General features: G+C 41.8%; 2 protein-coding genes and 1 long non-coding RNA gene across 4 annotated transcripts; 1 reads left to right on the top strand and 2 right to left on the bottom strand.

Annotated features, from left to right (window-relative positions):
- The first annotated feature begins 7,729 nt into the window (after window positions 1-7,729).
- On the top strand, window positions 7,730-48,285 carry LOC121668244 (cytochrome P450 7B1). Of its 2 annotated transcripts, XM_042035818.1 has the most exons (7): window positions 7,730-7,735; window positions 10,902-10,907; window positions 26,104-26,242; window positions 32,518-33,114; window positions 33,558-33,764; window positions 39,783-39,961; window positions 43,955-48,285. In XM_042035818.1, exons 4-7 carry the CDS (start codon window positions 32,538-32,540, stop codon window positions 44,249-44,251), a joined length of 1,260 nt encoding a protein of 419 aa, XP_041891752.1. In that variant the 5' UTR covers window positions 7,730-7,735; window positions 10,902-10,907; window positions 26,104-26,242; window positions 32,518-32,537; the 3' UTR covers window positions 44,252-48,285. The 2 variants fall into 2 exon arrangements, with proteins under 2 accessions (XP_041891752.1, XP_041891751.1); XM_042035817.1 differs by lacking the exons at window positions 7,730-7,735; window positions 10,902-10,907 and adding an exon at window positions 21,032-21,074 and having other exon boundaries at window positions 26,106-26,242.
- LOC121668246 lies at window positions 39,624-52,396 on the bottom strand. Its single transcript, XR_006017325.1, has 2 exons — window positions 51,935-52,396; window positions 39,624-41,148 (listed from the first exon to the last, which is right to left on the bottom strand). It is a non-coding gene; the product is annotated as an uncharacterized LOC121668246 (long non-coding RNA).
- A 3,398-nt stretch (window positions 52,397-55,794) lies between these two features.
- Window positions 55,795-56,861, bottom strand: BHLHE22 (basic helix-loop-helix family member e22). Its single transcript, XM_042036323.1, has one exon. The coding sequence runs from the start codon at window positions 56,771-56,773 to the stop codon at window positions 55,874-55,876; it is 900 nt and encodes a 299-aa protein (XP_041892257.1). The 5' UTR covers window positions 56,774-56,861; the 3' UTR covers window positions 55,795-55,873.
- Between the last annotated feature and the right edge of the window lie 11,279 nt (window positions 56,862-68,140).

The raw sequence follows: 68,140 nt of genomic DNA, 5'->3' as shown, positions 1-68,140 counted from the left end.
CCAGATGGTTTGTCCTATTTTAAGCTGATAGATTCTTCATGCATTTCTTTTGGATGTCATTGGTTTTAACTGCCAGACAGTATCTACTGTTAGAAGTTTCCTTATTCCTGGATTATTTAAAGAGTATTTTTGGCACATTCAAATGATCATACTGTACACCAAGTTAATTTTTCCTTACACTTAGCTCATACGTGAAAAAAGTGTTTATATAATGAAAAAAACCCTCTAAAATGAACAGTTCTTTTTTTCCTTCTTTTGACATGATGTTGACAGAAGTCGCTTTGATGTAGTTTAGAGTCATGAATTTTCTATCTGTTCTGTTTTTCCTGGGGCTCCATCTATTCAGACATCCTGATCTGTCATTTTGCAACACTTTGTGAAGTGCTTGACAGATAGCGGTTTTGACAAGTGCTGGACATCAGCAGCAATTCAGAATAAGCAGTGTATATTTCTCCAGGTAAAGTGACAAAATGTCTAAAAGCGTAAGAAGAACTGTACAGTCTTCAATCACATTTAATGTTACAAAGCAAGACTTTTTCTGCTTTCTCCATTTATTCTGGTAGTGTGCAGTGGCTCAGACTTGAGTATCTGCTGGAATTTTGGATTGATGACTTTCTCTTTTCCTTTTGTATTTCCTCGTACGTGACTAATTTCTTCAATCGGATTAAAAAATGGAAGGGCTTACTGAGACAGATCTAGAAAATTGAAGCACAGCTAAAGTTTCATGTAATAATAATTTCCAGGGTCTTCTACCATTTGACAAAAACAAAATGTATGTGATCAATTATCTCTGCATTTGTTGTTGTTGCTTTGCTGTTTTTTGGGGGTTTTGTTTTGTAATGCCATTTTAATTCTACAAATATAGTATGTATGAAGAACATAATTTAAGAAGATCACCATTATGGATTAATTATTCTATTTCCTATTCCACATCCCAAACCCTTTCTTGACAGTGGTTTATATTATATCACCCATAGGTAATCACAGATTACATATTTACATGATGTAGTACATTGAAAATGTAAAACATTTCATATAATTATTCTGCATCTGTATTCACTCAAGAAACAGCTGTTGAAAGTTGAGGGGGATGCAAAATGGCACAGCCTGAAGATGTTCTTGTTCATTCAGCTAACTCCTTTTTGATGTGATACCTACTGGCAGGGTTGTGTGGTGAATTCAACTTCTTTGACAGCCATCAGCCCCACTGACCAGTAGTTTCAGTTTTTATAGTTAGGGGAAAGATGAGAAAAAATATTTCCATAATTTAGATTTTTTTTTTCAGCTGCTGGATCGAAAGCCCCTGCCAACAGCTATCTAAATCAACACCATGCCAACATGTTCTGTAGTCCGAAGGTCACTCAAACATCTGGCCCCACAGTCTTGTTCTTTAAGGTTTGTCACTGGGCAGCATCTGTTTATAGATTCTTTCTCAACCTCTCTTTGATCACTTTGACAGCAAAAAGAAGCTTCTATCACCCTTGATGTGTTAAGATAAAAATATCAGGAACATCAGACCATTGTAAAATTTTGTGCAATTTTACATAATACTGTATCTGCATTTTCAGTTTCTTAAATTTGATTTTTTTTTTTTCCTGGCTGAGTTAGAGGGAATTATATATTACTTTCTGCTGTTGAGATTAAAAAAAAATATTGTCAGGGCTGATATGTTCAGTGGGAATGTGAAAATGACTATACTAAGCAGGTCTTGCCCAGCTGAGCTTGGTCAGCATTAAAAAAAAAAGTTTGGAAAGTGAGCAGAGCCGGCATATTTAGCTCTGGTCTATTTTGAGTAACGTGTTAGATAACTCCCTTTACTATGTCCTGTGTACTCCTACAAAGAGCTACCTATTTCGTAAGGTTTATATATGCTCTTACGTGTTTAGATACTTCTCCTATAAATAACTATTGGGGGTATGGAAATATCATCGCTTCCATGCTTCCTTTTACTAAGTTCCAGTTAATTTTTAGGTCTACTGTTTCCAAACAATTTGGAACTTCTTTCTTTTTTCTAGACAAGAATGAGTAAGTGGTCTTTTGCTTTAAAAGAAAAGTTTAGTAGTCTTTGACAATATTAGAATGATCATATTTATGAATATCGCTGAAGTCTGGTTTGTACCATAATGGAAAAGATCTTAGGTTACATGTCTTATGGAATCTTATGGTCCTGTCCTCAGCAAGGACACTTTATTTGATGTGTAACCTAGCGACAGACGCAATTGTAATGTAAACACACAAAATTATGGATATGTGAAATTAATTTTTGTTTATGCACCTCCAGCGTTTGTGGCAAGTGATGCAGACAGCCCTAGAGGCCTTTGTTACTCCACAGAACTGCTACAGCTTGGTATCAGTTATTCATTCAGACTTACTCATCTTCAGCAGAGGGAGGTCTCTTTATGAGAACCTTATTAAATATGCACATAAAGGCCATAGTCCTGTACATCTGCCGTGAGTAGTGACCTCAGTTCTGTAATGGTGGGTTTATGGATATATATATGCACATATATATACATATATATATCTGGGTATATCCATCTGTTGAATAGAAATGAGCTGCAAATCCATTTTGTCTTGGCTAATGACAGCCAATAGGTCACTAAAATTTTTGACCATTATCAGCCAGGAAAATAACCATATGTAGAAAGCAGCAGTGGACAGATCTTAGTTGGGCTCTGTCTAGCTTTATAAAATGATATGGGAATGGGAATATTGAGTGGCCCAAGTGAGTGGGCTACATCCCCACTGTTCTCTGAGGGGTAACCATCCTGGGCCTTGGGTGCGTGGAGCAGTCTCCTCTCAACTGCTGGTAGCGTAATGAGAAAGGGACACCTGAGCAGGGAGGGGTGGTACTGCTGGCAGATTGGAGCTTTAGTTGAAAACTCTTGTTTTCCCCAAGAATACAGGAAAGTCATCAAGAATCTTAGTGGAGCAGCTAAGTTTGCACCCAACACAGAGGAGAGAAGAAATCCAAAGAGCAGGTATGGCCTCCTTCCCCACCTCAGAGGTGCTCAGAATGAAGAAGGTAGAAATTAATCCTTACTAAACCACGTCCAGTAGCTGTGAGAGCCAAGATGACATGGCCACTTGGTGAGATTTCTAGCTGTATGAAAGAAGGGAAAGGTCAGTCTTCAGAGATATTTTTGGGAAGAAGTGACATTTTGTTATAATCTAATATGCAAAGAAGGCCAAGTCTAAGACTGTAGATCTGAAATATACAGAGGGTAGGCGCTTCCATAGTAACTGTGAAAGAGATGTAGGCTTTGAATTTAAATTCCAGCTAGCACATTTAATAGTGTACGAAATGTTTTGGATAGATACTTCAGAGTACGTCTGACCAGGATCTTGCTTTTTATTAGAGCAGTCCTGTGAAATGGGTCCATTGCACAATCCTACAGTTCTCCTATCTCTGACTTCATGTCATGATGCTTTCTTTGCAGTTTCTCTGTAATCTTCCAAGTTCATTTGAAAGTATGAGCCATGCTCCTTTTCATGAGCCTCACTGCGTTTAACTGTACGTTGCTCAATCCGCATCATCCTTCCTCCTATAGCTGTCCTTTCCTTTGCAGCAATATGTTATCTATTCTCGTTGTCTGCTCTAAAAAAAGCTCATTGTTGAAGATCTGAGTTAGTGAAAACAGGCCTTACAGACAGGATTTGACTCAGGAAATAGCTGAAGGAGATGACATAAGAAAGCAAAGACTGTTCAGTGGGAATTCTGCCTCATAAACTGTTTCAGAACAGCTGCAGATGGTGTCACCTGCAAGAATCAGAAGGTTCATCCTGTGTTAACATCAGAGAAATTTAGGCACTTTCTGAGAAAAATAATCCAGGTTTGCACAAGAGAAACCTTGCTGTACCTTCTGAGGTGAGTTGTGGAGAGTCATTCTTGGAGGTGGTGCAGGTTTGAGCAGCGGGAAGGCTACATGTTAGTGCTAATTGGACCAAAAGATGGTATTAGGTAAAAAAGTCTTTATATAACCCACAATTGCTTAGGTTTAAGATGAACCAGTAAATAATTGCACCAAGCTGTTCAGGAATACAAAAACCTGAAAGAGGTAAACTCAGTTCCTTGTGTAAGGCTCAAATAAGGTTAAAACTTCAGTCAAAACTTGAACTGCTGAAGTAAAAAGCTAGATAGGAATGAGTTCATATAAATAATAACATTGTGAGCAGCGCAGTAAGCACACACATGAAAGCAGCACAGTTTCAGCACCACGGCTGCAAGATGAGACCTCTGCTTCACTAGTTGCAAAAAAGCTTATATTGGCTTGTGCTTTTTTATCTAGTAGTTTTCTTTCACAAGTAGATTTTAAACAATTTATTAATACAGAAGGAGCAATCTTTTGGTCTGGGAGTATATATGAATGAAGACTGTATTCTCTGGTGTCTGCTTCTGGCTTTCTTCCTCCACTCCCCAAATCAGAAACGTGTTTTATTAATATTTCATGTTTGTCATTTTATGTTTAAAGGTATGAATGGTCAAGGTGAGACTGACAGCTCCCATAGCTGGATTTCCTGTTGACTCTAAGGCCAGCAGCAGGTGTATGGCAGGAGAAGTATGCACAGACACTTGCCTTTTGCCTCTTGCAGTTTCTGTGAGTTAGAAACTTGAGTTTTCTGGCCTATGAGCAGTATTTTTATAATTTTAAATTTTCCATTGATGGATTTTGCTGCATTGTTAATACTTCAAACTTAGTTTCTACAGTAGTTTCCACAGGCATCCTGCCAGGCTCTAGTTAAAGGACAGCTCTTTAAAAGCTATGAGGTCTGGACCTACTTGATTAAGAAACTGCTGTCTTGTTCCCTGGAGTTCAGCATTTTTCTTTCTCTTGTCTTCTGCCTTTCGGGGTCTTTGGATGACTTCTAAATCCATTCCTTTCTTTTTCAGATTGATGTTCCCCTTTGTTTTGATCTTGATTCTGTTCTCCCTTCTCCCTCTCCTTTTACCTTCTTCCCTCTCCAGGAACTTACCTCAGGCAGCTGAGCCCAGTTGGCTGGTTGGGAATGTCTGCTGTGCTCTCATGCAGTGGAGATGGGACTCACTAGCTGAGCACAGGGTGTTGCAGGCACACCGTGGACAGAGCCAGTGCAACCATCAAGTGTGTCTCTAATGGACCAAGGATGTTCTGGTGGTTAGAAAACAGGCATTTTAGTGGTATTAGCAGCTCCATTTTTGAGTCAAGAAGTGCTTCTAATTAAGAATCATGGGCCTTTAATGTGTCAGTTATGTCTTTAAAATGAGATGCTGGCATTGTTCTGTGTTGTCTGGGAGCACAACCGGTTTAAAGCCCCTAGGAAGACATCCCTGACTCGCTGGCTGCAAGGCAGATTTGAACTGATGGCTGATGTTTGTTTTCTGTGGTAAAACTTCCCACAGATAATATTGAAGGCTAAAGAGCCTTTCCAAGGCAAACTGGAATATTTTATGTAAATAAAAAAGCAGAATGATTTTGGTGCAAGAAAGCATATTACAGAAGCTATAGGTATTTTGCCACATTTCTTGCACAATGTTTGTGCCACCTGTGATTAAAAATGAGATAATACCAGCAATTTGAGAAAGTCTTATACGATTAATATCCATTTCCTAGTTGCTTGCTGCAGTGAAAGATAATTAATTGTAAAGACATTTTTAGATGCAGTGCAATAATCTTCTCTAACCAAAAGCAAATGTTTAAAAAGTAAGAAAGTTGATAATGCAATTAATTATGTGGATACAATAATCTAACCTCCTTGGTAGAAATTTGGTGCCTAGGGACAGTATTATCCGCACATTAAATTGAAATGAACAATAACATTCTCTTTATCATTGCAGTCTAGGACATGGCAGATATAACATAACTGCAGCCCTACAGAGTTGCCTAGGTTGAGATTTCAAAACAGTTTTTGAAAATGCAGATCTGTTCACAGATCTTTCTCTAGATATCCTAAAAGGTTGTTTCAGATAGAGATTTTAAGACTTAACCTAAATGTATTCAAAGGCTTTGCATATAAAATGCTTCCAAATGCTTCCAAATTTCACAGGTGGATTTGTATCTAGATGATGGGTTAATGATGTTGTGTCCACCAGTTTTTGAGCTTTAACCTGTGTTTTAAATACATTAGCTCCACAGGTAAGCATTCACTGAATGTGGATTTTTGTTAATTGTAAGCATTATATTTCAAACTTAGCCATATTATTTCCAAAACAAATATTAATGAAGGAAACAATAAACATAAACACTTATTTTTAAAATGCTAATGTACAAGAAAATAAATAAAAGATATTGTTGATAGTTTATATGAAAAATAATACAGAGTTACTGCAAGCTGTTGTGCTGAATGTTTTTTTGAAGACCTGTAAACTCTCAACCAATTGGGTATATGGTTATAATTTACCTACAATATTTTCTTAATATTACAGATGGCAGTAGAAGCTCAAGATTAAATTACTTATCTGGTATTCAATTAGACTTCAACAGGTTGCTTATAATATAACAAGAAAATGAGCATTTAAAGTCATATGAGTTGCCACAATAAAATGGTAATGTACAAGTAGGTAAAATATAGCACTGATAGTAAGGAAAATGTCAGGAGTTGAATTAGCTCTATATAGGTGTGTGTAATAATGTGTTACTTGTAATATGAATGTATGCTTTGTTGTTTCTTCATTATAAAGGAGAGAGGTCAGCATGATCTTTATTAGTAAAAATAAAGAAACTTAATGTATTTGTGCAAGTAGTGGAAAAAAACTTGAAATCATGAAATATAGAGGGATAAAAGGAACTTTTTGTGTTTGATGTGTTGGTTGTTTTATTTGTATTTATATATACATAGACATGTATTTCTCTAATCTTTAGAAGTCCCTACAGCAAACCATGAAGTGTCTGATGTGTGATTCTCATTTCTATGGAGAATCAATATGCTGTTAAGAGGAGCAGCACAATGTGCCAGGTGGTGCCCTGTTGTTGGGATGCAGAGCAGCAGAGGCTCAGAAGCTGAAGACAATATAAAGGAGTGGAGATTTATGAAATAGTTGCTCTGTAAGAACTTTGCTGTACAAGTTTGAACTTGATACCTGATTTCTGCTGCCTTCCAGCTGACTTTACCTTGAGGCATGCACAGTATCTCCTGGGCTCTGCCTCTACCTAGGAGAAATACGAATTTTCAGGAGTTCCTGTGGGGTTCAGCACATATTGCTCAAGGGCATCTGTGATTCTTCTTGTTATAAATGGGGTCCAAACTAAAAAAGGGGTAATTTTTTACCCAAATTTAACTTATTTGGAAATTAGGGGCTTAGGTAAATGACATCTAGCTTGTTCTTAGTTTGTATTTCTGGTCTGTATGTGGCCTGGCCCTGGGCTTGAGTCAAGATGACTTGAGCTAACAGAGCTGTAGCAAGACTTGGCGGTGTGAGCAGAGTTCGTGTTTCAGACAATGCTGTCCATCAGTTCCATCAGGAGGTCTTCACCTGCAGCAGGCAGTTCAGAGGTGGCTACATTTCATTTCATTTTATTTTCTGTATAAACACACTTAGAGCAAGAACTCTTGAGGCTACGCAAGCATCAAATCGCATGAAAATAAAACTAAAACAACTCCCCCCCAGAACAAAACAAGACCCCACAAACAAAGAAACAAACCCCCCATCCAAATAACAAAAATCCATCTTTGGACTTGCAGATCCATAATCTGTAAACAGCTACACACTTAATTCTGCAGAGTGGTTTGAATTAATCATTTGCTTGTGATCTGCAGGGTTTGGAGCCCTGTATTGCATAGGTCTTAAATTTGTTGCTGGCTTGGTAAGACCACGGTATTCTAATGTACGTGTCCTGAATTATATAATACTACTGAGCACCCTTTCTAATTTTCTTAATGCTGTGAGTCATTCAGCTTCTGGGCATTAGTTAAGTTGTTACATAGATGATTTCCCTCATAATTATAGAGAATTTTGCTGCCTTGTTTTTCTCTTTTTCTTTGGCAAACAGGATTGTTTCAGTAGTGGTAATAGAGTTGCCTGTTGCTATTGTGAGTTTAGCCAGCTGTGAAGCTGCACTTATGTTTGTTATTACCCTGCACTTCATTATGAAATGCAGCCTATTAATTATTTCACTAAAATGTAGCTGCTGGACCTGAGGGACATTCCCCATTCTCCTGTTGCTTTACATTTCCATTCATTTTAATGGCAGTTCACGCAGTTTCTTTACATTTATATGTAATTTCCCTTGGCTGTCACTGCCTGCTCCTTCTAGATACTTCAGTCAATATTTTCCACTGTTGCTGAAATTCATGTTTCTGCTATGGAGCTGTCATTGTAACTCCCAGTCCCTTATTTCCTCCTCGATGCTATAGTTAAACATTGAGGCATACAGGGGTGGAGGTCAGGGGTACAGCACTTCTGATTCACTGTAGAGCAGCTTTCCAGAATAATACCCATTTTTAAACACTAAAACGTTTGACCTGTAACCCTTCTTGGTTGCTGCATTTGACTTAATAGCTCCATTTTTTTCCCCCTTTGGCTCTGTTTGGTATTGCAGTGGACTTGTTGGGAAGTTAATAGCTATCACGACAATTTTTATTTTCTAAATGAAACAATGCCCCCTGGTGCTCTAGGATTCGAGAGGTCTGATTTTATAGTCAAAATAAAAATAAAACCAAATAAAATCTTTTCAGACAGATACTTACTGTTCCTAAATCTGCCAGCTACCACTCAAATGCTGTCACTGTCACTCACAGGGGACGGGGAAGAACACTTGTCAGCACTGAGCAACAAAGAGAAGTCACAAGGAGAGTAACAGGGAGTAAAAGCAAATTGCAAAAGAGACAAGTCCATTAGGCAGGGTAAAAGCAAATTATAGAAGAGGAAAATAAAATGAAAGAGTTAAGACAAGAAATAGTCTAATGAAAGAGCAGTTGGAGAAAAGTAAAATTAAAACTGTCTGCTTAATGAAATGTTAAATCTAGATAGTGATAGAGAAGAAGCAATAATATTAAAAAATGGAAGTACTTTTTTATAAAAAGATTTCATTTAATAAAGGTATTACAGAAGAAAAGGACAAAGAGGGTAAGTGTGAAAAATAGGCAATGAAGAGCATTAAATTAAAATGTCAAATATAAAAAGAAAGAGAATATGGAAGTATATGTAAGTGCATGAATGCTACAGGAATTAGTAGAATAAATGTAGTTTGATATTTTCTGTGCCTAAAAAAACAGATTATTGATGCAGAAATTTAATCCAAAATACCATCAGAGTTTAAATGTAAGCAAAGCTGATAAGCAATGAAATGAAACAGTTGATCTCTCTTCTGTTGGGCTTGTCACTAGCATTTGATTCTGTAAAAATTAAGATGCTAAATTACAAAATTATTCTTGATGTGCATGGCACGCATGGGAACCACAAGAATGTTGCTTGTCCTGGTTGCAGACAGCAAACTCCAGCACAGCATGCCTTCCCGCAGCCTTGCAGCTGACGGGTGCCTGAGCTTTGGAAGACCAATCAATAGAGCAGAGACTGCCATAAATCACCGTCTCAGAGGGAGTGCAGGGCTATGAACACTACCAGTGCTATCTATAAAGCCAAAACAGACACAAAAAAACCCCCCCAACAAATAAAGGCAGAAGAAAGGCACAGGAAACCACCCCTTGCTGCAGCTGCAAGATGTGTAAACAAGCTGCACTCTCAGGTTTTTTTCAGTCACAGGCAGGGATAAAATAACACAGCTCAGAAGCAGGGATGACTGAAATGGCTTTAAGGTAGCTTTATGTTCCCACAGTCCTGGAGCAGCAATGAGTCAGTCAAGTCCCTCTCTGTAAGTTAGAATAGCCTGAAGGCTGCTCTAAATCATTCTGGCTGCCAGTGACCCTGCAACAGCAGAGAGGGGTTGCTGGGGCATAGCAAAGTCTTGGCTGCACTTCCCTTCCTTTGGCCATGTCCTCTAGCCCATCCAGAGGAGCTGTTGGGAGGGGGGTGAGGGGGTGTCAGGGGAGAAGAAGAGAAGGAAAAGCATGGAAATGGCTGTGATGCCTGTTCTGCTGGAAGACCCCTGCTTCTGCTGTGGCTGGCAGAGGTCCAGTGGCTGGCTGTGGTCAGAACTGATCCCAGCACAGGCAAGAAGAATTCTGTGATTGGGCCATGGCCAGGTGCAGTGGTAGGGTTTGGTTTTATTTATCTGATTTTCAAAGGCATTTTTTGAGAGTTCTTCAGATTATATAGAGTCCCTTTTCCATGGGAATCTCATCTGTTAGTGACTGGTTTGTAGGTCCTACACACATGCAAGTGTTCATATTCTGTGACCACCACGGTCAGTTTTGTATCAGTGTTAATGAGATATTGTCTCTACCCAGTACTATCTGGCCTAGCAGTAGCAGTATTTAAGTTAATACTGCTATGTGGATTTATGCCATTAAGTGTAGCTCATTATTTTAATTTTGTTTTTATTTACCTGCTCTTATAAACTAAAAGTATTCCCCAATTTGTGAGAAAAACATGAGGCTGTGATTTAATTTGCTTACTTCATTTTTTTTTTTAAGAGGAATATTCTAAATAATATTAAGAACAAATAACAGCAATCAATAATCCCAACTCCAGATACTTGCATTTTATATTGTGATGGTTTGATGCTGTTGTCAGTCACCTCTGAATGATCCTACATGTGATGGAAGCTACAGTTAAGAGTGTAATTTGTTTCCAAACTCTTCTGTAAATATATCAATCTCACTACTTCAGTGTGAGCAAAATGCTTGTGGCTTAAAAGAAGACCATGACCGTCTTAAAAGAAGACCTTCCCAAGCCAAAGGGCATACATTCTGAAACCTTCCCTTTCTCTCACTAAACAGTGAACAGCCCAACCTTACTAGTGGGTAGTCAGAATTGAAATTTACCAAACTGGTTAGTCACAGCAGGTTACTGAGTGGACTGTTAGAGGAGATCCTGCGCAGAGGAAAAATTATTATCCCTTTAAAAAGTTCCTTAAAAGCATTCCCAAAATTTTGTTTTCAGTCAACTGGGTATTTCATGATGTGCAACAGAAGTAATGTTTTGAAGTACTGAGCAAAACCATTGGTCTTATAAGTAGTAGACATCTCCGTAAGTTACGCAGAGACATATTCTTAACCTGCACTCATACTGTGTAAAGGTTTTAGCTTGTACTTGAAGATCTATTTTAGCAAAAGTGTGAGGTGCTACCTTCCCTGCTGACTAAACCTCCATGAAGGTCGAAGTGGAAGGTCATGGATATTCCGTTCACTGCCTGTAACCTGAGACAAAAGGATATGATCCCTTGATGAGCAAATGGTAGAAGAACGGTAGTTTGTACCCACAGGTGTGGTGTGCATGTGAGGGAGCACAGAAGCTATAATGAAATGTAATGCCCTTGATACGATAGCTTATAATGTCTTGGCTTTTTCTGATAGTTTAGAACAGAAATTTTTTAAGGAAAAACAGGAAATATGCATGTGTTGGTTGGATGTATGTCAACACTGGTTGACACAGTCAGCAGCTGAAGACTAAATCTTCAGGGTGTAAATTCTTTTAGCTCAGTTGATGCCAGGAGAGTTGTGTCAGACTGCAGTACTTTAAGCTCTGTCCTGAGGACACCCAGTACCGTCAGCAGGAACTGCATACATGGAATCAGTAGAGTTCCTTGGAAAGGATTCAGTGCTTTCCTGCCAGGAGCTCAGCACCAATAGTGGTCTTGAAGATCTGGTGCTGCCAGAAGAGACACATAACCTCTGTCTGCTGCCTTTGATCACAACTGAGGGGAAAACTGTTCTGTGTTATCTTCAAGTCTGAAAACTGCTAACATCCCAAAATATTGAAGGTCATCTGACTCTGTGGGATTTCCCTGTTGCTCTCTTCTCCCTGGCCTTTTTAGGTAGGACAGATTGCAACAATTCATGGTGGTGTGTGGGAGATGGTTTCAGAGTTACCTGTGACAATACAAACATAAAGACCTTCCTACAATGGTGAGCATTTCATCCCATCCACAGTATTTTCTTAAAAGAGCCTACTGGGTAGGTACCTCTGATTTAGCAGCAGGATGGAGCTGAAATCATGTCCTGACATGCAAGCATTTTGGATTATTTAATAACTTAATTTTTCCTTGAGCATTGATAGCTTAGTCTGTCATTTATTTGTTTGATATTTTATGATCTGATGATTTCTTCTCACATATTTTAGTCAGGCATATTATGTATCACTTTTGCTTTATATTTTCTATTACTGGGAATTAATTTTTCACAGAGTATCTCCATTTAATTATATAATACAATCACATGTGCATTTGCATGAATAGGAAGAATCTGTTCTAATTTAGCCATTATATATTATGCTATCTTGGGTTTTCCAGTAAAAATTCCCAAGTTTTTTGTTTTAGCATAACAATAGTCATATTCATTGCTTCTTACATTTTAACAAAAGCACTCAGATGCCAGTTCATAGATTGACATAATCAGCTTTGTCTCTTAATTAGAAAAGAGAATAAAGCTGTTTAAGGGTGTCAATAAAATGACAGATGCATCATTAACAGAAGGCTACATTGGATCAGAATGGTGCAAATAGTTGGAATTGAAATGTTAAAAATTTTTACTGGTAACCTTTTGTTTCTAATTTTCATTTTCTTGGGATTTTTTCATAATTGAAAAATAGCAAAGGTACATAATATATATATATGGAATGCTTGTTGGTGATGGACAACTCAAGTTTATAATTAGAGTAGAGCTATAGCTAGGAAAACTTACTACTCAGGATTTCTGCCTACCCTCAAAACAAAATTCAGCATGGCCAATGCACCCTTTGGCCATGCCTTTGATGCGCTCCTCATCACCCCTAAGATGTCACCAGTTGTGTATGAGCAATGGGATAGCATGTAGATTACAAAATTCAGGACTAACCCTATGCCTGACTTCTTGGTGCAGCACAGGGTATGAAATCTTTCCACTGAATACACAGTTTAATATTGACTTCAGTGACTCCATATTTCTCCAGCAGTTTATGATGCTGTTGATACCCTCATATCCTTTGGAATAAAGGACGTTTTTGTACTGTACTCGTAAGACACAATAGCTTTCAGTCAGAACAAACAAAAATTACAGAATCTGACAAAATTGGAAATATTTAAACACTGGGGCAATGGGAATGCATGTTTTGGGATTGAAGTATACAGATGGAGATAAGATTGCATGCTGCATCTATGATCTGTCAGAGGTGGCTCATCCCAGCAGGGTCTGATATCCAGGGCATCCACAAGACCCAGCATTTCATATCAGCTTTACTGACAACCTGCGCTAGAGGATTTTCAGGTTTCCTACCAATCCAACTGTTTTCTGGCAAGCAATATTGAGGTCCTTCCTAGGAAGAAATCGGCACAGTTTTGTCTATTTGGCACCAGTCATATGATACAATTCGGGGTGCAAATGGTCTGGCTGCTAGGTCACATAGCAAGACACATGAGAGTCCATCTCTGAATGTACTCTAAAACACCCACACCTACAGCCTTCTGTGCTAGATGAGTGCTGTGCAGCCAGTCTTGAAACCCTTTCAGCATGGGGAATGATGAATGGGTGAGTCACCAGCCTATAGTCCTGAGTTCACATGCATGGATTAACGTCGAAGAGGTGTTCTAAGTCTTCGTCTGCTTCCCATCTGAATCCACATTCTTTTCATTAGAACCTCTAAAGCTCATTATCTCTTCAACAGAAATGTTTTAAACTTTCAGGATTTCATGAAGTTTCGATACTTCTGTGAGTTTTATGTCTCTTGTATAGACAGCTGCCTCATCTGCTGTTTGGGAATCAGCATTTAATTATGTGGGGCTCCAAAACAGTTGTAATGGTACCCAGTTGAAGTAGCTGGTTGCAAAATATTGAACACTTCATTAATAAAATTTCTAATTTTCAAATTAGAATGGGATGGGGGTGAGCAGGTTGAGGAGCATCAGGTAGTTTGATAGACAAACAAACAGACATACAGACTACTGAAATCTTATCCTGTCTTCCCTGAGACAGGCCCAACAGACAACAGCCCATGTGATATGGAGGATTCCCTGTCCTCTCTGAACACAGGGACTGAACTAAACACAGTGACTTACAGGATAGGGAGCAATGGGAATAAGTTCCTGCCCGGTGCAGCAGGAACATCACCTGTGTGACCACCTCACCTCCTCAGGTGTCTGGCGTAACAGGGGTGAGGCTCTGTGAGTGTAACTGGACAATAGTGAGGACGCGGGTTCATCTAGCATGCACGGGTCACTAAGGTTAAGTCAGCCTACACCCTCTGTCAAAACCACTTCCAGACAGAAAGAAGACAGGTCATTGTCATAGGAAACTCTTCTGATGGGAACAGAAGGCCCAACATGCAGACTGGACACACTTATTCGGGAAGTCTGCTGCCTCCTGGGGCCCAGCTTAAACATGTCAAGAGAAACCTTCCTACTCTGTTATGGACTTCAGATTATCATCCACTACTGTTTTTTCAGGTGGTAGCCTGAAAGTCTCAACAAGAAGTCTGGGGGCAGTCGAGAGACCTCAGGGCTTGGGACAACTGTCTAACGCATCAGGTGCACAAGTAGTGTTCTCTGTTTGCAGGGAATGATGGGGGAAAAACAGGAAGAGCCAGCAGATCAATACCTGTTTCACCCATTTTTCATCATGGGTTGGCTGAGTTTTGGGCTCTTGTATTTAGTTTGCAGGAAAGACATGGAGGCAGTGGAGCATGTCCAGAGAAGGACAAGGAAGCTGGTGAAGGTTCTGGAGCACAAGTCCTGTGAGGAGAGGCTGAAGGAGCTAAGGTGGTTCAACCTGGAGAAAAGGAGGCTCAGGAATGACCTAATTGCTCTCTACAACTCCCTGAAAGGAGGTTGTAGCCAGGTGGGGGTCAATCTATTCTCCCTAGTAACAATAGGTAGGACAAGAGGAAATGGCCTCAAGTTCCACAAGGGAGGTATAGATTGGATGTCAGGAAAATTTCTTTATCAAAAGGGCAGTCAAGCATTGGAACAGGCTGCCTAGAAAAGTGGTTGAGTCACAGTCCCTGGAAATACTTGTGTAGAAGTGACACTTGGGGGCATGGTTTAGTAGTAGACTTGTCAGTGCTAGGGCAGTAGTTGGACTTGATGATCTTAAAGGTCTTTTTCAGCCTAAATTACTCCATTATTCTGTGAAATTACTCAGTTGGACAGTATCTGGTTTTGAAAAAAGAAAATAAAAAGATTATATATTTTCATAAATAGCCAAGTCTTGGATTCTTCAAAAAGATGATCCTTTATAACCTAAATATTATTTTGTGCAGGAAACAGCTAAGGAAAAAAATGAAACAAGTATTCATTTGCAATTCTAATGTCTCTGATTACAGTCCCCAAGTTGACACTTGCTCACTTTAATTAAAAAAATTGAGAATTTCATTTTTATTTTCTACTACATATTTCATAGCAAAGGGATTTAAAACATGTTCAGACCTACACTGTCCCAGTTACTGTTCCATCTTATGATCTTCAGTTAAAAATATTTTACTTTCTTTGACAACAGAATGAAAATTTATTCTTGATTTACCTAAAACTGAAATTAGTTAGTTTGCCTAAAACTGACAAGGATTACATTTGAGAGAACTCACACAAATACAAGGCTAGAAGCTTCATTTAGGTTTAACCCTTGTGCCCTTGAACACAATAGAGTTTACATAAATATTTAAGAAGGGCAGCCACAGACCAATTAAAGGAATATATTTTCCAAGCATCAAACCATTGTTTTCCGGCAGTGCACTGATGCTCTTAAATTAATACATATTAAATCTGTTATGGGCTTAGCAGAGTTTTAGGGTCTGGAGAGGGAAAAGCAGATGAGAGCACCCCAGGGGGAGGTCGGGCAGAGATCGCCTGTGAGACACACGACACACTGCGCAGCTCACAGTGTCTGTGTGGCTGAGGATGTCTGCAGGCTGCTCTGCAAATCTGCCTGAGGAGGACAGGGCACCACCATCCCTCTTGTTAAGTCCTTCTCAGCATCCTTGGAAAAGCTGTGGGCAAGTTGAGAAGGCTGTGACTGGCTTCATTTTGATATTTGCTAAATAAAATTGAGGAGCAGCTGTTTTGTGGGAAATATATTTAAGGGCTTTTTTTTTTTTTTAAATTTAAAAATAAAAATGTTTTCAGATACTTCAGAATTCCCCTTGTACTGAGAGATCTAGTTTCAGGCTACTCCTTCCCAAGATTGCTTAGTAAAAGGGTGCACTTTTCATATCCACTCACTTCAGACCCGAGAGTCCATCAGATTGCTGTTTCATGGTGTGTAGTATGAATTATAGAAAGGTGCTCCTCATACGTACATTTATGTGAAAAGTATTTATTTTCCTAGGTTCCCAGACCTAGGAAAATAAATTTGCAAGTAATTGCATTTGTTGCTCCCTAATTGTGGCAGCTTGTTAAGTTCAGTATGGACTATGAGAAAGTGTGATTTGAAAAAGACCCATATGCTTTTGAATGCAGGGGTAGAGCCAGAGCAGACCTCAGGGTGAGAGAAGGAGGGAAAGGTACAAGTGAAATAAATAACAGAGATGAGAAGTTTTGGAAGACGAGTAAAAAAGCACATCTAGGAAGGGGGAAAAAAGGAGAGACTTGTTGCAGCTAGTGAAAAGCCAAAGATAAAGAGTGCAGATTGCAGCATGCTTTCTGCTGAAATAGATCACCTGCAGTTTCTGCTGCGAGAACTAAAATAGTTCAGATGGAGAAACAGAGATGTTAATCTAGGCTGGTGGCAGAAGGAGATGAGGCAGAAGAGAATGAATGTTTGTGGGGAATCCCGTTACAAGACTGTTTCTCTTAACATGTGCAATACACTTGTAGCACTGGAAGGAAAAGAGGGAAAAGAAGTATCTGGGAAGCAAATATGAATAACTGAATAATCTTTGAAAGAGAAGAACACCTGCTAATACTGTGTTCATCTTACAGACTTTAAAGCTTTTGAAACGTTGACCTAAGTACCATGTTCAAATTCTGCTTTCCTGTGATATATGCCTTACTGACAGGATTAGTTACCTTCTCTCATTATATCAACTTCAAGTTTTCTTTGCAAATAAGTGAACTAAATAAGGTACCTGGGGCATTTTTGTGTTTATCCAACTGTTGAGACTATACTTTGGAATTTTTCAATACATTTTTGAGCAAAATATGTCCTGACTGTTAATTCTGTAATACAATTCGTGAAATGTGTGACATCTGAAGCTCATGGGGGAGAGGAGGGAAATTGCTTGCAGATCACCATGTGCTTCTGTGTGTCCACTTGGGGAATGTATGGCCATAACGGTGGGAGTCAAGAAATTGTTAATTAAAAGTCTTCTCATCTGTATTGCATCTTTTTTTTTAAAGATAAAATGCAAAATCTCTTCTTCTTCTAAAGCTATGCACATGGAGATTTTTAGGCAGAGTAAGTGGCCCCGTTTTTCTAGTTAATTACCTCAATAAATCAGGAGTGGGTTGCTGGTGTTTGAAAATTCTGTGCATGGTAGACAGAGTGAGGGAGGGAGCAGTTTTCTGCAGTGTTCTGTTGCTGGTCTGTAATGGTATATAATGCACTCAGGTCAGAAAGGTGGTATGGATACTCACAATGCCATCATGGCTATAACATCAGAAGCTTACTGGGGAAAAAAAATTACAGTTAAAAACCCCCAAAATATTACAATAAAACTTTGTGTTTGTGTTATATGTTATATGTTACAGCATATAAAGTGTTTGTGTTACTGCTACCAAAAAAAAAAAAAAAATTGCAGCACAACTCAGTTCTTCCTATGATAAATAGGATTGCATAAATGCATATGTGTGTGCATATAGAAATAAGTATACTTAAATACACATAATCTGTGTTGATAAATACATGTGTACACACACACATGCATCTGAATGAATTGTATTTGCTTCTTGAAAATGGCTAATACTCCCTGAAGGGGGAAGTGGAGGGTGGGAGGGATTTTATCAGTACTAGTTGATCTCACAGTTGAGGGTGAATTTTGCAGTGAACAATGCAGACATGCACTGTAGAAAGGCTGTTCCTGTCTCTGCCTAAGAGCAGACAACAGATGGGTGTGGGAAGACAGGAGAGCACAGTGAGGAAACTGGACAAGACTCACCAACAGCCTTACTTGTTCTCTGTGCCAGTGTGGTATGGCTGTGGTTCACTGTGGTGGCTGTGGTGGCCAGGATTCAGGAAGGGGTTTGACTGAGGATGAACTGGAAGTGAAAGCAATACCCAGACTAAGAACATATTGCAGGAGATGAGAGCAGAGGCTTCCCAGATCTGAACAGGAGCTTGGTTTGAGAAGAAAGTTGACAGTGGGTGGGCAAAGGGGCTGAATGGTGGTGGCAGGTCCATGGAGGCATCCCAAGAGGGATGACAGCCAGGGTGGAAGTATGCAGAAGAATCAGGGCCAGGAGAAAAACATTTTAATCTGGGTGGGTCATAAAAACTGACATCAAAAAACAAATGTGAGAAGAGACAAGACAGAGTTAGGGGAAATCTAGGGGAGTCATCATCTTGGCTACCTAAGTGAGCAATTCTAATCTATCTGTATCATTAATAAAGACCAATACTTCCAAAAGGCTCCTTTTCTCTTGGTGATTATAGAGAACTTAAAAGATGTCTGGTTAACCAAGATTCCAAACTTCTGGATGGCTCAGTTATATTAAATGAAGGGTCTATTTTCATTACCCTTTTTGTTCTAATGATCATCCTGCATTATTTAGCTTTTGTGCAGTTCTATAGAAAACAACACTTGATTTTTTTTAATAATTTTTTTTTTACTTCTGAAATTATATACTGCATTCTCAAAGAAAACACTGTTGCTGCATACAGAAGCAGCAATATCTTTTCATCTAGCATTCTCCTCTCTTTCCTTGTTACCAGGGTTTTTAAAATGTGATAATGTCCCACCACTGTTTCTGAGATTTCCTGAATTTATTTGTTTGCTCTTTATTACGTAAGGAATGATTTCTGCCTGTTTGAATATATTTCTGTGGGGAGTGCTGACATTCTTATCCACACTTCACTTGTCACTTCCAGGCCAGACGGTTAATATGATTTCCTACTATGAGCTACTTACTGTGTACAGTTTTAACATGTGTTGCAGCAAAGCAGTATACTGAAGTGCAGAAATGACTTATGAAAGAGGGGGATATCAGATAAAAGTCATCGGGTTCTCTTTGGTAAATTCATAAGTACGTGCAGCATAAATACGTTCCTAATAGGAGTAAAAGGAAATACAGGTGGATTTCAAATTCTCATCCCATCCTTCTCACATGAATACGAGGGAAAAAAGTGTTTATGTTTGTGGATAATACCTAAAGAGGAGTGTCTGCAAGCCTGCAAAGGAGGGATTAGCATTCCAAATGGTGAACTGGAAAACACAGAGGACTAATCAACAGCATCTGGATGGGAGCACAGTCTTTTCTCTGGGAAAAGGCTGAGAGCTGTAATGGTTCCCAAGTTGGATTTTTATTAACATGGTGGTGATTTTGCACAGAAAGCTGAGGTAATGCTGGGAGGCAAAGGGTGTCACCCTTGAGATGGAATAGGTGATTGCACTGCTGTGCTCAGTGCAGGACACTGCCATAGAGAAAGGTGTGGGTTAATGTTAGAAAATCAAGACAGAAGTGACACAAGTATGTAGAGGTCTAGAAAACAGTTATCAGGAAATACTGAAAGAAATTGAGGTTGTTTAACCTAAAGAAGACTAAATGAGAACGTAATAAGTACCTTTAAATACATTAAGTGTTCCTGCAGAAGTGAAGGGAATCATTTATTCTCTTATCCTTTGCAGGCAGAATGAGAAGTAGTGGGCTTGAGGTACAACATGAAGATAAAGGTTAGATGTGAGGAGAAAGAGATTGCTTGGGGAGACTGTAGAGACTGTTACTGAGTATCTTCAAGAAGGGCATAGAATAATATAAGATACCAGTGCACAGCACCCTACCTGGGGTACAAGGTATGAAATAAGTAACCTCTTGTCATCTCTTCTAAGCCTATTTTTCTTTGATTAAAGCTGAATTAAGAAAGGAAAAGTCCTTGGCTGGACAAATAACCTCAAATGTAAAATGTAATAGAATAACCTTGGGCTTGGTCAGGGAAAGTGTTGAGTAGTTGTGGCTGCTCTCACTGCCCTCACCCAGAGAAGAAGCAAAGTGGGATTGCAAAATGAAGGCTGTGAGCACTAAATCTGTATTAATTTTTAATGCTGATGAATTATTGTCACATTGGCCAGGTCTTGTCTTCACCATGACTCCTATCCTGGCTGTTATGAAAATTTACATTACATTTGGTAATGTAAAATTTCTCAGAATTTTCAGCCTCTAGTAAAGCCTGAGCCACAAGCTCTTTTTTGGTGGGTTTCCATTTTAAAACTGTTCAGATTACTTTCCCGTGAATGCATTTACTTGCCTTTTGGCTTTTTAGGCAATGTCCCAACTGGTAACTACAAGTAGAGGTAGAATTTACAGTTATGTCCTTCAACACAGTTTGAAGTGTGAAGAATTGTTATGTACAATGTCAACATACGATTCTCAAGATAATTTAGCCTAAACTGCAAAGGAATAAGATTTCTTAGAGAGTGATATTTCAGAGTTACTGAATGAGTTATTGAGTTTTGGTATTTTTTTGATATTTGGGGTTTACCTTAATGAAATTACTAGAACAGAGAGAAAAGAAGATTCTCCTGTGGTGAATGATTACAGCACAAGTTGAAGATCTTAGCAACAAAACCTTGTATGGTTTTAAAGGAGAAAAAATGTATTTTTATTAAAATCACTGAAGTTTTTGACATGAAAAACTTTCAACAAAAGGATTGCATTTTTCTGTGGAAAAAAAAATCACTGTAAAAGTTCTCTGTTTGGTTGAATTGCTTTTGTCAGCATTTCTCCCAGTTTGTCTCACATTACCACTAGAGTCTGTTTTGCTGTACTGCTCTTTTTGGGAGCACAGATAAACTCTTCTTTCCCTGTTGTACTCAGAAGTGTATTCACTACTTTTTCCTGAGTCTTTTCTCCTTTTCTTTTACCAGTGATCTTTATCCTGATGATCTTTATCAGTACTGCAGCATGAAACCACTTTACCTAGGCGTAAGTATAGACAGTGGCAGTGTGAGGTTTTTTTTATGCAGGACTCTCACATTTTCATTGACTCCATCCATGTCTCTCTCAAGATGATGCATCCATTTACTCCCCACAAGCCTGAAAACAGTGAGCAGGTTGGAGCAATGTCTTTACCTCCACAGGAAGTATTTAAGCTGAGAATTCAAGAGTAGAAGACTGTATATTGCTAAACCTCTCATCGGGCTTGTTCTGCAGGGAATGCTTTTTCATACTGCATGTATTTGACCTGGAAAATTTAGAGTTCCAGGAGATCACTGAGTCAGATAATTAAGGTGAGGATTTAAGACACACATAATTTTATAAATGTCAAATATTGCACTGTGGCCAAATATTTGAAAGAAAATTTTATTTTCTCTCCTCTTAGGTGTAAAGCACCTAGGTCTGGGGGAAAACTGCTAAGTTAAAAAAAAAAAAATAGGGAGATAGACTCACTGGCTTTCTCCTGTCCTAAGTTTCCTGTGTTCTCTCTCTCATAATACAAGAAGACATTCCAGACACCACATTTCTGGGGATTACCTTTCTTGGGGTTGAAGCCTTTGGCCTCATTCTTTTCCTCACAGTTAGAGTGTTCCTAAGCCCCTGGAAAGACACTGTCTTGTTGCTTAAATATTGTGATCGAGCCTGTGAATAATCTCTAACTGCTCTGACATGTTCATAATAGCTTTTGTTCTACTCTGTACCTATCCATTTCCATTCCTTAAAGTCCCCTGACGTGGTGTGTTCCAGCTTGGACATGGTATGTGATGGTTTGTCCAGAGATACTATGGAAAAATCAGAGCACTACCTTGAGCTTTTGTGGATGGTAACGATGGTTTGGAAAGTGAAAATGACCCCTCTGTGGCAAATGATATTGTTAGACCTTTTTCTCCTCGGCTTGTGGGGTTTTTTCTGCCTTTGGTGAAAGTTGTTGTGAAAAGCGGTCAGCTGAACCGGCGCTACCCTGCAGAGTGACGTGTTCGTGTCGGGCTTCTTCAGCTGTGCTGTGTGCAGTGAAGGCTGCGTTAACACCAGATGCCAATCATACACCACCAGTGGATTTGCAAGATTATAGGACAGGAAAAAAGATGAAGGTTAAGCATGGGGCACAATAGAGATTACTTATGGTAATGAATTGTATAATTTTTCTAGACAGATCTGGATTAATGTTTATCCCAGGCAAGAGATTACTGTATGTCTGATTCTAGTTGTAAACAGACATTATTAAACAGAAGGTTTATGTTCATGAAATGCGACTATGGGTGTTAAAGCACTTATGATTTATTATGTGCAAAAAGAAAAATTAACCTGTTCATCTGCTATAGTACAAGATGCGCTATGGGTTTTTGCATAATTTGAAAGGCATCTGCTCCTTTGGAATACAAATAACCAGTGAGATGAGAAAGATTCTCCTCTCATTTACACAGGTCCAATGCCTCACAGTGCAGTGATGTTGAAATGGTGTAACCAAGAAAAGAATAGTCTTGTGTGCTTTTATAAAGCAATAATATTTCCTTGAGAGATCATGTTGCCAAAGTCTGTTTGCTTGTGAATCTTTAGAGTATTTTCTTTATAACTAAAAAAAAAAAGTAGTTTTCAGAGACCTTTACAAATGACTGCATTGGGGTTTCTGAAATAATTCCCTTTCACTATGTGAAAACACAGTGTTTAGAGACATTGAATTTAATATTTTTTTAAATTGAATATTTTTCAAAATACTTACGTTGAAGCCCATTTTTCTCCTGCTTTATTGTATCACTGCTGCTTAGCATAAGTGAAACATAGATACAGCTTCCATATCTTTAGTATTGCCTTACCTCAGCAGCTAAATAATCACACCTGACTCAGTGCCTTCTGTGTTTTAGGTGAGCTGAAAAATATTCCCTTAAGGAAACTGTAAACAAACTCTCAAACTTTGCTTTTTTTTGGTGAAGTAGATGTTGCAACTCTATTACTTGCTAACAAGGAATTATCTTTTCTCTGTAAGAGCAAAGAAAAATTACAGTTATCAAAATCTGTTCATTCTATTTATGGGCTGTATTTGTAGCCAGCTGATTTTTGCATAATGCCATTTGAAGTTATCCATTTAACAATGATGGATGATACAACTGTGTTGCTCTCCCTCCACTTTGTAACTGATCCATCTACTTATAGATTGCATTGGACATGTTGCTGATGCTTTATTTGTAAAATTCACTCACATATGTGAGAAATTTGTTCGTTAAGTCTTACTGGCTTCACAGAGGCTTCTCAGACAAGTAAAGATATTCCTTTGTATAAGCAAAACCAGCCCAGTATGTAGAGTGAAAAGACCTGGGAATGTCATGAGGTTTGTTAAGCGAATTAGAATTTAAGCAGCTAGACTAGACCTGAATAAAATATAAGTCGTTCTGAATGTTTCACTTAGAAAAGTTGCAGTCTTAAATTTCCATCAAAACACTTTATAGTGCTCTTTTACGTTTCTTAGCTATATTTTGCATTTGGTACAACAATATATATTCGTCATGAGAAAAATATAACTTCAATGCTTGTAATATCTTGCCTAATTATCAAATTTTACAACTTCTGTGAAGTGTGAGTCCAGAGTTAAAGTTCACGAGCAAATTAATTAAGCAGTAAAAGTTTCTGTGGGCTTTGTTAATGGTTCTGTTTAGCATCCGAAGTTGACAACGACTTGTGGAGATACCCTGGATGCAGGTAAGAGTCCCTCAGGAAATGAGGTTAGCTCTGCTTGAAAGTTTGTGCAGAGAAGCACTGGATTTGGGGAGGCGCTAAAATACAGGCACCGCTCTTTTCTTCACCGTGTGTTAGCAGACATCGATAAGTCGTGGAGATGACCTCCATCTTCCAAAGAGACAGAAAGCTAGAAATGAAGACACATTTCTGTTATCAGTCTGCTGTGGGTCGTAAGTTGAACTGGTGTTATATTTTCCTCTGAAAGCCGCGTAGCCTTGACACAGTGTTTAACAGTGTTAAGCTTATTGCTGCTGAGCTGAACGTGTCTGAAGTGAACGATGACCCTCACGTCTTTGCAATAGCAAAATGTCTCCCTGATGTGATCCCGAAGACTTGGAGCATTAAGTTAATTTACCCCTGGATTTCTGAGCTGCCTTCTTTTTACCCAGCAGAGAGCTTGTGAAGAATACAGCTTCTGACCGAATGACAGAGCGTGGAGGGTGAAATTAGATGCATTCAATTAGAAGATGACAAAAAGCCTATCTAAATATTTGTCAGGATGCTACTTACAGGAGGTAGTGTCCAGCCGGGGAAGTGAAAGGCAGACACTCTCGGGACTTAATAGTCTGGGGGGAAAAAAATGGGTAAATCATCCAGATTCTTTACGGGCTTGGAAGGGATAATTGAGGGTATCAGGTTGGCTGCTATGCTTCCAGGGCTAGTGACCCTTCTCATGTAATCTCAGATTAGTTCTTTGCTTTTATTCACTTAATACAGAATTAAACATTACAAGTTTTCTGGACCACTTGAGAAAATAATAATGTTATTTGACCACTAGAGGATGATTAATGCAGTGGTTTCTGGGAGGGGTTTCTGAAGAAAGAGGGGTTCTACTTTCTCCTCAATATAAAAAAAACACACCACAAAACAGCCAAACAAAACCCCAAAGCCACAAAACTTAAGGAAATGAAAAAGGCACAGCAAACTGTTGTCTGTGAGACTGTCGGACAAGAAGACTTACTGGTTTTCCAGAGGACAAAAGGATGTTCTTGGAAACTAAAATCTGAAATTAGTAGTCAGTTAAACAGAAAGAGATCAAAATATGCAGCTTGATTTAGCCACATCTCTTTATCTGTAAATTAAATTTATAACTGCTTTTCTAAAGTAAGTGAGCAAATCTCTGGCTTGTATTTTCCTGCTCAAAAAGTTTTAATTATGAAAGTAAAATAAAAAGTAAATACAGCATACCATGGTAATTTTTTTTTATTTGTGTTACAGCAGTTCAAGGAAGAATGTGACTATGATAGGGTTAATCCAGCTACATAAAAATCCATGCTGTGTATGATAGTAGTAAAGCTTGTGATCCCTTGATCTTTGATTAGATCCAAGCTAGTAAATATCTTGTGTTTAATCAGAATGAGTTGTTCTGCATGTAGTATAAGTCACCTTCACAGATGGGATGTAGCAGCAGAGTTGTTCGCGAATATTTGTTTTAATCCCTTCCAGAACAAGCACGCTTTATGTTTCTTTGTTGTAAATCAGATTCAAGCAACTAAAGACCAGCATGAACGAAAGATATTTACTTGCAGTCAGGAGTAGGACAGTGTGGGAAGCTTTTTTCCTTTTAGAGAAAAATATAACTTAGTAGATTCTTAAAAGGTATTTTATGCTGTTCTGTAAAGATAACTAATGTTCACTGTGGCTGCTTTTTTAGACTGGGATGCAAACATCAGTACCTGGAATTTCTTCTTAAACTGTTCACACACTTTCCTATCTTAGACTATAAATATGAAGAGACTAAGATTTATTATAGTTAATGTTCAGCCTGTATTATTATCCCATATTTTAAAGATATTTAGTTAGAATGGCTGTTCTCTTTGCTGGTAAGCTGAAATTACTAAAACGTTGTCTATAAAGATACTTGTTTTGTGTGGTGTGTCAGCGTCCTATTTACCTAAATCTGTCATAATTGCCTTCCAATACATCTTCCTCTGACATGCCAAATATTGAAAATGAGATAACTCTTTGCTGGGAGATTTTCTACCGAATGTCATTTTTCTGTGTTCATAACTTGATGGTAATAACTGGACGACCTGTAGTTAAATGCGTCTCAATTTCTCTCACTTATTTTTCCTAATCACCACACGGAGCCCTCAGTGCTCAGAGGTGTGATTAGATTTAACCTGCCATCATATCTGAAAAACTTTCTGTACAACATATTATACATTGCAGGAATTATATATGTAAATGGTGGATCTAAGTGTAATATATAAATAGATATAAAGATGAGTTGCTCTCATGCCAAAGTTAACTCCTGTTTATTTTTTTTTTTTCTGTTTTTAACAGAAAGACTGGAGAGCCCCCACTAATAAATGGCTGGATTCCTTACCTTGGGAAAGCTTTGATTTTTAGAAAAGATGCTTACAAATTCTTACTGGATCAGCAAAAGAAATTTGGAGATATTTTCACTGTACATATTGCTGGTGAGAAATATTTTAGTATATATCTTGATTTTTTTCCTCAGTGAGGTTAAATACTAATCCAAATGTGTAGTTTAGAATCTTCCTTACCCAAAACATTTTTCTCTAGCATAGACCCATAAAAATCCCTCAGATTTACATGTACTGTAATCATAATAATTATCCATAAAATATCACTATCAACGTGTGGATTTATTTACATCTATAAGTATATATGTATTTTGACAGATTTTGTAGGTATGTACTGTATGAACATAAGTTTTGCCAGCACATTTAATTGCATATTGTTGGGTTTTTTCCTAAAGAAGGGAGAACTAACATCATCTTGACACTGCACAGAAAAATATCAGATTAAATTTAGAAAACACTTAAGAAAAAAAGTGCAGAATTTGTTCTCACACATTTTACAACTGGTTGACAGGAACACAAGGGAATGAATGACACATTGACTCAGTGATACAATCGGGACTGGAACACAGAAACTTCCCGTTGCCAGCCTCTTACTCTGATCATGCTTGCTGAAAATAACAATATAATAAAGTATGATATAACCTTGCTGCTTCCTGTATTTATAACTGTATTACTAAGCTAGATTGGATACAAACATTTGAGTGATTTCACATAGACACTTAGCTATGGAAGACAAACAGAATAAAACTGGAATCCTGAATGAAAGTGAAATATATAAATTTACATCTATCTATCTATCTATCTATCTATCCATAGAGATCTACTTTTTGCTAAAGTCAATATAAAATCCAGTATTTTCTTGTGTTCAGAAAGGCAAGCTCTTATTAATATAGGTGTATGTAATCATCTTCTGCAGCTTTAGATGCTGATATCCTTGTTCAAATGATCAACTTTAGTCTAATTTTTATTTATTCCTGCAGTTTTAGGGAGTTTGAAACAAAAATGTTAGGTGTAAAGTACAAATTTTGCTTTGTAATTCTGGGGCAGTAGAATTAGCTTTATATTTCCATATAAGCAATATTTTGCAATGCAAATTATTTTTTCTTCAAATGTCAAGTAATTTAATTGCAAGTTGAGTGTTTAATTAATAAAATTTTTCTTCCTTTTAAAAAATCTGTCCTTTTGTTCCTTTGGAAGAAAATTTTTACTGTATTAAATATGTGATTTTTTAAAATTCATTTAGAAGGTTTTTTTTTTGGAAACTGGTATGATCAGATTTTTTTGCAACTTGAAAGTGAGTTTGGCACAGTATAACACCAACTTTTGTTGAAATACAGTCTTTTTTATTGTTAATGTGAATTCACACTATAATACAGTTTTGGCTTCTTACAGATTAATAACTACAATTCAGATATTATCTTAGTACATTCATAAAACCAGATACAGTCATACGTCAGAGTCTTAAAAGTGTTTAATCAAATATTTCCTTATTTTGCCTCTTTATTATTTTATGCAAGACTGTGTTTAGAAATTTGTGTTTAAGCAATCTATGAGTGTAGTTTCAGAAATTTCTATTTGCATGATAAACCAAATTCCATCTCAGATAATCCCCCTATGTTCAAGTGTTTTGAGCCAAGCTTCCCTTGATAAAGACTGAGGTAAATGGAGTTAGTTCTGGGTATCACTTCAGTCTTGTGCAGGGAAATGTTTGATTTTGTGAATCCGTCATAACAGAGACACCACTTGAAGTTCTCTTTTTCAGTAAAAAATTGCTGATCGTCAGGACTTCATTAAAGAGAAACAGTTTGTCATCCGCAAGTCAGGGAAGAAACCAAAGCTAGTTAGTACCTCCTGTCATGTCCTGATCTGAAGCCATGCAGGATTTCTGTATGTCTTACTGATTTGACAAAGATGATGTTTCTGTGCTCGGCAAACATAGCGTAGCCAGCTGTATGTGGACTATCATTACTTTACCCCCCGGTGGATGTCTAAAGGTCCTGTCAAAAAATTCTATCAATATATATTGTTCTAATTATTGGGTCTCAAACTAGCTCATTTGGAAAATGTGGAACGATGCTTGGAGTTTCTGGCATTGCCCCGTACTGGTAATGCGATTTTGCTGATTGTACTTTCCCATGTGATGAGCAAATGATTGTCATCCCTAAAAGTCGCAAGGGACATGGATGTCATCTTAATAAAGGAATTAAAAAGCACATCTTTCTATGAGAAACAATGTAAATTCCTGACCTGTCGCAGAAAATAGTTCTCTAATTGGTTTTGTGTGGTGGTGCAGCAGAATCGTTTTCCCCAAACGTCATGCCAGCGCAGCACCACTGTACATCATTGTCAGCAGTTCAGCAGAATCTCCCTAATAAGAGGACGATTACATAAATGCGATAGTCTTGGGGGAAAAAAAAGGAACAGAAAAGAAAGGAATAAGGAGGGGAAAGAGAGAGAGTCTGTGGCATTGTGATGATCATACTTCCCAAGCCTCTCTGCTTGTTAAGGGTCAGCAGCATAGGCAGACGGCTAGGTAACAACTTAAAAAGCTTGAAACAGTTTTGCCATTGTTTCTTGGGATTAAACTTTGTGTCCTTTCCCTCTCAAGTTGAAATGCGTGATAATGAACTCTGCAACATTCTCTCTGAAACTAACTCACCTTTTAATAAAATAGTCTTAGTGGTTTTGACTATGCACGTTTGCCTTTTCAAAGGTCTAAGGACTGCTGCTAAGTCATTCTTTTCTTTAAAGCAAGATACACCTAAAGTAACGTATCCCATTTTTCTCTCCTAGGCAAAGGTAATTTACATTAACTCCTTACCAGGCTGAAGCCTGCTGCAAGCATTACTGAAATAACATCCATCATTAGATGCCATCTGAAATGCTTGTCTTTCATCATTAGCATTAAAAAGCTCCAGAATGCATTATTAGAGTAATTTCTTAACTATCATACAAATACTGGCTTCTCTGCTCAGATTTACCAAAGTTGACAATTTTCATATTTTCCACATCAATCTTCTATTTCTAGGAGACTGTAGAAACTAAATGGAGATAACCAAGCTATTTGCAGCATGGGTGTAATGGAGGCTGAAGGACTGGATAGTGAAGTATGAATTCTCTGTAGCCATTAAAAAACATAAATCCAGTGTTTTGCGGAAACAATGATAAATCTCTTGTTTTGACTTGTTTCTACTGTATTAAATAAAATAGTTCAGTGACTTCAAGTATTCAGATTTGGAATGTGACATTTCTGTATGTACATGTCTACTTAGTTTTTGGTGTTGAAGGGTTTTTTTACAAACTAACAGGGAAAGGCTTAGTCTCTAGTGGTTTCTATATAAATACCTTCAATATTTAAGGATTTGTGGAGATTGTAGTATGCCTCCATTTTTGGCTGATTTGGCATTACCTTTTCTAGTACACTGATGGAAACTCATGAGTATCAAGATTTTGGGTTGGTTTCAGAAAAGGTTACTTTCCAAAGATAGTCTTGGTATTAGCTGCAATGGAAGGACATGGGAGTACAGGGGAAAGCTGCATTTTAAAATACCAAATAATAACTGAAAACTTTAGGAAAGGTTTTAATTTATTGGTCCACAACATCACAAGGGACAATCAGTGGGAAGCACCCTCACTGGGGACAACGACAGGATTTAAAAGGCAAAACTAAGGACCATATTGGCACTTAAAAAATTTAAAATCATAACTTGAGGTGAGAAAGTTTGTTCCACTTCGGATGTTTGCTGCTCAGGGTGTAGAGGAGGTGTTGGGGCACAGTTTTGTAATTAGCAATCTGTTCCTGTATGGAGGAGACTGGGGTAAGCAGTGTAGCCATGTAGTGCATCTGTGTGCAGGGATGACTGTAATTGTTAAAGGTTCCCATACCCACTCTCACAACTTTCTAACTGCCATTAATTAGCCCTAGGTTTTAGTTCCTTTCTAATTAAGAGATCTAAAATTAGATTCTCGATGGCATATGTAAACAAGCTGCCTTTGTTATAGAGGGGTTCCACTTTTCTGATTATCTAGGCCTTTACTAAATGCAGCAACAAGAAATATTTTGGTTTATGTGTTTATATATGCTGTTGACTTGCAGTGGTGTGGTCTGGAGCCTGAATTGATTCTACAAAATGAATTATTTTTTGGTACATACTTACTTTTTGCTACCAGGAACCTGATGAGAATAATAAAAACAGGATCTGTAATATTCTTTTTCTCAGGGACTTTTTTTCCAAAGTATGTGCTAGTGTTGAGTGAGTTTTGATTTAAAATTATTACTAAAATAGTTTGTTTGTCTGAAAACTCATTTGCTGAAAATCATTTTCTTACTTAAAAATGATAAGAATTGATGTGCGTTTGCTAAGTGTCTGATTAAAGATCACAAAGAAACTCATATTTTGCATCAGAAATAAGCAGATGGTGGACAGATGGTTTAAATTAATATTAATTAAAAATCTTAACTTAAATTGTTTACCCTGTAAATGCAAAGTTAAGAAGCCAGCTTTCTTCTTTAGGGTTAATAGCACTCCAAATCTATTTATTAAAAATTGCTCCAATGGGCATTCTTTCCAAGCTTTGATCACAAAGATGGTAGCCTCAATAAAGAGCATGAACGTGGGTGAAAGCTGGAGAGAGTCATTCTAGGACTCTTAACAAAGATCCTGCAGAGGTCAAGACGAAAAATTCCTGTTAGCCTCTGTACTCTGGAAGGAAAGAAATGGTCAAAAAGGGACTGAGAATTCAGGCTCTCTCTTTTATGCTGGTTTCTCAATATACTTACTCTTTAAAATTAAATTTACAGCTATGGTTGATTATGATACAGTAAAACAAAATCCATGAGTATCTTAAAAACCTTCACACACTGTTGACAAAAAAGAAAAAGGGTCATATTCTGTCTCGATATATCCCTTATGTTTCCTTACTGGTTCACTGGGGTTGCAGTTGATGTAATTGGGAGGGAAATTATGGCAGCTGGTAATTGTAGAGAAAGTCCAGAGTGTAGCCAAATACCATAGAGCACTGTGTGTGTATATAAATCAGAATATGAAATAACTATGATAATTCAAATATCACTATATGGTAACCATGGATACTTGACATTTTTAGTGGTAGTGACTACTTATCTCTGGACATCTGTCACAGAGCCAGATTTGGTCCTCAGTTAAGCATGTAGTGTTCCTATTAAAATCAAAGATTTGTCCCTTTAGTGAGACAGACTGTAAGTGCTGGAAGCTTCGCTCTTTCCTTGAGTTTGTAACTGGGATATTTCGCAGAGGAAGTGTGCATTTTAATAAGTACCCTTTTTCCCTAATGTACCTCTTCATTCAAGTTAAGAATCAGGAACTCTAAATTTAGAATCATCTATAAAGAGCTAAAACTTAATTGAGCTTTGGGAGTGTTAGCGTTTTGATTCATGGTAGTTCTTCCAAATGCTTTTCTTCAGCAGTTGACTTGAAGTTTAGGGAGAAATTGCAGGATTTCTCTGGCAGGGACAGTTTGAAAAAGCATCTAACTTGATGCAATCCTATCCCTCTGTACAAGGGACTGAAGGTATCACTGTGTCACCTCATTAAGTACCCTGGGAAGGGTAGGAGTTTGGCAGTACACTCTGACACAATGGATGCTGGCACTGGGACAGTGTGTACCCCAAAGTAGAACCCATGCTAAAAATGGTGCCTGCTACAGTGTAAGCTATGACTTCACATCCATAAACTAAGGTAGTCGTGTTACGGATACTAAGCACATTCTTAACCAAGAGTTAGCAAAGCTTCAGGGAAAAAGAACCAGATGTGAGAGAAGCTTTAAATGTTGGGGGTTTGCAGCATGCAGTTAAAGCTGTAACTGACAGATTACGAGTTCCTGTGTCATCGGCTTGGAAAAAAGCTGCCTAGGTGGCGTGTTTTCCACTCCCGCCCCTGTCATTCACTTTCCTCTCTGCAGGTGAAAGGTGTGTGTTTCTCTCTTTCTGCTGGTGAAAACCTACAGTTTCCAAATGTTGCTACGACTCCACATTGTATTTTCATGAATTAGACCAGCGTAGTAAATTATTTATTTCAGACCACCACAATTGCAGGGATCACACACAACTCTTGACACAAACTGTCTATGTGGAAATGGCTTCATGCGGATTTTAAAAGAGCCTGCAAAGTGTACACAGGCGGAATCTGCATCCTGACAAAGAAAATTCAAATAAAATTTGTTTAATCTTTTTTTTTCCTTCCTTGCAGATTTCTTTGCGTATCTTTGCTTTGGGTTTTTTTTCTGCATGCTTTTTTCACAACTTGGGTTTATCTTCAGTTATTGTTTCTGGAAGTGTCACCGGATTATAAAAGTGCACGTCTCTTATTATTTTCTTTTCTTCTATTCAGGTAGATATATTACCTTTATCATGGACCCATTTCAATATGTCTATGTCATCCGAAATAGCAAGCAACTTGAATTTCATGAATTTGCTAATAAAATGGCATCTAAAACTTTTGACTACCCAGCCTTGTCAAAAGGAAAATTCCCTGAACTCAAGGAAAACCTGCACAGAATCTACCAGTATCTACAAGGCAAGCCTTTGGATATCATTTCTGACCACATGATGAAAAATCTCCAGGATATATTTGAATGGAAATGCTCACAAGCAACAGATTGGGAAACAGAAAAAATGTACAAATTCTGCTGCTCTGTAATGTTTGAAGCCAGTTTTGTAACACTATATGGAAGAGTTCCTGCTGCAGATGGCCACAAAGTTATTAGTGAAATCAGAGACAAATTTATCAAGTTTGATGCCAGCTTTCCCTATTTAGCTGCAAACATACCAATTGAGTTGCTAGGAGCTACCAAGAAGGTTCGGAAGGAGCTTATACATCATTTTTTACTTCAGAACATGACAAAATGGCTGGGAGGGTCAAAAGTGGTCCAAGCCAGACAAGATATATTTGAGAAATATGAGCTGCTTGGAGATTATGACAAAGCAGGTAGGAAACTTATGAATGATTGCTTGTCTAAAATAAAATAATTTACTATAGACCTTTGAAATAAAAAGGCAAAATGGCGACCTTGAAATTTTTTTATGTTCATTCTAATTGGCTAATGATAAAATGTTTTACTCTGAAACAACCCTCTATGATAATTGATTTTTTTTTTGTGCTGAGGTGGTAAAACAAGATACTTAATGGTGATAATGAGAAAGATTATAACTGAGCTGCATTTCCTCCCCTTATTCCCCCCACCCCCCCGACATTACATTTCAAACTATTCTCATTAAGCAGAAAATTAGACTTCAGAAGCCTATTGGTCCTCATTAGCATTCACTGATCCTTGGCTGGGTCTGTGTCCTAACATCTTTTAATTAGCACACTGCAAATCTAATCAGTGTAATAAACGCTATTAATCTTCCTTTTCACTTATTTTCTCCCAGCACATCATTTTGCCTTCCTGTGGGCCTCTGTGGGAAACACGATTCCAGCTACATTCTGGGCCATGTATTATCTTCTGCGGCACCCAGAAGCTCTTGCAGCGGTGCGTGACGAGATTGACCATTTGCTGCAGTCAACAGGTCAAAAGAGAGGGCCCACATATAACATCCACCTCACCAGAGAACAATTGGACAACCTGGTCTACCTAGGTAATTTATTTTTATCTGTTAGGAAGAGAAGAGGGGCCCTCCCGGCAAACTCGGTTTATCACTCATTTCTGTTTACTGAGAAGGTGGAGGACACAGCTGCCTAATTGACATAATAACACCCATTTACATCAATTATAAATTATGTAGTTTATAGCTGTAGATACTCTCATTGCATGTAAACATTAAAGCCTAGGTAATTAACTATGCAAGGTATGCAAAAGGCTAAATCGAAGCTTTGCAATTATTTGGAAAAAAGTTGATGCCTATTAAGTTGTTTGATTCTGAGCATCTGCCGAAGTGTTAATGCATTTCAAATACTTCTGTATGGTACTGCCAAGAAAGACCCTTTTCTGAAATTAAAGGGGGATAGCGTATTTAAACCGCAAATGTATTTTTTCTGCAAGCAATTTCTTTCTCTCTTCAACCAAACAAAAAAGGCTTCTAAAGCAGGCTTCTGTTGGGCAATGCTTCCAAATAAAATATAAGAAGATAAAAATTTGCAGAGTAGAAATGGTGTTTTCAGTACTTTATTCAAAAGAGGGAGCTTTAAGGGAGCTACACGTCTTCAGGTTCTGGATCAGGGGTTCAGAAGGAGACCCTTACCAGTGGTCATTGGAAGTTGTTTGAATCAGGAGCTGTATAGGCCTTCAGAGCATCAGCTCTTGGTTTCACTTCATTTGGTGGTGCACAGACACTGGCAAGAGAAATGGTGAAAATAGCCCAAGGGAGGAAAGAGGGTGTAGCACATAGGTACCTAACCTTTAAGCATCTGAAAGTCTCCACAAGTAGCGTTACAAGGTTAGACAACAGCTGAATAAAAGATTAAATGTTCAATAATCCTCTGTTGTTAAATATCAAAACCAATCCCATGTTCAAAACAAGCTCATGTCTATAGATCTTGGTAGCTCATGACCTGAACTGATGCTCCACTCTTAAACAAAACTGTGTCAAGAGGTGGTGGTGGAGCAGTGTATTCTGGGCCTGGTTTGGATCCTTGTAATAGTTGCCATTCTCCAGGATCATCCAGTGTGGCATGTCTCAAGAATCTCTGTGCAAACTTGATTTGATTAGTACAAATATAAAATTGAGGCTGATTAATTTCCTTTGTGTTAGAGCATTAATATTAATCTTATATATCATAAGTCTACTAATTTGGTTACATCTGGAGTCATAGCTGTTTTGATGCAGATTTATCTCTAACAAATTGAGAATGCTTTTGAAGTAGAGGAGATATTGGATGACAATTCTGATGAGTAACATGACTTTCTAAGCATTTAATGGACTTTTAAGGAACACAAGTAAAACTACTTCACATCAGAGCTAGCATACACCAATAAATAAGTTACCAAGCATCAAGAAGATCAAAAGAGAATTTGGTTTGTATTTATAGACTGAGATGGGAATGGCAATGAAAAAAAGGGGGAAAAAGGCTCCCCAAAAGTGTAGGACTAAGGAAAATAAAAGCATGTAGTTTGCTAAAACCATCTGGTGCAAAACAGTATGAACAGTTTAAAAACATTAACTGTGTCATTCCTCTGCTTCTTGAAATCTTGAAGTACCTTGGTAGCATTTGATTTATGTGTTAAGAGGGAAGTGCCACATCCTACTTTGTAGTATTCTTGTAACACTTTTGTTAAATTTTATAATCACGTCAAACATAATGTGATATGAACAGAAGCTAGATTTCAATTCTTCTGGCACTTTAAGTCATAAACGGCTCAATACTGTCCCATAAAATAATAATATAGAAAAAATCTGTACCATAGGAGAATTAGAGTCGTGCTTCAGCGGAAAGGGGAAAGGGATCTTTTGTTAATAAGTGTGTAGGAGGGATGAAGGTCCCAAATTGCATTGCTTGCACACCAAAAACTCCCCTGTTGCAGGAAGGCCACTGACCCCAAACCTCCAAGAGCTTTTCCTCTTTCCGTTCCCTCTGTGCCAACCCGGAGCGTAGGAAACTGGGATTGTGTCCCTGCTCTCGAGTGAGGCAGACCAGGTGGGATGCTTGCATGTTCATCACCTTGTCATCTCATTCTCCTGTTTTAAGCGCTCTGATTCTCCATCCTCTTTTTGGCCTACTATAACAAGAGACTTTTTTTGGTTCTTCATGCTATGGAGAAGAAGCACAATTGGTAAAAGTCTGTCTCAGAAAGTAGCATTGTTATTATGGTCAGATTCTTTGGGTCTAGGGAACAACATGGTCGGATTTACTTCTAAATTCTAAGCACAGGTATGTGATTATTTTATTTAAAAAAAAAAACCAAAATAAACCAAAAACCAAAACACATTCAACCCAAAATAAGCTAGCAAATGTTGGCCCTGATTATCTTTTTCTGATGGCATTTCTGGGCAAGCACTCTTTGTATTGTCTACATAAAACAATATAATCCCAAAATCCAAACGTGTGTATTTGTGCACACAGAGTAACATACATTATTAGACATTGTAGATCACAACAGAACTCTCATCTGGTAAAGGACACATGAAAATGGTCTGTCAATTAAACTGGTTATAATGGAAATGCCAAGGGTAAAGCAGAGATGTACTTAGTGCATGTTTAATGCTAGGCATGTTTAGTCAGTTCGTTTGTTTAATATTAGTCCATTCATTTATATGGTGAAGTATTCTTGCCCCAGGTCATTGCTGAATCCCAGATATTCCTGCAAAAAGAGCACAGCTTGAAAAATTGTTTCGTGCACAAGAAAGGGTAGGCACCCAAAAAGACCTAATACAGAGTATGTAGTCATAACACAAATGCTAAGCATTAAAATCATTGGTTGAATTGAAAGAAATAAATATATTTTTCTGGAATGGTCTGGGCAGTGCCATTTAGTTCTTAGTAAGATGCAAATGTACTTGTTTCAGATTATCGTTTGTGTTGGCACACCATGATGCCCGTGGGTAAATGACCCCCCCAAATATTTGCATACTCAATAGCTATTTTCCTACAATACACTCTAATAATTATTGTACCCTATTACCTGCTCTGTATTAGTGTAAAATTAACAATCCATTATTACACAATAAGTTTTATAAAACATTTACAGATAGAGATCATGTTTAATTAAAATTAACTTGCCTACTAAAGCCAAATGCACTTATGATTCGCAATGACCTTTTATTACCTGCAGTCCCTTGTTTTGGCTGGATGATTGACAGCTTGCTGTTTGGCTACCATGTTGTATTTCAGCTGACAAGACTTTTCATTTTAACTCAATTTGCCTGCCTATCACAAGCTGGTGGCAGGCCAGGCTCAAGTCACCCAGCTTTGCCTCAGCAGCTTGCTCTATTTCTCATTAGTACGCATTTATTCAGTGGAAATTGGAAGACAAATGCTTGAAGGCATGTGAACTAAGTATAGCAAATTAGGGTTTAAAGACTGAATATTTATAAGTATATTGAAACAGTTTTTTAAAAAAAAAGTCTAGAATGAATTGGAAGCTGAGTGCTAGCTTTAGTATAAGAGAAATGAAGAGAGAAGTGGGAGGATTCTAAGAATAACAATACTATGAGAGATATCTCTCTCTTCCCCCCTCCTTCTCTCTCTCTAGAAAATATGTAAAATCTCTCTGACAACACCTTATCAAACAACAGCCTGGCTTCTTTATGTAGCACTTGCACAGTGAAGTTTAGCATCTCATGTGTGTAAGAAGGGGGGAAAAAAATGAGGGTCATGTTCATTTGCTGCTTGGTTATCCCTTGGTATGCTTTAAATTGCCTTGTTTGTTCGGCACAAGCACAGAAACAGATGTTGCTCTACCGTGCTGGATAATTTACTGTACCTCACAGTGCAGAATGGAAGGCCTCCCAGGCTACCCAGCTGGTCTGTCAGCAGCGATGGCTGGTGTCTGCTGAACTATGACAACTGCAAGTAAAGGCTGCAGTTTTATTGTGCAGTTGTCATTCCTCTCAATGTATAGCTCTGGCATTTGTGGAAAGCTGACTGTCTATTTTTTTAATGTGAGCCTGCAAAGCCATATAAGCTCCATTCTCCTTTGTTGATCATAATGTGACTCATTACTTTTGTCATCTAATGATTATCGGCATGATCGCTCAGAGCGAGAGCCAAGCTCGCCTTCCACACATAACTGGTACTGGAAGGTAAAACAGATTTGTCATTTACGATCTGACCGCTAAGCCACACTTTGTGCTCCATTATTGTGATTAACTTCTGCATAAGATATGCTGCCCAATTGTCATTTGAGATCCGGCAGCAGGCAGGGACTGCTGCGCTTTCTGGGAGGATGTCCACCGATAGGATGTGACCGCATTGCTTGGGTGGTTAAATGTAAACCTGCTATTTTGCCATGGCACTTTAATAATTATTTCTCTTTTTTTTTTCCCTCCTTCCCTCTTCCTCATTTGATTTCTGCTGTCTCTACATATGTCACCACCATTTCCAAATGGTGGACTGGTATGAAGCTACCAGCTTCATTTTCCGCGGGTTGAAGGCAGGCTGGAGTGGAGGCTGGACCCTTCCTTTGTACCGCATAAAGTTTTGTTGCCAGAGCACTGCCAGTTGAAATCTATCGTGTCAGGTGCCTTGTGGCTATCCGCAGTAGAGGCCATCTTCTGGAACCAGGGTTCTTTTCTGGCTTCGTCACCAACAAGCCGATTTGACTCTGCCTGATTATAGTAACGAAGGCAGTCCAAAAGAATATGCACAGACTCACTGTACGTCACATTGAATCACGGCGCTGGCCACACAAAGCTGACCGCAGCCTCATTTCTTTAGACAAATGCATGCTTAAGGAAAAACCTCCTGCAAGAAAGCATCCAGGGCCACTTTATTTGCTATGCATGCTGCACCAGATTTAATTTTTAGTGAAAGAACGTTTGTTATTATTTTTTTCAGAGGCATCTGCACTGGGTAGCTACTGTCTCTAATAAACTAACCTTTTGGGTGCAGCAATTGCAGTGGCTTGGTGAACGCTTAGAGAAGGCTTATTTGATATCACAAAACATAAATGAAGACACAAATGGATTATTACATGCAAATGAAACCCTATTTTAGGCTATTTTTCACACTAATGATTAGAAGGAATCAAGTCACATATAACAGTGCCCATACACGCTGGTGGAAAAATAGTCAGTTTTGATTACAAAGTGAGAGATGCAGCCCTAGACAGGAGCTACATGCTGATATACATGCTATCAGAATGATTTATGCAAATTATGCATATTATTCCCAAAGGAATTCCTCCTCAAACTGCCAGGATAAATTGCCGGAAATTAGCCATAAAATCTGTCGTGCTAGGAGCAAAAGGTGAAGGCCACTGGGAAAGCAAGGACATTCAGCTTCTGGAGCCTTCCAGGATGTGATGGTGGAGACAGAAATCTTGCTTTCCCCAAACCTGAAAGGACTATGTTTTGTTTCCTCTAGGCCAATTAGAAGTGTCTTTCTCTCTTAAAATTACCAGGCAAATAATGAATTGCTTTCATTCACTCTGACCACAACAGACACTATCATTTGGCAGCATAGTGCATTGAAAAGAAAATACATTTGAAAATTCTCAGAATAACTACAGAATTAACAAGCAGAATGATTTCTAATGTACATTAGAAATCCATTACATCCAACAGCTTTCAAAAGGCAAGCTAAACAGCTCCATGGATGCTCTTGCTGGTATTTGTTTGCAACCACCAAAATATATGTAAATGCATAAAGTGTTCATGTCTTTTGATTGTGTTGTTTTCAACATGATGCCTGAATAATGACTTTCCACCCAAAACTTGGTGCTCCCTACAACTGACAGGATTTCTCATCACCATCAGTGAGAATCACGTCGGGAGGTTCAGCATCCCGACTGGTCCACCCCAACCCTGCGGGGTTGTTTATTGCCTCCTCCTGGTCTCTGCTTTTTGTTTGGCTTCGTTTGTGTGGTTTTTTCCTTTTTTTTTTCCTTTAGCCTGCCCTACTAAACTCCTGGAGAATCAGCAGCTGTAGCCATGTATAACTTCCAGTCATCTCCCATATTTCTGATGCCTCCCCCCCTCCCCCGTTTTGTTTAATCGCAGAGAGTGCCTTAAACGAGAGTTTAAGAATGTGCTCGTCCTCCATGAACATCCGCATCAGCCAAGAGGATTTTGTTCTCAAGCTTGAAGGGAATCAAGAAGTCGTTTTGAGGAAAGGAGACTGGATAGCCCTTTACCCGCAGATTTTGCACATGGACCCTGAGGTCTATGAAGATCCTAAGGTAAACATTCAGCTGGTGCTACTCTTCCTACTCCAGGCACTTCGAAGCAGCCAAGCCTTTTGTGATCTGTGGGTTGTTGGTTTTTTTTTTTACTGCTGTTCCTTCTTGTGGAACAAATCTTCCTAGTTTCAGATGTATTTTCTAGGGCCCTGCAGGTCAAAGGATTCACGGCCTGAAGAGAGAAATATGGTGATGAGACTGACTGCGACTGCTTTCAAAGGAATTGACAGTTGCACATTGACTACCATAAACTTTAGGCTAAATGTGGGCTTTGTTTGGCAGTGGATCATTTGATACCCAAGGAGGGCTGAATAATAGAAGGTGGTTTAAATAGCAAATAATGTGGGCCATTTAGCTAAGTGCCCGCAAAGCATCATTGACTCTCTGAAGCCCTATAATAGCAGTGTCTTACTTGAGCCTTATGCTTTTTCACCTCCCTTCGTAGGGATTCACCCCTTCTTGATCAATTAGAGTGTTGTGAACTTGAGACTGTAAAGCTGTTGCTCTGCAGCGAAGCTTGGAGGGTAATTGTGTCATCTCCTTGTATTTTTCTCTGACGCTCAAGTTAATGAATATCAAAGACTCGAAATTAATCCACCCTGCCTCAGCTGTAATACAGCTTCAGAAGTTCACCACCTGAATGCAAATTGAATAGTCCTCTTCTCAGCTAGGTTGCTCCCCAGATTGCTGTCCCCAGCCCAGGGTGGCACAGAGGAAGAGCAAGAAAGGGCAAGGGTGCACGCTGACGCTATTAAATGGCTCGTCTGCCTGAGAGGCAAGAGCTTTTTACCTCATCCATTCCTCACCCCTATTTTTCTAAGCAAATGGCTGTCTCCCAGCCATACTGATTTCCATCCTTGGCATTTGAGGCAAAGAAGAAAGGAACTGGATTTTTTTACATGTTTATAGAAAGCCCGTGTTAGAGACATTGCTCTCTGAAGCTCTCCCTTCCAGGAATTTAAAGACGAGAGGTTGCAAAGAAAAGATGAGATTCAAGTGTCTCCTTGGTGCAGGACAGCATTTTGTTGTGTAGGAGCTCTGCCAGCCTCAGTGAGAGGAGGTGTGGAGCATGTTGGAGTCAGCAGGAGTAAGGTATAGTCACTGGGATGAGCGCTGGAGCCGTGGGAATGAAAATTACATTCAGGGGAGCTCTGCTGGCTGTCCCCACCCAAAAATGAAGATGAAGCCTGCAGAGAAAATTAGGGTTTTAAAAATAATTAATCTCCTGGCAAATAGTTGATTAATATTTTTATCCTTAAAAAGGACAGATAACAGCTAACAAATAAGCTCTCTTTTTTTCATTTTATCCTTAACACTTTATTTTGGAGAATGTTATTGATTTGTCAAAAGTCCATCTGTTTGTTTAGGTCCTAGACCAAAAGCATCAGTGTGGAAACTGATCTCCTCCCTTATCCAATAATTGCCGGAATATATTACCATATTTCCATTGCTTGGATATATCTGCTTAGTATCAGCTCTGCTCAGCTTTCACAGTACAGCTTTAGTTCATATATTTTATCTTTTTGATAGTGAATGAGCAATCCACACGTTGCAGTACATTGATTTCAGCACATGGGCCCTCTCGAAAAGTGGGGAAATCACTGTTCTGTTTGGTTCTTAAAATATGCAGTGTGCTTTCAACAATAACTACTGAGGATCAGATAGAGATGGAGAATGAATTTTTTGAAAGGTGCAGTCTTGAGCTTGTCATGTATTTAGGGAAAACTTTTCCTGGGAAAACAGGCAGCTTGACGAGATAATTTTGTAGCAATGCTTTTTCTCCTGGATACATAAATTTAAGTTCAAGCTATCTTCTGCTTTGGCACCATATTGTGTAAGTGTAAGCATATATTTCTGACCTCTTTCTCCATCCATTAAGGCCTAAATAAATTAGTCAGTTTTCTATAAAGTGTATAAGTGAACCCCTAAATTCCAACTCAGCTAGTTATAGAGCTCAGTAAATGAACTCTGAAAAACCCATAGAGTAAATATCAGGAAACCCTGCAGGAAACCCTCTATGGTGACATCCCAAACAAAGCTAAATACAGTATGTGACAGAAAGGGACTTATATCAATCGCAGGAGATTGCTCAGTTTTCATGATACTTGCAGCAGCCCATCCACACAGAACTTCATTACCTGTTTTTGCTCAGTATCTTGACCTTTTCCTTGCTGTCAGCCACCATGTCTCATTCAGGAGACTTTGCACATGGCTGAAAGTTCCTTCATTTTTAAAAATTAGGCTTTATTTAGCCAGTAAACTAGCTTGTAAGGAAACACTACTCAACCCAAGGGGCTTCAGCAGCACAAGCCTGAGTTCGATGTCACTGTCATTGGCTACATTCCTGTCTCGCACTTGTTTTCTGTTTTCCCTATTCCTTAGACAGCAATTTATTTTTTGTTAAAAGCAATTACAAGTCTCAGAAAGCTCTTAATATGACAAAGAAAGCATAAGGTTTGACCCAGTGTGTCTGTGTGTTCAATAACACAGCTCTTAATTGCTCCAGACACCAGAAGTGCACCGTGTGAAAATGTTTGAGCAAAGTGAAGAGCTCTGGGTTGGGTTTTTAAGCTATTGCAGTTCATACTTAGAGATGCTTTTTTAGACCAGAAGGACTTAGAATTCAGGAAGTAAATCTTACGGTATTCTGGCCTTTCATTTGTTACTGTGCTGCTTCAAATGAAGCAATAACTTCCTGGCGGAAAAAATAAAGGCATGCTTCCTTTTGGCTGGGGTGTTCAAAGAGACTGAAAATAATTACTTGTCAGTGGATACAGACATAGAATCACCTTTATATTTGTGGAAAATCCAGGCCTCTGCCGTTTAGTGAAACAAGCTCCTGTTCTTTAGCACCCAAACTTACATCCCACTGCACCTAGTACTCGTTCCCTTTCTCACTGACCACCTCCCCTGACACTTGCTTCTCAACAGCAAGACCTGGAGTGCATGATTTTCAGAGCCTTTAATTTAACGGGTAGATCACTATCAGTGTATTTTTAATGGTGGTGTGGGGTTTTTAATCAGTTGAGGTCGATTTCTGTCTGACTGACTTGTTCCCAGGCAGCTCCAAATGGCTGCTGCTATAGCAGATGTATGCAAAGCAGGACAAATGCTAATGAGTGACCATAAGCAAGAAGTGCTTGTCATTTTTATTCAAAGCATGCAGGAGGGTTTTGTAAGTGGTTAATTTGCCATTGACTGAGTGAGGATGCCAGATCTCCTCCATTCAAAAACACAAATTATCTCTAAACAGGGATCCTGCTACTCAAAAATAGTTAGAAATATGTTCAATTTATGGAATGTAGGTTACAAGTGTGAACTCAAGCCTTACTTGAAAGCACCCTCTTTATAATGGTCAGTCACTGGCAGTTGTCCTGCTTTGCTCACAGCTTCTAGAGCAAAATATTTGAAGGTAAGATGTGGCAAGTTAAGCAGCAACCATCTCCAACTGAAAGGAAAATTGACTGCAAAGCACTGGAGTTTTCAAACAATCTGCACCATTCGGTGCAAGAGAAGGGTGGATTTTGCTCTAGCTTGCAGGAGCAAAATTGGTGCAATGCATTAATTTATTCATAGGCATTTGCAGAATTTAGCAGATTATCCTTATTCATGATGTATGTATCACACTGAGTGCATATGATGCTTTACAAGAAAATTGTCCTTCCACTAAGGTTCATTGTCCCTGCTGCAAAGCGGTCAAAATCTAATTACAATCAATATAGGCCAGACACTCGCTGGATGAGATGTGGAAGTTGAAGGAGCTTGATGTAAAAGGACTAAGCTAAATAAGTGGATTTAAAGAGTGTTCTTTGCAGGCAAGATAATGTGAGTTAATGAAACTTGAGGGAACCAACTAAAAAGAAGAAGCTGTCAGCTCCTTGTCTTCGTCTTTATCTTATTTTCTGGGTTTCAGGCGTGTTACCATTGTGCAAAGAAAGCAGCTCATGTAACTGCCTTGTTACATATCATGCTGTCTCTCTCTTTCATTTTCAGGAGTATAAGTTCGATCGATACATAGAGAATGGCAAGAAGAAAACCACATTCTACAAGGCAGGAAGAAAACTGAAGTATTTCCTAATGCCCTTTGGCTCTGGGATCAGCATGTGTCCAGGGAGGTTCCTCGCAATGAATGAGATGAAGATGTTTCTTTTCATACTATTGTCTCATTTTGATGTAGAACTAGCAGAAAACAAATCTGTCAGACTTGATAACAGTCGCATGGGCCTTGGTATCCTCCTGCCAGACGTTGATATTGCCTTTCGTTACAAGCTAAGGTCCTTAAGAAATTGAGCAGCTGCTTTTATGCCTTCCACTAATCTCCATGTTTGCTCTGTTTCATCACTCAGCTTTATATTTTTGGAAACATTTGCTTTTCTCTCTCTGCTTTTACCTCCTTCCTCTTTGTTTCTAAGGAGAAAAGCCATTGGGCTGGAGGTAGAGACCAGATGCAAGGATGTGCAACCTCAATTTGTCCTGCCTGAGTTGTGAGAAGTGAGGTGACATGACAAGAGTCTGGCCAAGTAAATAGCCCAGCATCTCTACAAGGTGCATCCCCCCATGCTCTTGGCGGTGAGATGAGAAGGATTTAGAGGAAGGATGAATCCAGGCCACTTGCATGGGAAATGGGCTCAGCAGCCCTCTGTCAAAGGGTTAGACTGGGAGGTCCCATACACCCATCATCTAGAGGAATATCAGCATCTGCTCATAGAAGCATAATAACAAGAAAGGGGGAGCTTATTTCTAGATGATGAAAGAATTTCTAGTTATAATTATCCTAACTTTATATTTACTTTATTTCTTTAATGGTCTTGAGAGTCTTAGCCTTTTATTTGGGAGAGGTGATGGAAGTTGTGTGGGGTGGTGGAGGATGATTTGCAAGAATGTCTTACTGACAACACATTTCTAACTTCAGGTTTATGTACTGAGGGTGAATGCTTTGCTTTCTTGCTCCTTTTTTTTTTTTTTTTTTTGTGCAGTGCAAAAAAATTAAAATATGTGATTTCTTTCCTGCAATCATTTAAAGTCAGAAGGGGAGTTCTGTTGATTTTAATAGGCTCTCAATCAAGCCTAAATTATCTATTTTGGCTTTTGAGCCCCCCCCCCCTCCCACCCCAAGAAGCATATTCTTCAGGGAGAAAATATACAAGCCTGTTTGAAATTATTTTATCACCTCAAAAATTAGCTTCTCTTTCTCTCACTGTTTTTCAGTAACATGTTCGTGCATTTATTTTGACTGTTTCTTATATTTCTTCATTTCTCCAAAAAGGCAAAAGAGGAAGAGGTTTTCAAGGGCAAGTGTGGTATCTAAAACTGCTTTTTGATGTTGTTTTACTTTGCCCATGTTATGCATAGGCAGAGTAGTGTGACCTGTGTTTGGAAACAGAATTGTCCATCTACAAACTGGAAAATAGGCTCTTCCCTGGGGCCAAAATCTGAGCAAGTGAAAACCCTGGGCAGCCACAGAAGTTTATACTGGCTGCCCAGCCTGCTTCACTGGGTGCCCAGCTCTTGTTTGGAAAATAATTTCCTAGTGCACAAGATCTGAGATTTTAGACCCTGTCTCTCTTCCCAGCCATCACTTCAGAGACTGATGAGGATTCCCGTGCCTGTCCAGTCTCAATTTGCCAAGATGATAATTGTGATGGGAGAATAGCCATGTCTGTGGGCCTTGCCTTGTGTTCCTAAAAAACATCTCTCTTTGGGATGTGCCAGAGTAAGTCTTCCAAAATCAGAAATCCTACTCATCTGTAGAGCACTTGATGGCCTGTGGATGAAAACTACTACCTACATATTAAGAATTATTTATTCAGTTCAGTTATTTGTGTAAAGCATATACCCTAAATAAGCACCAGCATCAGTAGAAAGGCTTTCAGAGATTGGCACAGTCACCTTCCAAATCCTCCAAGAAGAAAATTGTGATTTTGTGGGATTTATTGGAGAAACATTTTCTCTTCATATATATTATTGATAATGTCTACAAATTTGGAGTACACTTACGTTAAATGGGCTTTGCAGTTGATTAAATGTTTTAACTTTACTTCAACATTTAATCAACAGCAAAAGCTGATTATTGCTTTGTGCCACAGAATAAAATTGGTTTTTATGGAGACACTCTTGTAGTCAGGTTACTTACTCCTGTAGTTACTCTGTAGAAGTACTCAGCTGTAGCTCACAATCCAGTTTGGACATTAGAGCCTGGTTTATTGAGAGAGGGAATGTTGATATCATTACACTGTTGACTGTATTCCATTATTGCTTAAATGTAAGCTGCAAAATGTCTCATACCACAATTATGATGAATCCTTCTTTGGCATCCAACTTTAAAACAAACCTGAAGCAACTGTGAAAATAACAGTGGGTATTTGTTTTAAACAGAAGCCTCTTTTTTATAATTGTATTCTATTTTTAGGATTTTGAATTAGAGTGTCACTGGCTGCTGCAGAATTTGATAGGGCATAATAGGACTGTGCCAAAAGTACATGCAAATCATTAGTAGTTTCAGATTAATTGCTGATCAATTTGTATAGTATTTTTCTGAAATTAAAAAAAGAACTAGATTGTCTCCAAAGTAGCAAATTAAATCTGTAGGGTATGCTCAATTGAAAAAAAAGAAAATGGTCAGAAACTTTCCCAGGAGTTGCAGGAAACCTCTATGAAGGCGCTTGGAGGCCTTGCATCAGAGTTAGAGAGCACCACACAAGAGGCCAGCATTCTGCTAGGATAAAAGTTGCTTGCTGTTTTTGCTCAGGAACCAAAATAATCAAACGCAAAGCAGGATCTGTCCAGCCTGGCCTGGAATTGTGTCCCTGGTAACCCATACTCCTGGTAGATTAGTTTTGCTGGTATGCAATGCATCACTACCTTGGCATACCTCGGCTGCAGAGGAAGTAAACCTCACCCCCATGTAAAGTCATGAGAGCTGGAGCAGGACAGAGGAGAGGTTAAGCCCTTCTGGTCTGTGCATTCAGCAGCTGAGGAGGTGACATATTGAGAGCCAGCAGCTGGTCTGAGCAGGAGTGACTCCGGCTCCTGGAGCAGGATTGAAAGGCCCCTGGTGTTGGTATTCCTGGTCAATAAGCTGAGACAGCACAACACGGTAAGGGTGCAGCATCCCCAAAAGTCCCAGCTGAGCCAAGCTGGCTGCAGGGTGCTGTGCCAAGAAGAGCATGTTTCATTACATAGGGCACAACACCGTTTTTGATGATCTCCTCTGCTGCAGGACCCAGGAGTGTGCAGCTCTGAGTGTCTGTCACTGGAGCACGAAGAGGCAAAATCATCTAAGCAGAAACAGCAGTGCTGTTTGCAAGCATTCAGGTGCTGGTGGGGCTGCAGGGCAGGGCAGGGGGAGGCAGTCAGACCTGTGCTTCCCTCTCCCACCTGTCCACTTCTGCAGGGGGGTCTGCCCTGCCAGCCCAGCGGTGTCTGCTGGGGGCAGCCACAGGCCTGGCCAGGTGCAAGATGAGGCAGGAGGAGTACAGAGCTACCTCCTGAATTTCTCTGCTGTTCCTCGATGAAATGGTGCACTTACCCATCAGTTTGAGATGTGACTTGGCTGGTCACTACCAGCCTCTGACTGTAAGTTGTTGATATCTATGGCTGTATCAATAGCATCTTCTGCTATTAAAAAAAATATATATATAAGCACCTTTTTTCCTCATAAAAAAAATAGGTTTAAGTCAATATGGCCCATTATAGCACCCAAGAAGAAAGTTAATTTATCATGAGCTAATGTGAATGCTAAAATGTAATTTTTAATTACTATTCTTATTTTAATTTACAGATCGTGTGTTCTCCATTTTCATGCCGACGCTTAGTACTGCTAGATGCTATTGTAAACTTTTTAAATGTTCTATTATTTAGGAAACCATCTAGTATATGTGTACCTGTTTGCGAATTAGATTTTCATATCTTTGTCAATATGTCCTAATGTAATAATATAGCCATGTAAGACTTGTTCTTTAGTTTATGCTTTGAAGCTAGCTGCATGTCACTACTTTTGGCACTGCTATTTTTATGTATAATTCCTGGTGTGTGAATTTCTCTTGTAGAATTATACACGATCTTTTATTTTGTCATTATTGAACTTTCTGTCGTTTGAGAGATTGTGAAGTGCTCTTAATTGTGCAAACTGACAATTTGTATATAGATGAACAACAGCTAGGTTCTGCTTTAACAGTTAATATCCAGGGTTCAGGCTCCTAGATCCACTGAGGTACTTCTAAGCAAGAAAATCAAAATGTCATTATTTTAGTAATCTAACATCTTAAGGGAATTTTGTATTTCAAGGACACAATAAAAAGGAATATATCTATTTTAATATTGAATGATTGTCCATGGTATTTTTTCCAGCTTATGTTTATACTTCTCTCACAGATTCATAACTATTGCTTTATTTTTTTAATTATTATTTCAACATACTGCATTTTTCTATTACTTGATCTTGACAGATATTTCTGTAATAAAAAAAATAAAAAAACCCATTTAAATTCAGCAGTGGAATGCAGAAAGTCCTCTGAATATTGGAAATGATCATGTCTTTTTTACCACAGCCCCCCCCCCATGAAACATAAGCCAGTTCTCATCAGATGAGGTAAAAAAAGTGGTGCTTCTGACATTCTTAGAACATTATTCAGAATTAGCATAAAGATCTGCAGTCCACTAGTGATTCCTAAGTACAGCTCCTAAGCTTTTGCTTTTGCAAACCTCCATGTAGTACAAGATGTAGTACCTAGTGTAAAATATTCTGTCTTCACAGATCATTCATTTTAAAGGGGGATATGAATGAAATTGTTACAATACACAGCACTGCACCAGCAAAGCACAACTTGGATTTTCTAGGTATCACTGTAGCTGTTGAGTTCTACAAGTAGGTATTTAATATGAAGGTTGTACCCTAAAGACATCGGTGTTTCTCCATTCCTTCATGCAGAAATGCTTGTCAGGTATGTCTGCGAGGGTTATTGAAGATACTTCCTCGAGAAGACAGACCTGCAGCATTTTCTGGATTTGATAAGTACGTGTGTAGCTGTGCAATTGTTTTAACTCCAGGCTATATTAGAAGTTACTGAAATTATAAATTAAAAAGTGGCATTGTTTGAGATTTCTTGAAGGACACTTTTCTGAGTGAGCTTGCCATAATGGTCTGAAAGATAGCTTGAAAGGAAGGAATTAGTAAGATCCCCTAACACTGTATTTTATTTAGTATTTGATACCAGCTACTCTCTTGATCCTACTTGCATAGCACTGTATTTTAAAACTGTTCAAGGTAGCAATTTATGAATATGCTTAACTCACATGAATAGAGCTATTCTAACTTCCAGACCAGAGAAAGTGAAGTATTTTCCTGTCTACTATCTAAACCAGCCTATGTTCCCTGGCTAGTCATGTCCCCATACCCACAATATATCAGAAAAATGATCTCACTACAAAAACACACGTTAAAGCTATGCTTATGAAAGTATAGTGATCCTTAAGTTATTGTCTATGTTTATAATTAGCAATGATTATGAAGAAATGGTTGCTGCATATATAAAAGTGTATTTTAAAAAGTAGACAATGTTCCATTTTAAATTGAAAGCAAGGAAGCTGTAGTGGGATCTTGGTCATCATATAAACCAGTACTGTGTTTGTTCTATGCATCAGGTTTTCCTGGGATTTCGTGTACTGAAGTTGTATGAGTACATCATTTATAATAGTAGAAATGTGCTTGTCTTCAAAACTATTCACACCAAAATAAATAATCAAAAGAAGCCTAAGCTTCAGCTGTTCTTACTAGAAGCCTTGCAGGATTCTATCTTCAGAGATTTGTTAAACCAATTTTGACACTAATGTGTCGGTTTATTTTACTTTTCCTCAAAACCAGCAGCTTTGGCTACAGAAAAGTTGAATAAAAATCTAAGTTCTGGCTACAGGGAGAGTAAAAGTCAGTAAGCAAACACCCTGTGATGACTTTTGACAGTGACTTCTTCCCCATCAGCTCATCTTTCCAGCTACCTCTTTCTTCCAAACAGTTTAGTCACTCGATAACCTCCTACAGGCAGCAAGTCTTTTCCTGTCTAATTTCCATCTTGTGAGCAAATGAATCGCCTCTCTTCACAACGTATCTTTCAGTTGCCTTTTTAAAATGAGTTCTTTACTGCAGCCTCTTGCAAAACCGGATTCGCAGGTGGCTGCAGCTGGGAGAAGTGCCGCCTCGCTAAAGCTTTGAACCTGAAAAGCGGATGCGCATTAGTTGAGCTCATGCCGAAGCACCGGGGGATGCTGCCGTTCCGGGATGGCTCCTCTCCGGGACGCCCCCGGCCCGCGGCGGCGGCAGGGACCCGCACCCTCGCCCGCCCGCTGCCCGCCGGGCTCCCGGCGCCGGCTTGCTCTCCCTGCGCTCCCACCTTGCCCGGCCCGCGACAAAAATCAGGGGAGAGGGGGGTGGGGAAAGACTCCTGCAGCCCCTTCCTGAAAGCATCACGAGCTTCCAGGGATGCTGCAGTGGGACAAGGGGACGGGACCCCCGAGGAGGTTCCATGGGAAACGGTCTGGGTGTTCGGTGAGTTTGGAGAGCTTCGGCTGGTGGAGAGGAGTTTTACTCTGGAAAGGCGATTGTTTTTCCCTAATCCTCAATTAGGAAGATTTAAAAATAGTATTAAAGGGGCAATCTGTTCTGCAACTTCTCGGAAGAAATAATTGTTGATTTAGATAAGCACTGATCCCTTCAGTGTTTGATGAAGACGTTAATTTATGGCTGTCTAGCAGTTTATGGCTGTCATTAGATTTTCAGCTTTGTCTCTCTTCGAAATGTATCTTTATTTTTTTATTTTAATCCGAGACAATTATGTAAGAAAACGGTTATGTTTGATCTAAAATACATCATTTTCCTATAGCATTTCAAATTATTCACAGATCATAGTTCTTATATGTGCATATATGAATTTAAAAATACAGCAGTAAAGTGCTTGAAACAGACCATAAATTTGCTTCCTCTTTTATTACACGTCTCTGAATCAGGTTGAGAGGACAAGGGCAACTAGGGGCTTGGGGAAGGATTTAACCCTTCCCGAGGCTGGAGAACCAGCCGAACCAGACCAAATTCCCCTCCGGAGCGCTTCGGGGGCGGGTGTGGGCGGGCTGGGTGACACCGAGCTGATGAGTGACCACGGGGAAATTGGGCTGGCTGCAGCTCTGTGCTCATTTAGCAGATGTCCCTTCTGCGACGTCGTCGCCTGCTAGGAGCCCGCGAGTGGGGCTGGGGGCCGGGGCAGCCAAGCCGGCGCCCGCTCCCGGCAGCGGCTCCCGCCTTCGCCCCTGCCCCGGCGGGATGGCAGGGTAGGAGTGGGCACCATCGGCTTAACCCCTGCGGCGCCTGCCTAAGCCATGCGCAACACTTCAGGGAGAACCTGCCCTACGCCCTCCATGGGCTCCGCCAGTGCCGGAGCCTTCCCAGGCGGGGGCTGGGCCCCGAGGGGCAGCAGCGACCCCGCGGAGCGGGCGGGCGGCGGGGGCCGGGGCCGGCGCGGAGCCCAGATCGACTTCCTCAAACTTTTGTCCCGCTCCGCAAGGAGCTTTTCTGCCGTTTGCTTAGAGCCTCAGGATCCCTCTGGCCTGTAGGCAGGGGCGATACGATCACAGTTACAAATGATCCTGGAGAGAGTCGCGGAGTCCCGGTTCGTTTGTTTTACCCCCCAATAGCCTCCCTCTGCCGCCGCCACCACCACCACCACCAAGAAAAAAAAAAGGTGTTAATTGCTGTAAAGTTTCCGAGCACGTGGATAATTTACTTTGACTGCTGCGGTTTAATTAAAAGCAAACTTATTTATGTTTCTGATGTTTATATTACGCGATTTAATTACGTTTAGAGGCAGCGTCGCACTTTTTTTTTCCCCCTTCCACCCTAAATCACATTTTCATTAAAGGTTTTAATAAGAAAACTCACTTGACCACTATTCATTATCTAGTCCCCTCCATGCACACAAGTTCACTTACCCATTCATTTATTCACTTACTCATTCCAGCAGATCCGCTGCAACTGCTGCTAGCAGGGATGTGAACACTCATAATTATTTGTCAAAGTCTGGAAAGTGTATTATCCCTTCTTCTAGTGGTAATTAGTTACCATAGCATCTAATACGTAAATGTGCCCAGAGCACACCATTAACAGTTAAGCGGAGGATTCAATTTAACACATGATTATATCTTTCATAAGTCATTACATTAGGAAAGCCAATGTCACTCATGCTGGGACAATCTCAGGCTCCGAGCCGGGTAAGGGGCCGGGGAAGGGAGCCGGGCTGGGCGGCGGGGGCAGAGGGAGCTCCGGATGAGGCTGAGGGAGATCGGTTCGGTGGGGCAGTTGTGAACGGGGAAGAAGCTCTTTTGAAAGGGTACATGTTCATTTCTGGCTAAGTCATCTGTCAAGCTTTAAGGGGGGGCGGGGGAGCCTCTCTCCTCCCCCCAGCCCGGCACACATTACGCTTGCATTGGCAAGACCTGCTCAGGGACTGGCCCAGTGGCTTCGCGCCGTTTCCCAGGGAGGATGCTCGGTGCAGCGCGACAGGGGAGTGGTAGCACCTCTACCCGGCACGGACCCCTCGCCCCGCTACGAAGCAAGAGAAGAGGAAGCAAGAGAGCCCTAAATCGGGCGGCAGCGGTAGCCAGGGGTGACAAAGATTTTCATTCCGCTGTCCCGTCGCTCCGAAGCAGAGGCGGGCGAGAGAGCGGTGAACGGAGAAACCGCTCCGTGTGCCATAGACGGCGGCGGCCGCCCTCGCTCCCCAGCGCTGGCGGGGAGCATTCCAGGCCCGGCCGCAACACTTCGGACCCTGCCCTGGGGAGCAGGGTGGCAGGGCGTGGGCCTCCTCCAGCCCCTTGCCTTCCCCAACCTTAGGTACCGGTCGCTCCAGGAGTTTGCTGGGACATGGCTCGTCTTCCCCCACCCCACGGCCGGGTAAAGCCGAGCAACGCCCGCTCCTTCCAAGGGAACCTCTCCGGGAAGGAAGCCCGCTCGGTAGCCAGAGACATTAAGCGGTAAATATTGCAGCCAATGTGTCCTGCGATGTTAAATGCACGAACACACACTCACACACACATACGCACACACACAGGCACGCACCACGCCAAGCTGGTGGCGGTGGTTAATTCCTAATCAGAATGATGGACAGCAGAGACAGAACAATACAAACTAATGGCTGTGTTGCTGATCACTTTACCCCTTGATTAAAGACACCCAATTATGGCGCAGAACAGTGTCGTAATTATGTTCCTTAATCACATCCAGGAGGTTTAATTGCCTTAACGATGTGTTTCATTAAATGAATTTAGGTATTATAGTCGACAGTTTTCATACACAGTTGTTTTCAAATTAACATAATATTAGACATCGTCATGGAAATTGTTTTAATAATCATAATTAGACGCACCCAGCCTTTGTCTAGTAAATGCTGAGAGACGCTTCTCCTTGCGCCTGGGGGCTGATCTGCCCACCCTCTCTGGGCTGCCTTCCCACAGCTCCGTGGCACTTTACAGTTATGTTTCCTGAAAAGTTACAGGTTCTGATTAATCTTTTTTGATGGGAAGTGGAGCAGAAAATATTTATCCCCTTCCCCCGCCCGTGGTGCTGCCGTTAGGAGAGGCAGCTCCGCGGACACCCGGAGCCGGCCCGGGCCGCCCGAGGGGAGGGGGGAGCCGCAGGACCGGGACCCCTGGCCCGGGCTTAGCGCCGGGCAGGCAGCTTGGGGGGGGCTGCCTGCTCCCCCTGCCCTCGGGTTTGGGGCAGGGCGGAGGGTCCACGAGGGGAGGGGCGGCTCCAGAACTCGGGGGGTAGGGAGGAGGGGGGGCGGTCCTGCAGCTTACCCCGGGGCGCCTGCAGCCCCACGGCTCGAGGCGGGCGTGGGGCCGCGGGACGGGCGGGCAGGGCCCGGCGCTGCCCCACGGCTGCCCCGCAGCGCCGGGAGCCGCCTGCCACGGGAGCGGGAGGAACGCAGCGCGGGAGGAACTCTCGCCGCCCTGCCTGGGACACGCGGAGCCGGGAGTGGGGTGACGGGGAGGGTACTGGGGCGCACTCAGAGCAAGGCAAAGGAGGCAAAGAAAACTACCCACCCCCACCATCCACCTCCTTAAATCTGGATAGATATGCTTAACAAAGCACAGCACAATACAAGCGTTTGTTCAAAATATTTTAATAAAGATTCTTTCCGACATAGATACACATACAAACGATCGTACATTGCTGTCATAATCTGATTGACCTATTTAATATATATCACTCTTTACACATCCGTGACCTGCCAACAGATCCATCATGGCTCCTATTTTGCCATCCAACCTGACAGTCCGAATTTGTATTATCTGCAAGTAGTGGAAAATAGCAGGACTCGTTTTTTGAAAAGAAAAAAAAAAAGAAAAAAGAAAAAAAAAAAAATCTTGATTTACAAATGGCAGAGAGACAGCCACCCAGCCATGCAAACTCAAACTGAAGGCTCACTTTGGGTAAATAGCTACTTCTTGCTTTTCATCTCTCATTTTTCTTTCAAAAAAAAAAGAAAAAAAAAACAACAAAAAACCCAAACAAAACCTCAAACCAAAAACCCACCTCCCACATCCCCTGAAAAAGGAAGAGAAGAATTCCGCGCGTCTGTAAATCAGCCTAAAGTATTTTAAAGTATTTCAACTTAAAGAATCATCCACAGTCAGAATAATTTACATACACATTAAAAGCGGTTTAAATTATACCTTTGAAAACACAGCGCCTGGGAAAACATTGGCTTGGCAAGTGTTCTTGTAGCAGCTATTGCTCTGATGCCTTGTAAAAGTAAATAGTTATTACCTGTTATAATGCAAAGAATACCCTTTCAAAAATCAGTTGGTTGAGCAATTAAGAATACACTTTTCCTGTAATTTTTGGACTGAAGCAATTTATTAAAGCTCAATTTAAATACAGGGATGATGCAACTTAAAATCCAGATGACCTTTCATAAACCTAAGCAGCTCGGATACATCAACATTTCTGGTTATATGTTGTTGGCAAATAAATGTTTTAAACACTTGGCACACAGTTTAAGTTAATCCATAAACAGAATTTTAGAAGCATTTAAAGTAACTGCACATAAGACCCATGACCTCAACACATGATAAATATCGTTGGCGTGGAAGGGTCATTTTAAAGAATAACAAATAAATAGCATGTCTTGTTTATACATCATTGCAAAGTGGAAAGAAACAAGGTGCACATAAATATTTCTTTTAAAAATGCGATACTTTCAGCCACACGGAGTAAGGGTTTTGATCGGTTTTTTTTTTTCTTTTTTCTTTTTTTAGCTCTCTCTTTTTTTTTTAAATCACTCTCACCAAACTTTGCGCATTTTCACAGGATCAAAGTTTAGAGACCATAAAAAATACAAAGTCTTCCATAGCAATGGTCCAGTCTCTTTGTTTCTGCGAGTCACTTAAATAATAAGTTTACACTTCAAGTTGGTTTGTTTCCTGGCTCAGAATAATAATAATAATACTGCTAATAATAATTAATTTAAAAAAAAAAAAATCTATGTTCAAGTGCCCTCTCTGATTTGTCCCCGGCGATAGCCCCGGCTCCCAGCCCGGCCTGCTATTTCCCGGCCTCTCCTTTGTCCGGACGCGCAGCGAGCCCCCCCGGCCCCCCCCGGGCCGGGCCTTCCTTCCTCCCCGCGGCACCCCCGGCCCCTCGCCCCGTCCCCGCCGCCGCACGCACGCTGGCTCCCGTCGCCGTCTCGTCTCGGCGGCACCCGAGGAGAAGAGCGAGGCGAGGCGAGTCCGGGCGGAGGGCGGCGGGGGCCGGGCAGCGGTCAGTCCCTCCGCCGCCTCCGCGCCCCCCGGCCCGGGACCGGACCGCCGGCTGTCGCCGCTCCCCGGGGCCGCGGCGGCGGCGGGGGGCGGCCACGGCGGCGGCGCTTAAGGCTTCTCCGTGCACTGTTTGCAGAGGCTGGAGGAGACGCTGTTGAAGATGGCACATTTCTCCGGGCAGGAGGTGGCGGGGGGCAGCCCGGCGCTGAAGGGGTAACCGGCCGCCTGCTCGTAGGCGCCGAGGGCGGGGTGCAGCGCCGCCGCCGCTGCAGCCGCCGCCGCAGCGGAGCTGGGCAGGGAGGCGGCCGAGATGGCCTGGCCCTGGTTGAGATAAGCCACCAGGCGCCGCATCTCCTCCAGGGCCTGCGCCTGCATCAGGATGTAGTTCTTGGCCAGGAGGAGCGTGGCGATCTTGGAGAGCTTCCGCACCGAGGGACTGTGCGCGTAGGGGATGACCGCCCGCAGCTCGTCCAGCGCGTCGTTCAGGTCGTGCATCCGCCGCCGCTCCCGCGCGTTGATGTTGAGCCGCAGCGCCTTCTGCTCCTTGGACTTCTTGCTGCCGCCGTGCCCGTGGCTGTTGGAGCAGCTGCCCTCGGCCGCCTTCAGCCCCCCGCCCCCCCCTCCGCCGCCGCCCGCCGCCGGCGAGGCGACGCGCGGGTCCCCCCCGGCGCCGCGCAGCACCAGCTCGCAGCGGCCGTCGCTGTCGTCGTCGGGGCTCTGCTCGCCGCCGCTGCTCTCGGCCACCGAGCTGCGGCTGGCGCTCTCGCCGTACTTGACGCAGACGGAACCCGGCGGCAGCGCCAGCGGGTCGCCGCCGACTCCGGGCTGCAGCAGCGCCTCGGGCTCCGACGCCTCGTAGCAGGCGAGCGGCGAGGGCTGGCGGTCGCGGGGGTGGGAGAGGTCGAGCCCCGGGGGCGAGCGGAAGGCGGACTCCATGCGCTTGGCCGAGGCGGCGAGGCTCTTGTGGAAGAGGTCCTCTTCTGCGGGCAGCCCCAGCGCCCGCTCCATCGGCGCCCCGCTCGCCTCCGCCTCCTCCGCCCCCCTCAGCTCCCGGCCCGCTCCTCCAAGGCTCCGCGCCGCGGCGGGCGGCTCCCCGGCGTCCCGCTGGCAGAAATCGTTCCCCGGCTCCCGCCGGGGCTGCGCCGTACCCGGCGCCGCGGCTGCCCCTTCTCTGGCTCCGGCGGCGGCTCGGACTGCGGCTCCGGCTGTGGCTCCGGCTGTGGCTCCGGCGCGGGCGGCGGCTCCGGCAGCGGCTGTGGCTCGGGCTGTGGCTGTGGCTCCGGCTGCGGCTCCGGCTCGCCCTCAGCAGGCGCCGCGCTGGGGCATTGTGCGCTGCCAGCGGAGCCGCTTCCACCGTTTATCTTGCTTGGATTCACCTTCAAGAGATTTCCGGACCCATCAACCAGCAGCCGCCGCAGACGGGGGAGTCTTTTACATCATTATCTCTGAGAGTAGGTTATTATGAAGAAGATTCGCCTGTTGGGACAGAGCTTTCTACCCAATCAGGTTAACGTTTTAATTAATAGGATTAAAACGGTAACAAACAATCCCAGGCGCTATCTGGCCCTGAGTCTGAATAGTTTCTTTTCCCAGGTCTGAAGACAGGCAGCAGCTAGAGCTTTATAAGAGGCGCCTGCTCCATTATTCTCCCTGCCATCTGTATACACAGCTTAACGCATATGTTTGCAAGACGTTGTGTCCTGTTAGTAACCCAACAACTGCCTTTAGCTTGACATGTGTGGCGACTTTCACTCATCAATGAGCACACTAAAAGCCCTACTTAGATCGAAGGATGTTCTTTGCCTCCTTCAGCAAATTACAGCCCTGCACTGCAGAAAAGCCCACTTCAACACTTCTCCTTCCGAGTGCTGCCAGCAGACTTCTGCTAACTTAGCCGTGGAGTCAGGAGTGACACCCTCTCCCCCCACCCCAGCCCACCCACCCCCTGCATTTACATTAACTTATAGCTCCCTCCCACCCCCACCCGTCTTCCCGAAAAGCATCGCCTGGGAAAGAAAAAACAAAATTAAAAACCCCCGGAGCAGCCCCAGCCGTCGTGCCCACTCCTGCCCACCGCCGAAGTCCACCTTACTTCCTTGGGAGGCGGGTGGTCCCCAGTCCTCCCTCTCCCCACCCCCCATCCAACAAACGGAGACCAAACTACGGGGAGGTTCCCCTCCTCCTTCCCTTATCCCTTTTCAAGCAGCAGATTGCTGCTTGCGAGTGATTATCCCCCGTGTCCCTATAAAAAACATAAAGCCCCATCAGTTACCTTGAAAATGAACGGATCTGGAGAGGAGAGAGGGTGGGAAGAGAAAGGGCAAAACCCACCAAACTTTTTAAAATTGATTTTTTATTGTGACTGACCAACTCTTTGCAGGTCCGTGCTCTCCTGCCTCCCTCCAGCGAGCCCGACTCGGCGGGAGCACCCCCGCTCTTCTCCCCAACGCCGGGATGCCGCCGCCGGTGTCAGGGCGAGGCGGCCTCAGCCATCCGGTTACCCCGACCCCCTGCTCCTCTCCCGGGGCTTCTCCTCGGAGCCGGGCACACTCTCCTCTGCACTCTTCCAAAAGCTGAAGTGGAAACCCAAGGGTCGGTCTGAATTTTGTCCCACTACTCCTCTGATGCTTGAGGCGAGCAGCTCGCTCTCGCCTTTCTGTTAGCACTCAGAGTATTTAGTGGCAGGTTTTCATTCTTATGACATCAGTAAAAACAATATTTCCCAACACTTCCAAATCATTCTTATGTGGCAGGATTACTGAAGGCTATGAAATTTTTTGGTTTCTCTGGTTTCATTAAAAACCTTTTAATTGTGTCTTTCGGAGTTGGCCCCAGGTGTTGGACTCTTTTCATTACATTTTGCTCTAATGTGATGAAATTCTAATTCTCTCCTTACCATATGGTTAAATTTCCCCACTGAGAATTAGTTGAAAAAGGAGAAATAATCTATTAATCTCTGTAATAGATTCACAAATGAGGTTTGCCACAGAACCCGTTTTTGAATGGTAATATCAGAACAGTTGGGTGCCTTGTTTCAGGAAAGAAAGGACCAGGCGACAACAGAAAACGTTTGAATTTTCACCTGGAAAGAATGAAAAGAAGCCAAGCTGCAGATTTCAGAGTAATTGACTGAGATTTCATCAGCGAGGACATGACTACAATACAGACCTTCCTCACCTCGTGTCTCCGGATCAGAGGCGAACATACAAGCCGAGCCCTCCGAAGAGGGAGGGTCTCACCCCCCGCCCCCCAGCCCCATTTGGCTGCTGCGCTTGTCCCTGGTCGCCGTCCAAGCGCACAGTCACCGAGCGCCTCGCTCCCCTCCCCCTTTCCAAGGGAGGGATGTCACCGTTAACCTCTATCATTATTAATCCAAAGGCATTTTAGGTTTATTGTTTTTCAATTAGCAACTTCATTTTCCCCGGGATCATAAACAAAGGGCTTTATATTCGCGACAGGGGGTTGGGTTTTCTTTATTATTATTATTTAATCTGTTTAATATCCAACTTGTAAAACTCGTGTGGTCACTTAAGGATGACGGATACTGTTATTATAATTTGATGGCTAGTGAGAACATTTCATTCCCCTCATTTCTTCCGAAAACAGAGGGCTCCGGCTTGATGTCTCCCGCTGATCTGTGGGTTCACTAGCACTGTCTCCCTTGTTTTTTCTGCAGCTTCGGAGACGATGTACACTGCCTCTCCGCGGGCAGCGGGGCCCCTTGCCCCGGGGCTGCGGCCGCCGCGGTTGCCCCGAGAGGCGAGGGGTGCTGCCAGGCCGCGCCGTCGGGGCGGGGGGACGGGGGCACCGCGGCGACTTCCGCGGCAGCCTCCTTTCCTCCTCGGCTGCGTTCGCTCAGATTTGCCCTCTGCTCCTGAAATCTCCCTCTCCGTCTAAGCTTTTTCTGCTCTTCCCTGTCCACCGGTCAGTCTGCATGATCTGCCCCTGGATCTGTTCGTATGCTTGCACCTGCTTCAGCCCGTCTTTTCAACCACCTCTCTTTTCCTTTTATTGCTTTTCATTCTTTCCTTCCCCTTTCTTTCTGGGTCTGTCCCCTATTCTTGAGACATGAATGTATCCCTTCATCTTCCTGATGCGCTCATCTGTGACTTGTCAATCTCTAAAGATGCCAACTTTCTTTCAAACTTTACTTTGTGGGAGGTGTGGGAGGGAGCTGGGAGAGCAAAGTGGAGGACGCTAAAAGAGAGCCCCTCTCGCCTTCCCTGGACCCGCCTGTTGTGATCTACCTCTCCCCACCTCACGAAGAAGTGGCTGTTTAATAGTCTATGGGAACTTTAGTTTGGAAGCAAGCAGAAGAATTTATAGAAGCTTTAAATGCGGCGCTTATAAAAATACCGAGGAATGGTCTTTGAGGTTTATGCACTCGTAAACTTTTGCTGATTGCTTCTGGGAAGTTGTCAGGCATTTAACACTGCGTTTATCTTACAGCGCAATGAAAACACATCTGCCCAGCGTCTCGTTACCTGGTTTAATTGTACCGCAGCCCTCTGCCACCAGCTCCTCCACACTTGGGTCATTATTTCGGGAAATGAGCAGCCCGGAGCCGAGCTGCAGAAGGGCTGCGCCGGCCGCCCCCGAGCATCCCCCAGGCTCCGCTGTGAGCGGCCGGGCACGGGCCGTCCCGGGAGGGGCGGGAGGCAGGGACAGGGGGGCAAGGACGCCGGAAGGTCCCAGGATACAGATGAGAGCGGACAGCATGGCGATTGCTGATTTTCTGTGGCGTCTCTTGCAAGATCTGCTCGAGAGTTATGTTGTTCCGCTCCCCACCTGTGAGAGAAGTAAAATACCCTTTTCCATCTCCCCAGGGTTGGATTTGCAGAAAAGTTTCCTTGATAAAAGACACTTTCCAGTTTTTCCCGTCAGACGCCCAAGAGCTGAATGCAGACAGGTTTTAGTCAGGCGAAGTTAGCCTCTCCCTGCCTGCTCTGAGCAGAGGTACAGCGTGTGCCTGCTGCAGCAGGACGGCCCCGAAGCAAGAGGAGGGCTTGGGATCTTCTGCAACTTCCCGGTCCTTCTTCCAGTGGTTGAGCCCCACGTCTCTTCTGCCTCCGACACGCTGAGCCTGGTGGAGATCAGAGCCGATCGCCGAGTGCAGCAGGGGCAGCCCCCCATTCAAGGTCTTCCCGGCTTTTCCAGCACTAAGTCAAGCTTCAGAGAGCGCTTTCGTTCGCCATAACTGCAGCTGTGTTGTCTTCTCTGTGAAGAAAACTTTATTTAAGTTCAAGGTGTAGAAAAAACACAGTAAAAATAAATAAAATTACCCTCCCCACTGCATCCGCTCCTAGTGCAAACATCCTCAGAGGTGTGTCTGCTCAGAGGCAGCCCCAGGAGGCCGGTGGACTCCAAGCCTGGGAGCTGTTCCCAGCTGCAGGCAGGGGGCCGGCAGGGCGCCGGGGGCTCCGGGTTGCGGGGAGGAGGCCTGTAGGGGATGAGAAGGGGGCGATGCTCTCAGTCCCCGGGGCGCCCGGCGCAGCATCCTGCTCCCTGGCGCTAGGGGGAGCGGGCAGGGCGGGGGGACGTGGCGGGTGCGTGTGTACAGCCGGGCTTGGGGGACTTTAGTGTGACGAGGGGCTGCAAAACGGAGGCAAGCACTCCCTCCGCTCCTGGTCCTTAGCGGGGGGACAAAAACGGCATTGGTGAACTTGACCCCCAGCGCAGCGGAATTGAGGCTTCTTGGGGTGAGGAATGCCACCCTGATATCCCGGCCCTGCGCCTCTGGGGCAACCGCTGGAGGTGTAAAGGAAGTTCTGGAGAGCTGCAGAGAGATCAAGGGCACCTGAAGATTCCCGCGGAGACCCTCCAGGTGTCCGCGGGGTCTCCTTCGGGCTCCGCGGGGACCTATCGGACCCGGCCCCAGCCTCGGTCGCTGAGCTCCCGATCCAAAATCCACAGCACCATCTGCTGGGCATCGGGAGAAGTGCATGGCCCTCCTCGGAGGCGGCGGAGCTGGTGGCAGTGGTGGAGGGAAGGGATGAAGCCATAGAAAACTACATGAAAATGTAAAAAGAAATTACATTGAAACGTAAAATACCCCTTAAGCATGTTTTGGCATGGGGAGATAACTAATTATTCCTTTGGTGTCCCTTTTGAAGCTGAAACCGGTGGGCTGATATTTGTGCTTGGACAGGAGTCAGGAGGCTCTCAGGAGGGGTTTTCTATTCAATTGCATAGACACACTAGGAAATCCATGTACTTGAAACCGATTAAGGATGGAAGAGTCTGATGCTGTTGCATTTTCAGGGATAACACAGGGTATATAGGCAGTGACAAGCTCACTGAGTCATTACACTGAGGCTTATGGAGAAAGACAGGAAGATCCTACCTTAACACAAGATGCTCTGCTTTCGTTTGGGGATGTTGGAGATCGATCCTTCCTTCCCTTCCTTCCCTTCCTTCCCTTCCTTCCTTCCTTCCCTTCCTTCCTTCCTTCCTTCCTTCCTTCCTTCCTTCCTTCCTTCCTTCCTTCCTTCCTTCCTTCCTTCCTCCCTCCCTCCCTCCCTCCCTCCCTCCCTCCCTTCCCTCCCTCCATCCCTTCCTTCCTTCCCTCCCTCCCTCTCTCCCTCCCCTCCTCCACCCCCTCTTTTTTTCTTTCCCTTCCCCTCATTGCTTTTCTTCTTTTCTGTCCTGTCCCCAGAGGAGCTCCCTTAGGCCCTCAAAGCCATTGCTCTCCTCATGAACACAGTCCCCCATTCTACACTTCCGCACCCCAATAAATGTCTGGCTGAGTTTCAGCAGGAGCAGGGGCCAAAGCTCTGGCCATGTACAGTTAATATTTACTACATGCCCAGCTTTCCCTTTCAGTCCTGACCCTATTTTCTTTGTACTGGAAACCTTCCACTGTAAGGAACATGCCACTGAGCTTATTCTTCCCACCCTTGTTTGACTGGGCTACAGATGTCTATTTTCAGTTAATATTTCATCACCAAACAGTTTCTATAGGCTTTTGCTTTTCCTTCCATGCTTCTTGAACTCCATCCAGTTCACTTTTATTGGTACTGAAAGTACTTAAATCTGAAAGCAGTAGTCGAGATGCTATCTCATCAGTATTGTATACTGAGAGAGACATCTATCATTTCCCAGGTACATGACACAATGCCTCTGTGTTAGAAGCCCAAAAATTACATTGGATTTTTTTTTGGTCACACTGGTAGATCCTATTTAATTTACTGAAGCCCATACATACAAATCTGTATGTTAGTAGGCACGTATATTATACCTACTGTATTCCCTTCAGTCACCACTTTGCAATTACAGGAAGAAAAAAATACTTTTGCGTGCTTTCTTTCCATTCCTTATAAATCCATGCTGTTTATTGCTTGTGGATCCATTCTCCCCTAAGTGCTTAAGATTTTTACCTTTTAATATTTTTTCCACTATATTACTGCAGACTGAAGTTAGGCTTACCAGATGGTAGATGACAGGTTCACTCTTTCTCTTCCTCTTTCCCTGCCATTTTAAAAGATCAGTAACCTGCTCCTCTTTTCAGACATCTTAGAGCTCACTAATTCTCCAGGAACACTAAAATATTGTCAGTATTTTGGATGCACTCATTAGTAAATTCCCTTTCTTCCCCATGCTGTGCGTCAGAAGGATATGCTCAGTTTCACATCTTATTTTTCTCTCCCTCAACCTTCCCTATGACATTCTCTCAACAATCCTGACTACGAAGTTGTTTTGCCTAACTGGACTTCCTTTTTCATAAAAATTGCAAATAGTTCTTTTGTTAATTTAGAATCATTGCTCCTTTTTTCCCCTTTTTTGTAGAATAAAAAATCTCTTTTATTCCTAGCAATTCCCTTCTTCCTCTCATAATTAAAAGATCATTTAGTATCTATACACATCTAAGTAGTTGCTACATTGAAAAATGGAGGCACTATGACTTGCAATGCTCTTATACACTATAAATAAGGCAATTTTATATGTTTAATAACTTATCAAGGGCATAAAATAAAAAAGTGTGTTGAAATACAGTTCAGTAAGAGTCAAAATCCGTATATTTAACAGGGAAAAATTATTTTGTTCTCAAACTCTTCCTATATTTAAAATATTTCTGAAGTAAATTGTAAGCTCATTTCCCATTGTATCCCTTTAGTTGCCATGATAAGTAACAAGAAAGAACAAAGAATTTCCTTCCTGGATTACTTTGCTAAATTCATACTTTAATCTTTCGGTAGATGATGTTTTTCAAACACACTCAGATGTTTGATTGTCAGCTTTATGTCTCAGCAAGTATTCCCAGCAATTCAGGTACAGTAAAGTATCTACATCTAGCAAGCCTCTGTGTACTATATAACTTTTATAGTCATTATAAAAAGTAATTTATTGAAAAAACTTAAACCTTTTCCAACTCAACTGACTTTTGATTTAAAGGTGTGTGATCCTGGTTATGGTAATCAGGTGTGGTAGGTGCTTTTTTCAGAATTAGGTTTGCTGTTTATGTCACAAAGTTTAGAAGCTCTGAGAGTAACATCCTCTAAAACATAGCATGTTCAGAGAAACAGAGATATCAGCTCATGTTTCACTGTTACAGTGCCGGGAATTGCACATAATACAAGGTAGGAGAACTTTCCCCATTTTTAGATCACTTTTTTTTTTCTCCTGGGCATTATTTCTCTTTGCCTTCACTGAAGTACAATACCATACTGACTACAGACTGGCTCTGGGGAAACAGCTTGTAATAAAAAAGGGGAAGTAACCTTTCTTTTCTTTTCTTTCTTTCTTTCTTTCTTTCTTTCTTTCTTTCTTTCTTTCTTTCTTTCTTTCTTTCTTTCTTTCTTTTTCTTTTTCCTCCCTCCCTTCTTTCCTTCTTTCCTTCTTTCCTTCTTTCCTTCTTTCCTTCTTTCCTTCTTTCCTTCCTTCCTTCCTTCCTTCCTTCCTTCCTTCCTTCCTTCCTTCCTTCCTTCCTTCCTTCCTTCCTTCCTTCCTTCCTCCCTTCCTCCCTTCCTCCCTTCCTTCCTTCCTCCCTTCTTTCCTCCCTTCCTCCCTCCCTTCCTCCCTTCCTCCCCTTCCTTCCCTTCCTTCCCTTCCTTTCCTTTCCTTTCTTCCTTTCTTTCCTTTCTTCCTTTCCTTTCTTCCTTTCTCTCTCTCTCTCTCTTTCATTTTTCTCTTTTCCTCTCTTTCTCATTGGCTGCCTGGCTTGCTGGCTTTCTTTCTGTCTTTTTCTTTATTATCTTTTTTTTTCTCTTTCTCTTGCTTTCTTACTTTTGGTTGCTTGGTTGCTTGCTTTCTTGCTTCATATACCATATGGCCTTGCTTCATTTTAAAAGTGACAGGATCCTTTAATGACAAAAATGATCATGACCGACAGGAAAGCTCCTTGTAACAGTGCCTAGCTCTGATTAGCACTGTGACACTCACAATATTTTTGAGCCAGACCATTGCAACAGAGTTTGAACTTGTTTTTCCATCCAGAGAGGAGAATGCTGCCAGCTGTGGTCCCAGCACTTCATTGACTGTGTGGGCAGAGGCCTGCTGGTGCAAGCTACAGGAGTCTACTTCACTGCATCATCAAGGACCAGGGAAGAAAAATCAGGGAAGCATCAGCAGGTGAGGTGCAGACCCTGCTGAGCTCCTGAGAGGTCCAGCTGCTGAACTCTGACATCTGGGGCAGCCTTGGTGTTGCTCAGTTAGTCCTTTATTCAAACCCAGGCATGGCACACCCACTGAAGAGCTGAGCCAGATACCAAGGTGGGGTAAAGACAGAGGCCATATGCTATCCAAGGAGAAAAACCCCATACAGTTCAGTTTTGTGAGGAACTTGGCTTTCAGAGTATTTTGCAACACAGTCTCAGTTGCCAAGAACAGTCCAGGTACCACTAAGCTTACACACAACTTCCTTCTTGAGGGTAAGGTTGAGTGACCACAGAATGCTTGAGGGCTGACAAAAGCTTTTAGCATCCTTAGTCCTGTCTTAGGCTGTCACAGAGACTTACCAATGCTTCCTTTTCAGAGTAATTTGATTATTCCAGGAGAGGACTGCTGGAGGCAAGGAATTCCACACACCTGCAGGCTGAATCCACCAAGGTGACAGTCAGTTGTGCAAAGGCACGTTTGCATGGAGAACTGAACATATTTCAAACTGATTTACTTCATAGTTGTCCCATTTCTCTCACTGGTGAACCACTTGGACAACAGATTTATTTGAGTTTAAATGGGCATGAAAACAAGTGGTAAGGCTGGAGGCAAGACTAGGTGCATCTGATCTACAAAACATGTAAGATTACTTCTGGGAACTTGTGAGCTGAGGCACTGTCAGGGAAAGGGCGTCACACACACACACGTGTACACACCCACATATAACATCAGACCATGTTAGCACAGGAAAAAAACCACCATCAATGTAGTGGTTGCTTCCCTACTTCTTGTCAATAACCCTGAATTAAAGAGTGTAGTGAAGAATGGTTTTTCTGAGAGGTCAGTTCACTGAGGTCAACCTTACACCAGTCGGATTGGCCATCAGACCTGGACATGTGTGTGCTTGAACTGCCAGAGGCTCCCTGAGACACATTTTTGAGATTACCAAATAGGTCGTGGGACATTCCTTGCCTCCCTCTCTTAACTGTGGCCATAGGAAATTTTGCAGGAATTATCCAGTGTAATAGCAGAAGCACATGCATGGGATGAATCTGGACCCAAGTGCTCACACATCACAAGGCTTGGGCACCATTTTTGGTGATAAACTCAGAATTATGCCATCAGCATGAGACTGGGCACAGTGAGAAGCATGGACCCTGCAACACATTGTTATCATATTCACGCTGTTGATTCTGATTCTCTGATAAAGTTAATTGACTGAGTCAGGGCAAATTTGCTCCACACCTGCTCTGGACAGAGCAAGCTCAACCAGCTCTAATCAATCACTCCCACCAGGAAACTGGCATAAACAGTGCTTGTTCAGCTGGTGCCAGCAGCTGAACTTGATGGCACTGGTACAATCCCAGGGTGTAAGACTGTGGGATGGGCAAATGGCCCTGGGGAACCACATCAGAGTCTTACACTAACCCACTTCATTTTTTACCCTTCAAGTACATTTTCTGAGCCTTTCTAGTAAACTTTGTTATCCTCAATGTCATTCAGTTAAAGCTCTGGCAGCATTTCCTTCATATGAAGTGTAATTTATTGCATTTGCGATTTGTCCATTATCAAATTTCTTCTAGGATGGACCAAGGGTGTCCACGTCCAACATCCTTATCCGGGGGCCTGCAGCAGGAGATGTAGCTCCACTTTGCTGTTTGGGTAGGACATGAGATCCAGGAGTCCAGGAAACTGTGCCTTGCAATTGCTGGATTAATTCATCAAGAAGTTCACCCCAGATAGGGATTTTTTAGAAATGGCTATTAGACACACATCACACCTGCCTCACTGTTTGTTTTCTGAATATCTCTGAGCCTTTTAACCTATTTTACCCTGCCCTCCTGTCTGTACACAAAGCACTCCATCCAAAATCCATGCCTCTCTGCAAAAGGAACATGTCTCTAAAGGCCCTGGCACAAGCCTGGGGTAGCCTGTGGCTGTCCTTCACAGTGGTTCGCAGTGCATGGAATGAGGAGCAGTTGGAGCTAAGCCCTGAGAGGAGCGGAGTTCTGGCAGCCCCCTGCAACATGGTTATGACATGATTATGGCAGCCTTGGCAAACCTAGGACCTTGAGTCAGGCAGAAAACTGGTTAAGAGCTGAAACTCTTCCCAAGGCAGCTGCAGAAGGTTAAACTCTATATTTGCAGACAGTAGGTGGCAGGAGAAAGGGAGGCAGACAGCACCAAACCTTATAAATCATAGTGTTTTGCTTTTGAAGCCCTTAAACATGTTACTGGCTTTTTATTAGCAGAGAGAGAAGCCTGACTAGGACCGTTCCTTTGGAGACAAGTCAGACCACACAGCAAGCTGAGCAGAGGAGGGATGTGCATTGAGTTCAAAGATAATTTGACAAGAAGAGCAGCAGCAGCAACAGGAGCTGAAAAAATCCTAAAGCCCTAAATGGGCAACTACTTAGCAGGAGGCAAATAGACCATAAAGTAAAATACATTGTATGGAAAAAACATTTAAACATTTGAATCCTTTCAGTTCTGTACAGGCTGTAGCTACAGACCCTCCTCCTATACTAAATGTGGGCTTGCTAAATAGCTCCCTATGCAGTTTGGGATCAGGAGCTTCAACGAGGACCAGGGGACACTCAAGAGGTGATTTGCACTCTGTCTCATGATAACTTGCCTGTGTGCCTAGAAGCCCAATCAGAAATCAAGGAGCAGATTTAACATTTTGTTTGTCTGACAAACAAACCTGGCCATGGGCAGATACGATATTATCAGCCCTCCTGTCCTTGCCCGATCTTTTATGGGCACAATGGTGGTGTGCTT

This window comes from Corvus kubaryi, unplaced genomic scaffold, assembly GCF_017639235.1.
Source record: "Corvus kubaryi isolate FWS band 111438036 unplaced genomic scaffold, C.kubaryi_AGA036_p1.0 37385, whole genome shotgun sequence".
NCBI classification, from domain to species: Eukaryota; Metazoa; Chordata; class Aves; order Passeriformes; family Corvidae; genus Corvus; species Corvus kubaryi.
This window is presented reverse-complemented; position numbering and strand designations above follow the sequence as displayed.

Bases quoted from the DNA above. Each gene is read 5' to 3' on its own strand.
- LOC121668244 (XM_042035818.1), top strand. From the start codon at position 32,538: ATGGACCCATTTCAATATGTCTATGTCATCCGAAATAGCAAGCAACTT. The intron at 33,765-39,782 runs GTAATTTATTTT...GTTTAATCGCAG, and splicing joins GGACAACCTGGTCTACCTAG to AGAGTGCCTTAAACGAGAGT. The intron at 39,962-43,954 runs GTAAACATTCAG...TTTCATTTTCAG, and splicing joins AGGTCTATGAAGATCCTAAG to GAGTATAAGTTCGATCGATA.
- BHLHE22 (XM_042036323.1), bottom strand. From the start codon at position 56,773: ATGGAGCGGGCGCTGGGGCTGCCCGCAGAAGAGGACCTCTTCCACAAG.